We start from the raw sequence: 71405 nt of genomic DNA, 5'->3' as shown, positions 1-71405 counted from the left end.
ATTTACAAAGGGGAAGTCAGTCATGCTTAACCAACCTTATAACCTTCCACAGTGAGCTAACTAGACAAGTCGAGAGCAGTGGGATGTTGTTTACCTTGGCTTTAGCAGGTCTCTTAACACTGTCTTCCACAACATCCTAGTAGACAAGCTGACAAAGTATGGGTTAAAAAAATAGACAAGTGAGGTGAATTGAAAAATGGCTGAAAAAACAGGCCCAGAGGTTGTGATACGTGGCACAAAGTCAATTGGAAGCAAGTCATTAGTGGTATACCTCAGGGACTGATACTGGGGCCAATACTGTTTACCTTCTTCATTAATGACCTGGATGATAGGGCCTCTTCAGCAAGTTCACAAATGATTCAATACCAGGAGGGGTGGCTGTTACACCAGAGGGTTGTGCTGCCACTCAGAGAGACCTTGGTTGGATCAAGTTGGATCATATTGGATCAAGTTCAGGGCAGGACCACAAAGATGATTAAGGGACTGAAGCATCTTTCATATGAGGAGAGGCAGAATGCTGGGACTGTTTAGCCTGGAGAAGTGATGGCTCAGGGGGACATTATCAATATGTATAAATACTTGATGGGAGAAAATGAGGAAGAGGGAGCCAGGCTTTTTTCAATAGAGCCCAGTGACAGGACAACAGCCAATGGATACAAACTAAAAATAAAATAAAATATTAAAAAAGAAGAAAGAAATTAAAACTGAACACAAGAAAACACTTTTTTTACTGTGAAGGTGGTCAAACACTGGAACAGGTTGTCCAGAGAGGTTGTGTAGTCTTCACCTGTGGAGAATTCTCAAAACCAGACTGGAGACAGTCCTGGGAAGCCTGCTTTTGCTGACCCTGCTTGAGCAAGCAGGTTGGACTAATCAGCCTAAGCAATTCTGTGACTCACCTGCCACTCCCTTTGATAAAAAATTCACCCTTAACATCTAATTCCTTATAAAAAATTCTAAATTGTATTACCTTCTATTTTGTCCTACTCAATCTATTCAAAATGAGGTTTCACAATCTCATGTTCCCAAGACTTCACCTGCATGGCATTGCTTCTTCTGTAATTCATATTATTTCCAGTATCTTATCCCTGTATTTGCAAGCCTGCCTCTTTGTACCACTCCTTTCTGATCTCTGTCTTGCTCTGCTCTGACAGTCTGTCCCTCTGCACTGTTTATCTTTGTGCAGCGCTGTGCTTCCCTTAGACATGGAACAATCTTGGTCCTCTACCTATTCAGATTGTACTTGAATTCCAAGCACTGCTGTAATGATTAGAGATACAGCTGTAACAGCAACAAAAAGTAGCAGCACTGCATCATATGTTTATTAGTTGTAAGTATATTTCTTACTTTACCTCCTATTTCTGGGTCTTCTTTGGAAAGCAGCTGCACCTCTTATCTTGGGACATTTGTGTTCAACAGAGCAGACACTACCAGCAGCGTCTCCTCTTTGTCCAGTTAAATTCCCATGGCAACAAATCAGCATGGCAAATGGAAAGCAGTGTTGGCTTGCTCTGGTACTGGAGGCCTTGTAGCAGAAGATATATGTTTGTCAATATGAATATGAAGTAAGGGCAAGACCTTTCAAGCCTTCTGACCTATCTGGTGAGTCAGTGCTTCCCAAGGAGTTTCTCTCATGAAACAAGTGCCTCTTTCTGTACATGAGAACTGCATATATTTAGAGGCTAGCCTCTCTTGGGTGTTGTAGCAATAAACTTGTGTCTCCAGTCTGATTGTCTGAACGTGTGAATTGCTCTGTGCTCTTCCAAGGTAGGCAGAGTGGGCAGCTACCTTAGTCAAGCTGTTAATGTCAATATGAGTTGTAGACCCTGGCTTAGCTTTAATTCCAGCCCTGTCAAAACAAGGTGAACAGCTGCAGCATGCATATATAGTGCAGATGGGCTTAAATTGAAGGAGAGTGAAGTGTTAGCATGTTTTCTTTGTGGGCTTTAGTCCTCATAAACCTGTTTAATAGAACTGTTAATGGTAGCTGTAACTGCCCAAGTCAGTGTATGTGCAGTGATCTCTACAAATCTGCTTTGAGGGAGCTTCCAGATCGGTGTTAAGTGATGTCCTGGTTTCGGCTGGCATAGAGCTGTACCTAAGAGTTGAGCCACTGAGGAACACCAGAACAACCAGCAGGTGGATTGGGCTGCTAAGATCGAAGTGGCGCAGGTAAATCTGGACTGGCAACATCAGAGTGAATTATTTTTAGCTCAGTGGGCCCATGACACCTCAGGCCATAAAAGATGGGATGCAATATATAGATGGGCTCATGATCGAGGAGTGAACTTGACCAGGGACACTATTGCACAGGTTATTTATGAATGCGAAACGTGCTACAATCAAGCAAGCCAAGTGGTTAAAGCCTGTATGGTATAGAGGACGATGGTTGAAATGTAAATACAGGGAGGCCTGGCAGATTGATTATATTACACTCCCACAAACCCACCAAGGCAAGTGCCACGTACTCACAATGGTGGAAGCAACAACTGGATAGCTGGAAACATGCCCCATGCCACTGTCTGGAATAGTATCCTGGACCTTGACAAGCAAGACTTATCATGATGTGGCACCCCAGAAAGAACTGAGTCAGACAATGAGACTAACTTCTGAAACAACCTCATAGACACTTGGGCCAAAGAGGATGGCATTGAATGGGTATATTACACCCGCTATCATTCTCCAGTCTCATCATCTCATCATTGCCATCTCAGGAAAATCAAATGATACAATGAACTGTTAGAAATTACACTGAGAGCAATGAGTGGTGAGACCTTTAAACATTGGGACACACATTTTGCAAAAGTCACCTGGTTAATCAACGCTAGAGGATATACTAATTGAGCTGACCCTGCCCAATCAAAATTTCCACATACTGTAGAAAGGGATAAAGTCCCTGTAGCACACAAGAAGAATATGTTAGGCAAGACAGTTTGAGTTATTCGTTCCTCAGGCAAAGGCAAACCCATTCATGGGATTGCTTTTGCTCAAGGACCTGGGTGCATTTGGTGGGTGATCCATGAGGATGGAGAATTCTGATGTGCACCTCAAGGGGATTTGATTTTGGACGAGAATAGCCGGTGAATTAATGTGTGGTGTTAATTGCTAAATAACCCTGTCACTGTATGTCATCACTACTACAGTTGCTATATTGCTGTATTGCCATATCAATGGTATTACAGTAAGAATTACCCAAATTAATGAAGGATGAACTTTGATTAAACCAAGCGAAGTGCAGTGGTGATAGAACTAGAACTGACTTCAACAACTGGTGTTGAGCAGCTTCCTCAAGATTGGTATCTTCAGCCCACGGATCATGGGCATGGGCCGGGCCAGATACACCAGCTGCGAGCTCCAGATGCAGCATGCAACAATCCAACATTGCACACCACCTCTCCTGTCCTGAATAACCACCATAACAGGTGGAGCCCTAAGACATGGACTAAATAAACTCAATGGACATTTTAGAAGCATGGCCTATAGACTAAGGGAATGATACCTGTGTGTATATATCTATATATGTAGGAAAGTGTGGGATCTGGGCATGACGTAGACAATACAGAAGTAAGAGGTGGATACTGTCCTGATTTCAGTTGGGGCAGAGCTAGTTTTCTTCTTAGTCGCTGGTATAGTGCTATGTTTTTGGATTTAGTATGAGAACAATACTAGCACTACACTGATGTTTTCAGTTGTTGCCAAGCAATCAAGGACTTTGACTTTCAGCTTTCCATGCTCTACCAGGTGCACAAGAAGATGGGAGGGAGCACAGCCAGGACAGCTAACTCAAACTGACCAATGGGATATTCCATACCATATAACGTCATGCTCAGTATATAAACTAGGGGAATTGGCCAAGGGCAGCGTGATCACTGCTTGGGCATGGGCTGGGTATCGATCAGTGGGTGGTGAGAAATTGTATTGTGCATCACTTAATTTGCATATTCTTTTATTATCATTGTTGCTATTATTTTTTTTCTATCCAGTTAAACTGCCTTTATCTCAACTCACAAGGTTTTTTTTCCAGTTCTCTTCCCCATCCCATTATGGGAGGGGGAGTAAGCAAACAGCTGCATGGTGCTTAGTTTCGGTTGGGGTTAAACCACAACAGCAGGGTAGCTGCTGTGAAGCAGACAGATTCTGCTAGCTTTATGTGCCTCTCAAGCCAGTTCTTTTTGGCTCTTGTAACTTGCAGAGGAGTAGCAATCAGACAAAGTAGCTACCAGTGTTCAAATATTAGGTTCTCATAACTGAAAAGGTAGTTTTTTCTAACTTCTCTCTATAGCTTAAATATAATATGCCATCAGCAGGTTAAGAGAACCTCTTAACTGATTTCAATGGACCTAGACCAGACCCTACTCATTATGTGCTCTTGCCTTCTAACTGCTATTAGGTTCTAGTTAGAGAGACTTCCTGAGATATGGTTCATGTCCAGATGTCAGTTGTACAACGCCTTTCTCATCTGCATGCTTCAGAGAGTTGGAAGGACTTGCATTTAGATTTTCTGCTTTGGAAACATCTTTTCTACTGAATATCTGATTTCTTAAATCAAAAACATTCTGAAGGAATCAGTAAAAATCCCACCACTCTGTTGCAATGATTTCCTTAATGTTGGAAATGCAGAACTGCAATCCCATATTTTTGTAAATGCTTGAAAATGTCTTTTTAAACTACTTTTAAAATAGATTTCAGTACATTTAGAAATGGGAACCGTATGTCCTGCTCTTTCAAAGAATGGAGAGAAACAGAACCATCCTGAAAGTCTTTTATAGTCTAATTGCCTTTTAGTCTTTCCGTGAAAGTTTATTCACATAATATTCCTGTAATAAACTCTTCTCCTCTGCGTCACACATCAACAAACCACTATGTTTGAATTACGAAGGGTGCTACTCTTATGTTCTGTAGTGGTCTCTAAGCAGTGACATCTGCCTCTAGAAAAGGAGATATCTTGACTTCTTTTTCAGGGTAAGAAAACAGGAAAGTAATAATAACTAATAATGCAAAAGTGTTTCATGGTGCACCTGAATTATAGATAGCATACAAATTTTGGAATTTGTCATCAAAACTGATCTAAGGGCTCACTGTATTTTCCTTTGCATCTAAATCCAATAACACTAGTTACCCATTCTGATGGAACACAGATAACAATGTTACATAAGGCTTATATTTTATATGCCTTCATCCCTGTTCTGCAATTTTAAGATAAGCAAGTAACCACATTTGCTTTTCATTTTAAATCACGATATTCTATTTGTGTTTGTCATCAGAAATCCCCCAAGCTAATCCAGGGCCAGGAGGCAGTGGAAGAGCAAAAGAGGAAGTTACTAGGTTGTCATCCAAAACTCACTATTCACAGTTAAACGGAAGAATGAGATTTTCCACTTTTGTTTACATATGTGCTGGGTTTATGTAGTGGAGTTTTGGTAGCAGGGGAGGGGCTACAGGGATAGCCCTTGTAAGGAGCTGATAGAAGCTTCCCTGGCTCCGAGTTAGACCTGTCGCTGGCCAGGGCTGAGCTCATCAGTGCCTCTGTGAATGACATATTTAAGAAGGGACAAAGAAACCTGTGCCATGCGGGACTTGCAGTGAAGAGAGGGGGAAGGCAGGCGGCCTGCCCCTGGCCTCCCACACAGGCAGCTGCCCACACTGGGCTGCTGTCACTCAACTGGAGATGGCCATGGCAGCATGACTTGGAGTGCTCCAAAGTGCCCCAGTCCTGGGGTGCCCAGTGGTCTTGTTGGGCCAATGAGGCTCAGCATGGCTACAGCAGAGAGAACTGAGGTGTGAGAGAAACAACTAAGCACACACTGAGGTCAGTGAAGATGGAGCAGGAGGAGGTATGCTGGAATTGAGATTCTCCCGCAGCCTGTGGTGAGATGGCAGACTGTCCCCTTGCAACACATGAGAGAAATGGTGGAGCAGAGACCCACCTGCAGCCTGTGGGTGAGGACCCCATGCTGGAGCAAAAATGCCTGTGCCCAAAGCAGTTTGTAGAGGACTGCCTCCGTGAGAAAGGACTCCGCGCTGCTGGAGACTGATGGTGGAGCAGAGATGTATCTGCAGTTCGTGGGAAGGGAATCCACACTGAAGGGGGTGGCTGTGCCCTAAGAAGCCATGACTCTGGGAAAAGCCCATGCTGGAAGTCTGATGGGTAAGGACTGGATTCCATAGGAAAGGACTCCTGCAGGAGAAGTTCGTGGAGGACTGTCTGCCGTGGGAAGGGACCCCATGTTGGAGTAGGGGGACAGTGTAAGGAGTCCTTCCCCTGAAGCAGAAGGAGTGGCAGAAACAACATGTAACAAACTGACCTGCAGCCCCCAGTCCCCATCCCCCTGTGTCACTGAAGGGGAGGAGGTAGAGCTGGGAAGAAGCTTAGGGTGGGGGGAAGGTGTTTTTAAGACCTGGCCTTTGTTTCTTATTATCCTCTCTGAATGTAATTGCTAAAAATTTAAATTGATTTGTCCCCAAGCCAAGTCCATTCTTCCTGTGGCCATGGTCGGTGGGTGATCCCTTCCTGTTCTTATCTCGGCCCTCCAGCCTCTTGTTATATTTTATCCTCTCCATCCCACTGGAGGGGAGGAGTGAGCAAGCAGCTGTGCAGAGCTTAGTTGCCATCTGGGGCTAAACCACAACAACCACGGGAGTGTGTTTTTAAGAGAAATCGTGGGGCAAAGTCAGCAAGTTTCCATGAAAGCACGGCATACACTTCCCGATGGTGTTTCATTTTTATAGTCTCCTGTTGTTAATTATGGGCCTGCTTACTGCTGTTATTCTTAATTCTTTAGTTTTCTTGTGGCTGCTGGAGATTATTTAAAATGAATAACCTTGCTGTGTTTCTCCTAGAAGACAAAATTCAGGGAAGTCCAGCCTCCTGCCATGCTAGATTCTGAGTTTTCACAGGAGAAACCTGGCACGTTTGAACTGACTAAGTGAGCTGAAGGGAGCATTCTGACATACAGCATGAGTTTGCTAGCTCTTTTTCCCTCACAAATGATGGAGGGAAAAAAAAGTGTAATTTTAACATGCAGTTTATCTCACTGTTAAATGCACATAGGAAACAATTGATTCAGAGCTACACTTTTCTCTGAATCTGGCCACTTTATGAAACATGTTTGAATGGACGAGGAAAAACTCAAGAGTTTTTCCATATATTAGAGCTATGTCATCCAACATAAAGCTGGATGACATACCTCTAATATACCACGAAAAATACAGGCAATGTGTCAGTGGAGTTCAGTAAGTACCTGTTGCAGCAACTGCACTAGCTTAAGAGCTGCCAGTGTAATTTTCTCCTCTCTACGTCATTTTTCCGTCCCCTTACTCTCTGCTGTGCCAACAATTCGCAGATCTGTATGACAAACTGGATACAGAAACTGATCAAAGTAACTTTGTCAAAAAACAGCGCGTATCAGAAGGCATTGCCTTTCAAATAAAAAGTTTTGTCAGTACATACGGTCAGTGTAATACATGGTACGTGAAATTACACTAATTTAAGCTTCCCAATGCTGGACAGAAAACACACAAAATCGCAAGAGAAAACCGCCGATATTTTTACTGGCTCATTCTGCAGGTTCGGATCTGTCCCTAAGCTGCTGACGGCTCGATGTTCCGCTGGCACTGGCATTTACTCTGGATCGCTGTCTGGCCTGCAATACATTCAATGGCAGGAAAGCTACGCAGCCACGCTGGACGGCCCGGCCCGGCCCGGCCGAAACGCAACGGAGAGTCACTCCCCGCTGCAGACCAAGCGCTGGCCGCCGCCTGACGCGGGAACAGAGGCCTGTGGGTCCCGACCGGGCCTGCCGGGCGGGGCGAGGCGGGGCGCGGCATCCGCAGGAGACCGGGCCCCAGGCCGCGTCCCGGGGGGCACCGGGCCCGGGACGGAGCGCGGCGGGAGGCGGCGGCGGCGCGCGGGAGGGCGGGCGGGCCGAGCCACCTCCTGCCCGCAGCGACGCGACACGACGCCCCGCCTCCGGCGCGCGCCGCTCGCCGGGCCTCGGCGGCGCTCTCGGCGCTGATTGGCTGGAGCCGCAGGCATCACGCGAAGGTTGCCGTTAGCCCCGCCTCTGCCGCTCGCTGATTGGCTCTGCTGCTGGGCGGTGTTCGACCCTCACTGGCAAATGCGGAGCGCCCGCCCCTTCCGCACCGCTTTCTGGCGTAGGCGTGGAAGCCGCAGCGGTCGCTCGCTCCCCGGTGCCTCCGCCGCTTCTCGCCCCCATGGCCGACCTGGAGCTCTTCAGCACTCAGCAGCAGCCGACGGCCGCCGCTGACAACGGGACGCTGGACGGCGCCGAGGAGGATCCTGCCGCCGCTTTCCTGGCGCAGCAGGAGAACGAAATCGCGGGCATCGAGAACGACGAGGGCTACAGCATCCTGGAGAGCGGCGAGGTGCCGGCGGCCCTGCAGGTTCCGGAGGGCCTCGACTCGGGTAGGCGCGGAGGGGCGGCGGGTCCCGCTCCACGCCCCTCCCCGTGGCGGGAGGGGTACTGTGGCGGGAGGTGCAGTGCCCCGGCGGGCTGGGGGGGGAAGGGTTCCTGGCCTGGCGGGACTTAGCAGCTTCCCTTCTCCCTCGGAGGTGCCCTGGGTGGGAGCGGGCGGGGCCCTCTCCTCGGCTCTCTGCCCCGAGCACGTGCCGCCGGTGAGCGCGGCCCGGCTGACCGGGAATGGTCTCGGGATCGGGTCCGAGCCGTGCGGGCGTGCCGCCGTGGTCGTCCCGGGTGTCCTCTGCCGTGCCTGAGTTATGGGTCGTGCCTGCTGAAGGCGCCCAGGAGAGCAATGCCGAGTAACTCTCATCTCGCCCGATCCAGGAGCCGGCCTGGAATGACGGTCCGCTGAAAGCCAGATAAGTCAGTATGTTGCGTTCTGCCGCTTTTGTCTCTGCCTTCAGAGGCAGTGATCTTAGCCTTAAAGCAGGCTAGCCGTTGAGCTAATCTTTAATTTTCTTAAGCCGCTAGCTTTTGTTCCTTGGTAACCTTTGTACCGAATGTGGGAGAGCTGACACTGCAGAACTCAGTTGCATTCGGAGGAGGGTGTCCACGTGTGCTGGGAGCTAGGGATTCGTGTGATTTAGTTAGTCCAATGGTAGCCAAAGCGGCCCTGGATGAACATTCCTGATCACAGAAGGTTTGGGGTTTTAACTTGAAGTCTAAGTGGAAAGAAGTTGTGAACGCAGGATGCTGCTGCGCTTAACTGATATTTCAACACTCTTGGAAGGCTTTGCATGTAGTTGTCACTGGGCTTACAGGAGCATGTCTTACTCTCGTGTGATAATCCTTTGTCACTTCAGGAAGGTGCCACTCTTCAGACTAAGTTGGATAACTTTACTCTTCAGTGCGCTGTTGTAACATCTTGAGAATTAAGTCTCCATTATGCAACTTGATTTCTGAAATTACTGGCGTATCTTATGTATGAGGATGCAGGTTCATAGTATCTCTTAGAATAAAGCCCAACTAGATTAACTGAGTAATGGAGACCTGTTGCTTCCAGTGATTGTTTAGTGGTAGTGCAGCCCTTAGAGTCAGCTCATTCGTGAGGTTCAAAACATATGGACTACGTGCTTCCTGTAAAAAGGGTGTTTACAGGGGGCTAACTTGCTCAAGCACTAGAACATGAAGATAATCATTATCAGAACACCATCCCATTTTGCTATCAGACATAACTAGACTTCCATATTCTATGTATTTTGCAGAAACAGACACAGTGGACACCTCTTACTTTCAGAAGCCTCAGACAAGCATTATGCCTTATATGGTCTTTACATTCCAAACAGACTCTGGAATGTTAAAGTAGCTGTTTGAGGACTAATTTATTTGGAGAAAGCTTTGACTTTGGTTTTTCTCACTGAGTTTCTAGGACCAACTAGATCCGTACCTTCTCCATGTGCATGTAATGTGGCTATTGCAGAGCGATTTGTTGTCAAAAAGTCAACTAGTTAAATACTTCTAGATTGGCTTGATATGTAGAAATAGTTAAGCTACTCCTCAAGAGTTTTTCCTCAAGTCACGTAAGTTCATTTGTCATGGGATACAAAATTTATTGGAGAAATTTCTCTAGAAAGAGGGTCATAAAATAACAAATATGATAAAATGATCTAAGAATCTTGGAAGTCTAGGTCTGGTCTGTATGTCATCTTACTTGTATGCACTGGGATTGCATTTATGCTCTAGCCTGTTAAATAGGTATATCAGATTGTGCTTGTGGACTTCCGGTGGTCCCATATCATGGTTTGATGTGGAGGGGGGGGGGTGGTTCTGGTGGCAGGAGAGGGGTATTGCTCCCTGCGACCTCCCCGGTTTTGGAACCGGGTTAGGCTTAGTTCTGGCCACCAGATCAGACTGCCATCCCCCTCAGGGTTGAGCCAATAGGGCACCTCTGCGAATTGCCCTATTTAAGTCAGGACAAAGGAACCAGAAAAGGTGCTTTTGCCCAGGATGGAGGAGAGAAGGGAGGAGGGCACTGCCCCCGCTCCCTGGCTCCCGGCTGGGCAGCTGCCTGTGTCGGGCTGGCGCCGCCCACGGAGGATGGCGGCGTCGGAGCCAGCTGGGGAACTCGGGGGCACCCCACTCCCGGGGTGCCCACTGGGCTGAGTTCACCTGGAGAGGACTGAGATCTGAGAGAAACAGCTGCATCGACACCAGGTCAGTGAGGATGGAGCGGGAGGAGGTGTGCCGGAGCCGAGTTTCCCCTGCGGCTGGTGGTGAGATAGCAGGCGGCCCCCCTGCAACCAGGACGGCCTCGGTGGAGCAGAGACCCACCCGCAGCCAGTGGGGAGAAGATGCCTGAGCCTGAGGATGGTCGTGTTGGGATGCACGACAAGGCAGAGAGGCATCTGGAGTCTGCGTGACGACCCACGCCGGAGCGAGTGGCTACAGCTCCCTAAGTACCCGAGACTGTGGTAAAGCCCACACCGGAGCAATCTGTGGGGAAGGATTGTTTCCAGTGGGCTGGACTCACGCTGGAGAAGTTTGTGGATTTTTCCTCGTGGGTAGGGGATCCATTGGAGCAGGGGAAAAGGGTGTAAGGACTCCTCCTCCTTTGAGAGAGAAGCAGCAGTAACAGCACGGAATGAACTGACCTGCACCCCCCCAGTCCCTGCCCCCTGTGCTGCTGGGGGGAGGAGGTAGAGCCGGGAGGAAAAGGAAAGGGGCGGGGGGGTGGGGTGGGAAGGTGTCAGTTTTAAGATCTGGTTTTGTTTCTTTCTGTCCTCTTGAGTAATCGTTTTTTGTTTCCCTTTGTCCTTCTAAGTAATCATTAATAAACTGTTTTGCTTTGAGAAAGCCCTGTCGGTTTTGCCCGGGACCATGGTTGGTGGGTGCTCCCCCTGTTCTTGTCTCAACCCTCAGTCCCTTTGGTCTTTGTTTTTTTTCTCTCCTCTCTACTTTACTGGAGAAGGAGAGACTGTGTGAGTTTTAGTTGCTGGATCAGCCTAAAACCACGACACCCATTTTTTAACAGATCCGTTTGTGACTGTCAGAGCTTGTACTCCCTCCTTGTTAAAAAGTGCGGACTGTAGCAGTGCAAAATACTGGTTCAGGCATAGTGACAAATAATAGTGATAAGTATTGGATAGCTCTATCTCTAGTGCTTATTAGTTTATTAAACTTCCATAATGAAGTTAAACAGATGAATGCAAATTTCTTCTTGAAATAATACAAATTCTTATGTGAATCCTTAAGCATTGTGATCAGGGATTTGTGGATTTGCTTTTTTTAACCGTAATCTTTTTGAACGCCTTATTTACAGACCTGTTGGATAAGTTTTCTTTCTAAATACTGGGCCAAAATTCATAACTCAGGCAGCTTTCAACTGAAGTTTGAAGATGTTACCTTTGACTATTGTTAGAAGCAGTTACCAGCTTCTTGAAATACACTTGTAAGAGTGTCTCGTACAACTAACAGTTTTTAGATTGCAGCCTCCTAAAAAAAGAGCAGGCAGATACATGGATAGTAGTGAACTCCATGAACTGTTCATACCAGTATCAGGAAACTGACATTAGTGTATATTTCTGTTAATTGTAGTAATGGTGGATACTGGGTGAGTATGGGGGGAATGTTGCCAAGCTCATGTATCTCACTCAGTATCGCTTCATATTGCTGTGATCAGGGTTGTAATACTGGCCGGAACCAATAGACCATTTATTATGTAAATAGCTATCCTGTTCAAGCTTCCTGGGCATGTGAAAACCAATCTTATTTCCCTTGAAAGATGGAGCATAATCACTGCTTCAGAAAACAGGAAGTACTGTGTAAGTCAAATAATACAGTGCTGTTGCCTAGTTATTAGTAACTTGATCTTCTGAGAGATCTCCTTTTCAGTGATAAATCAATGCCTGCTTTTATTTACAGTCAGATTCTTCAGTTCTCTCCAATCTTCAGTAGGCCTTCAGGTTATAGCAGTTCACTTGCTGTGTCCTGTGAGCAGGAGAGAGTGAGTTCGGGTTAAATGTATGGCTTCTAGAACCTGTATGTCAATACACAAACCTTGTGACAACTTGTCAAGTAGCTTCTAATGGAGAATTACATTCAAAGACAAGCAGTTTTATATGTTAACAATCATGGAGATACACACAAGTTTAATGTAGGCTGTCTAGCCTCAAACATTACCTTCACAGTTTCAAGCTCTGTCATTTTTGAATGAATTATGTTTCTCCATCTTCTGAAGAGTCTCATGACCCTGGAATTAAGAAACTTAATTGCCTTTGGTGGTTTCTCCATAAACCACATTTAGTAGCCTTTCAGGGACTGAACATAAATTTGCTTGAAAATATAATTAGGAAAGAATTGTTTCCTCCTGTCTCTCTAGTTAGTACTACAGACAGAGTTACTTGTTTGTGAATATTTGTATTTTTTCTTAATTGTTTGAACAGCCATTGTTCTGAGGTTTGCTATGCAATCAGTATGTTGAGGCTTCAGAGCACAATAAGGTAGCACTGAGAAAGATATAATGAAGAGATGGTCTCTGTTTAACTTGGTTTTGCTGTCTCTTGGGGATACTGCATTATTATGAGGCTCACCGTAGAAAAAGCTACTACATCTATTGGGAAGTAACAAAAGCTCTTACAGCACAGCATTACTGCAGATAGAGGAAGGTGTGATTTGGTACTAGCCTGTTGATCATGTTGAAAATGAGAACTCTAGTGGGACAGCAGGTTAGAACTGAAGCACAGAAAAGAAGCCCTCTTCCTGACCTGCTTGCCTTTATTTTGCACACAGGTGTGAGAATGGGTTATGGCTAAGACAACTTATTTCTTGTTCAGTTTCTTGCATAATTATCTAAACAAAAACTTCAGAGAAGATTATCTTTCTCATCATCTTATGGATGAGAGGTAGGTGAAGGGGAAGCATGATTTATGCCCAAAAGAAAAAGGATGGGAAACTAGGCCTTGAGTAGTGAAGTTACTTAACCTTATATCAGAATATATTACAGTTGATTATGTTCTTCTATTTCTTCAATTAAAGCTAGTTCACTCGAGGTAGCAATGAAGAAGCAGAGTACTTGTTGTTTAAAAGTGGTGCTGAAAGTAGCTCATAAAAAATGCTTTTAAGTATGGTTGTATTGAAGTTCATTTCTCCTGCATGAGGATATTGTCCAAAGCATAGCTGGATAGGAAGACCTTAGAAGGAGCTATTTCATGCTTTAGGAAATGTTTGAACTTGTGTTAGAAGAGCTACCTCTGCAAAGTTCATAACTGAATGGACTCTGAAGCCAGTAGAGAGCTCTCATTGTTCATGGCTGATGAAAATGTGATGATAGCAGTAACCTTTTTCTGTGGGAAGGCAGGTATGAAATGACATGCTTCTGTTGGCAAAGAAATCTAATACACAACTAGCTTTGATTAGTGACATGAAGGCTGGCAAGCAAGTTGTTTTAGGCTTCATAGTGATTTGTAGAAACACTGAGACTGGAGAGCTGAAATGAGAGAATGTTTGACTATTGGTCTGATTCCAGTTAGCATACTTGTATCTGCATATGACAGTGTGCGTGCTGGTACAGTGCCATTTCCTCTTCTGCGTGTGGTATGCTCAGTCAGTGTGCTGACTCTGCATCTTAATCACAAGTTCTAGGGAGCTCATCACAGATGGGAAGTTTGTTTTAATACTTTTAGTGTGTCTGACCTGGGTGCCCTCTGGAAGCCCTCTGTTCGAGTTAGTGGCTGTTTCTATGCAGAAGAAAAGCAGTTCGAAGACAAACACATCTGTTTTGTCTCAGCTGCAGTCCTCAGCAATCATGTTCTTCCTTTTATCTCAGCAGACTACCAGCCTGGGTACTGAGAACCTTAATGAATGCTTTTTAGTGTAACAGGAAAACTTAATCATATTATCACAGTTCTTGAAAGAATCTTCAAGACTTACTAGCCATTCCACCTATCTGGTGAGTCAGTGCTTCCCAAGGAGTTTCTCTCATGAAACAAGTGCCTCTTTCTGTACATGAGAACTGCATATATTTAGAGGCTAGCCTCTCTTGGGTGTTGTAGCAATAAACTTGTGTCTCCAGTCTGATTGTCTGAACGTGTGAATTGCTCTGTGCTCTTCCAAGGTAGGCAGAGTGGGCAGCTACCTTAGTCAAGCTGTTAATGTCAATATGAGTTGTAGACCCTGGCTTAGCTTTAATTCCAGCCCTGTCAAAACAAGGTGAACAGCTGCAGCATGCATATATAGTGCAGATGGGCTTAAATTGAAGGAGAGTGAAGTGTTAGCATGTTTTCTTTTTGGGCTTTAGTCCTCATAAACCTGTTTAATAGAACTGTTAATTGTAGCTGTAACTGCCCGAGTCAGTGTATGTGCAGTGATCTCTACAAATCTGCTTTGAGGGAGCTTCCAGATTGGTGTTAAGTGATGCGCAGGGTAGCTGCTGTTGAAGCAGACGGATGCTGTTAGCTTTATGTGCCTCTCAAACCAGTTCTTTTTGGCTCCTGTAACTTGCAGAATAGTAGCAATCACACGAAGTAGCTACCACCTTTCAGATGTAGGAGTCTAGTTATAAAATACCAGATTCTTGTAACTGAAAATTGTCGTTGAGTCTTTTGTCTACTGAAGCTAGTAACTATGTTCTTGGTGACTGTATATTCTAACTTAACTACCAGGTTTGAGCTGTGGACTTTGCAGTCCTCTAATACAGTTAGTGATTGCTATTCAGGGCTCAGGGGTAAGGAGTTAATAATGCTTGCCTAGTTCCCTGATAAAAGAGTATGAAGAGCTTCCTGTGTGCCATTAACACTAGCGTGAAACTGAGGCACACATAGCCACAAAGAAATAGGGGATACAGCAGCATAGTGCTCTTGGTTTTAGGCGAATTAGCTATCTTATTTAAGAAGGTGGTGAAAAATAACTTTATTTTCTGCTTACTATTGTGTGACTTTGGTACAGTCTCTTCTTTCATTGCAGAGTGTGTTAACATGGCAGAAACTGTGTGATAAGTTTATCCATCGTAGCATTATGGGTGAGACAAAGGTAGTAACATTACTTTCTATATCATGCAGGTGCATGTTACATAGCACTCTTCTAGAGAGATGCCTTGCTGAGATTTTGCCATTCTTGAAAATCTTGGTGCGTTTTGCATAGTCTAGAGATTTAAATAGTTCCACAAACTCAAATGTTTGTCTCACAACTGATGTATATTCCTTATGGCTGTGTTTTAATACAATGATATTTTAGGGTTATGAGGCAAAGATTCCTAGCTGATCCTGTTCCTGAGGCTCTACTGCCAGTGTCACTTCAGAGGGAATAGTGCTGCAGCTGAAGTTAGTAAGCTATCAAATATCGTCACAGAAGGCAGCAAAGGAGACTTCGCTAGGAATGCTAGCTATATCTTTTGAGATGATTAGGAATTAGGACGTAACTAAACTAGGATAAGAAATACTAAGTGTTGGCTGCAGAATTGTAATTTTCCAGATAGACACTAAACCAGTGAGAGTCATGCTGCTTAACTTATGAACAGTTGTCTAGTAGTCAGCTTCTAAGACAGGGAGGAGAAAGTGGGACCAAGTTCAGAGCACTGTCTGTAGCAGCTTCTCAGCAGTATCAGCTCTGTTGTTTATGTAATCTGAAGCATGATCTCGTGTTGAAGAAATGACCTTGTATTACTGGTGCTGCAGAATAATTGCTCACTTGGTTTCTTGTGCCTATCCGGAAAAGTGCAGAGATAAGGAAGTGATCCTGCAGGGTGTCAGGTAACGCTTATTTGCATAACTTGCACATTAGATACTCTAGTAAAGCTTTCCATACAAGTTACTGAAATCAGTAAATCTGGCTGTTCTGTCTTTTCTCAAATGGCTAAACTACAGTAATTTCTTTACAGGTGCTGTTGATGGAGTGGTTAATGGAGATGTCTATCAGGTAAAATGGAAGTATTATGTACTTAGAATGTCCTGTTCTACTCTGAGAACTCTACCTTAATCTATACTAATTCTTCCTGTTTCTTGTCTCTTAATGTACTTTTATCTCATCTCTGAAGAGGAACTTCTATTCTGATAGCTCATCTCAAAAGGTGTTAATGCTTTTAATGTGCCCCTCCTCTGAACTTAGAGGCAACTTAAAGCTTAATAGGACATAATCACCGTTATAAACCACTGCTAAGACTGACAGGCTCTGTGGTGTGACTTAATGTTGATTAGCCACTGGCTAATAAGCTGAAAGCATGCCCTGACTACCTAGTTTAAAGCGGAATTTTTTGATTTGGTTGTTCTTTAAAGATAACTCATGTCTTGGTTGTCTTAGCAAGATTGGTCTTACGAGGATCTGACTGAAAACCTTATACCCTTCTTAGTGACATAAAGTTGTATGAAATTAAGCTGCTGGCGAAACAGCTCGGTCATAGTATGAAAGCATGTTAGTCAGCCATGGTAATGACAAAAAGAGGAGGTACTTGCTTTATTAGTGTCAGGGGGAAAGGAGGTATACGAAGGCAATCGCTGTGTTGTAACTGAGTTTCACACCAGTTTGGCAAAGGCATTGTCATTGCCTGGTATCAGAGTTGGCTGGAGAGTCCTGATTAAACGAGTGCTAGGGTAACAGTTGACATATGAGCACTTCTTCTCCATAGAGTTTTCAGTAAACACTGAGACTTGTGGAGACACAAACAGCTTTCATGGTTGCTAACATTTTTACGTCCTCACCATTGCTGAGATTGATGGGAAAACTGTATCTTACTGGCTCTTTATGCTTCCTTATACAACAGAAGGTAGATGAAATATCTTGATTTCGTGTTTGCAATTCTAAGTGACTAGCTGCTTTCGTTAATACAGCTTCCTCTTAATGAGGAAGAACAAACTGAATGGGCTGTATGTAACTTTTGTTTTAGCTGCCTGTAACTAGTTTGGCCGTGCAACTGGCCAATCTGTTTTGGATTGAATGTGAAGCTTGGTGTGATTGCACCAGCCTAGCTCCTTCTCTTTGCATTATTCCTTCATGGAGGACTACAGGAGGTCCAAAGAGGGGAGTATCTCTGTGGCAAGTAGCACAATATTTGGTAGCTTTTTGAATCTGGTGTATTAATGGTAGTCCTATTCTGTGAGCTATTGTGTAGTAAGAAGTATGCTAATTTTCACACCGTTTTGATGCTTAAATGTTGAAATGCCTCTTGTGTTCTAAGCTGCATGCAGCAATCCAAATTCTGTAATGTCTTTAAAGAACATTGGCTTTTATCAGTTAAGTTCGCCAATGTCTCTGTAGTAGACAAATAAGTTACAGAAAACGTTTTAAACTCCTATGGACAAAACCATAAAAATAGAAAAAACTACTTTCACAGCAAATATTTAAGGTGAAAGGAACTGGAGGATCTCTAGGCTTACAACTGCAAAGTGAGATACTAGGCTTTGTCTTCTGCTTTCTTCACGCATAGAGCTCTGGTATGATTTGACTTCTCAGTCAACTTGAATTTGTGTTTGATTGCTAGAGGCAGACCTGTATTGCTTTGCTTTGCTCCTACTGTAATTTGTGGCAAGACGTTTTTCATGTTAATAGGGGAATTGTGGTATAACATAAGATGAATGTGTTATGTGCTCAGTTCAAATAGAATCTAATGTTATGTAGCTTGCAGGCAGTCATCTGAAGTTTCAGTTGCCATGTGTAAATGACGTTACTATTCCTTCCCTTTAAGGAGAGTAATGGTCCAACAGACTCCTATGCTGCCATATCCCAAGTAGATCGACTGCAGTCAGAACCAGAGAGTATTCGTAAGTGGAGAGAGGAGCAAAAGGAGCGCCTGGAGCAACTTGGTAAGGAGGGTGTTTGTTGCAGTTGTGGTAGTGTTCTTGCTTCTGAGTAACTTAGTGGAAGCTTCTTAAGTGGCAGAATTCTCAGCCATGACTTCTGGCTCTGGGGAATCTAACATGCGTCTTGAGTTTGAACAGCAAATCTGGATGAGTCTTCCAGTAAGCAGACTTCATACTGGTGTAGGAGTCAGTAAGCAAGTGGCTCTCTGAACCTTAAGAGTATTCACGTGGCCTGCCCTTTACTTACAAATAAACTGACACAAAATGAACAGCTTTTATCAGCAGAAAAGAGTTAAATACTGCAGCCATCAGCACTTTTTTGAAAGGATAAAGACTAATTATTTTGTAATTGCTGAGGCCATTTGTTGTCACATGGATCTTAATGTAATAGTTAAGTAATGGACTAGTAACTACACTATATACGGTTGTCAAATGCAGTGATACCTATCTGTGGACAGCTTTTGAGGGCCTACACACTGGTTTGCTTTCCACTTATATTAGGAAAGAGGCTTTGCTTGAAATTGTTAGCACAGAACCTTCTGTACAAAGTGATTCTGGATAGAGCTGAGCCTGTTATTCTTCTTTTTGGGACAGTTACAGCAGATGAGCTTGTCCCAAACTGTAGGTTGGATGTAAAAGCATGCTGGGTGCCAGGCTCCTTCACTTGGTCTAAGCACAGGGGCTTTACTGAGCTTTGTTCTAGCGCTAGCATAGCAAAGTGACTGTTTTCTGGTTTTGAACAGTTTGCAGGCCAACAAACTTACTGAATCTGAATTAGTCCACAAATGCCTAGCCTAAACTGAAGTGGGCTGTCTCAGTTATGCAGCATAGACATTCTGTTTAGCTACTCCTCTGAATGTTCATGGTATTTAGAGTTCTGATAGCCTAAATTAGGAAGTGTCCTGACTTTTATCTCAGTAGAGCAAACAACTGTCTGCACTAGAGTGCACTCTGAGCCATCAGCTGAAATGTTAGCAAGATCCATCTGGAACAAACATGACTGACAAAAAATTCTTAAATCTTCAGATGCGAACTCACGAAAGCAGGAAGCAGAATGGAAAGAGAAAGCAATAAAGGAGTTGGCGGAGTGGTATGCAAGGCAAGATGAAAAGCTCCAGAAAACAAAAGCAAGCAACAGGTAAGGCTTCTCCAGCCATCTGAAGAGTTACAGTACTGGATATGAAAGTAAAGGGGAAGAGAGATTGGAATATTTCTAGTATGTCCTAAGGCACTAGCCTTCCAGATCATTAAAGTAACCTCTCCTGCTAAGAAATAGGTCTCCAATGGTAGACTATCTTTTAAAATTTTTTTTAGAATCTGGATTAAATGTCTAAGAGTAGCAAGAGGAAGCATTAAGATGACAAACTAGAATTACTGAAGGTTCCTTAAGACATGAAGTTTGGACATGGCCAAAAAAAGGTTTTTGTCTGCCCACTTGTTTGCATGCTACTAGCTGCATAGATCTTCAGTGACTGTAATTACCTACCTTGAGACTAGCAGTCTTACTTGCCATCTTTAGAACACATGGAAGCGGCCTTCTGGATAGTCTTTGCTACAAGGTATTTTGTTAGATATCTTAAAACTTTTGGCTCCTCCTTTTGAAGGTGTTTGAGAAATAACCTGACTCAGTTTGGCTATTGCAGAACTAAATGCTGACTGTGTCTGTTGGGTTTGAGTTGTTTAACCATGGGCCCTGGGGCAGAAACTAATGACTTGGCTGCTAGTCTAATAAGTTCTTATACTTTCTTAGAGGTTCCCTGTGGAATTTTGACTTCGAGATATGTAAAGGTAAATATGATAGTACTGACTGAATACCACTTAGATCTCTGTCTGACGTAGGGTTGCCACTGTCACTCTGTCCAGGTAATTGTTATCAGGGCTGATTTATACTTTGGGAACCCGCAGACTTCAAGATAAACTGTGTTTTGAAACACCATTTTTCTTACCAAATTGCTAGCAGGTTTGTCTTGAATAAGTAGTAGACTCTACTTTTCACTAAAGGAAGAAAGGAGGCCTGCAATTCCTACAAATTATGGATGTGACACTTCCATTCACTGAGGTACAGTCTTTTGGTTGGCCAAGAAAGGGAAGCAGGATTGATACTCTTCTGATTGGTGGCCAGAGCTCATGGTACCTCCATAGCTTTACTGTGGTCAGTGTCTGAGTGCAGCATATGCCTTCTGCAGCAGGGTCCGTTTAACAAATGTTGCACAGAAGGAGTGTTCAGCATTCTCCTCAGCCTGGTGAGATCTCTCTCCTAATGGTAATCCACTGGAAGTAGCCTGACACTAACACTGGGTCTCTAGTCCTAGACTAGCTGGTTCCAACTTCTGGGACATAGTAGAGCTTTTGTATCAATGGCTTAATTGATACATTCCATGTGGTAGTGGCTTTCCTGTTACAGTAAGTCTAGGTGATACAAAGTTAATGTGCTTGTTAAAACTGCCTTCAGCTGTGTTCCCTACTTCTCATCCTTATCTTTTTTCTCCTGCCTGCTTGCCTGCCTGTTGGACTACTTGCTACCTAGGGTGGCAGATGAAGCTTTCTACAAACAACCCTTCGCTGACGTGATTGGTTATGTGTATGTTGCTTAACTACTAATTCTGTTTGTTAGTCAACTAGGTAATAAGGAGGATTAGAAATAGTGATGAATGTCTGAAGGTGACTTCTGAGTATTTCAGGGCAGTATAAACTAATATAAGTAAATTGCCTTTAATCTTTGGACTAACTGATCTGCAGTATTAAGTGCTGTTTTCTTGCAAGGATCCCATACAGTACACAACATCCAGCACTTTCAGATTAAGACATGTAGCATACATACCACTGGAATTTTGGTAATGACTTCTGTAGTCATTAGATGTAGAGGTTTACAGTTGTTTCCAGGCCAGTGAACACTGCTTAGCAAGATGCTTTGCTGGGTGTGTCTGTAGTTTCACATGGGTGCTGTATTTAGTCCTAGTCACCTCCACAGAGAAGTACAGTGTTTGACTCTGCATTCTCTGTAACAGGCGTTGAGCTCCTGATCTGTTCTCATTTGCCTACATAACTGGAAAAATATTCAAGCAATGCTTGCACATAAAATTCCACAAGCCAAGAAAGGTGGAAAGGATTCAGCTGCCATAAATCAGGGTAGAAGAGGTGCATACATATAGAATTAGGATGCTATTAGAGAAGAGGTGAAAAGTACAAGAAGGTGTTACTGGAAAGTCAGCATTAGCTGCTAGGAGAACATTTAGAAGCAGCTCTGTAGACATTTTGCTAGCCTAATATATGAATGAGAGTACAGCCATGACTTCTAAGCCCCAATGAGTGTGCTAGTTTTTGTGGAGTGGAAAGATTGTAATATTTATTGGCTTGTTTGTGTGTTTTAATTTCTTCCCTTAATCTGTAGACTTCAACTGAAAGATGGCCATGTCGCAGATTCTAAGGTGACACCTTTAGAAGGTGTATTGGTGAGCCATGGTGTGGCTTTGAGTGCATTAATATTGAGGGTCCAGTGTGGAATTCATTACCTAACTGTAGGTGGATGTTAACCAAGATTTGTGAAATGATGGATTTACAGGTGGTATTTGACTTCAGTCTCCTGGAGTTGATTTTGATAGATTTTTCCAGTAAACCCCTTATTTTCATATATCCAATGCAAATGTGCAGTATAAGTGCTGCAGAATAAAATTAGCAGCCTGTTTCCTGAACGTAGGCTAAGCTACTACTGCATGTTCAGCCAGCTGATCATCTGCATTAAGCTCATTCTCATTTTCTATATCTGACTTAAACTTTCTCTCCTTGTTTCTTTTCTTCTCCTCACCTTTAAGCACAAACATAAATCATCCTTGCTACAGCCTAGAACAGTTAAGTAAAAAAAAATCTTCGCTGCCCCTTAAAAGTGTCATGTCACATAAAGTAGCAGTGTTGTAGTGACCCCTGTCTTCAGTGGTGTCTGTAACCTTACCATCCTTGTGAATAGTGCTGAACCCTCATGGGAGAATCATCTTCACTGCTTTTCTGTACTGCTTGTTGGAGTAGATGGATTTGGTTTGATCTCTTGAAGCTGACTGCTCTTGCACTTAGGCAGCTACCAGGGCCCCACAGTTCACGTAAACTAGATGCTGGAGTGTTATCCATGCATTGAAGCAATGCTGTTGGCAGCATACCAATGCCAAAAGGCTACAGCTGCAAAGCCACTGGCACTAACCTGTACATAATGTAAAAAGCCTCCTTAGAGTCTCCTTAGGGTGAGAGCAGGGAAAATGTGTTTATTCTGTGAGCTGACCTCAGACAAGTCATCCCCTCTGCCAAGATACGCTTCAGTCAATAGCACTTACAAACATGGGATTCATGACTTAAATTCCTTTTGATTATGCTGCTTCACTACAGCGTTGGGAATTATCAGCAGATAGTTTTATGATGACCTGTAGGCCTTGGGGCTGATCTAAATCCTCAAACAGAATCTGTTTTAAGACATGCTTGCAGGGAGTTGCAAATTTCCAGTTGGCAAGTGTCCAATATAAGCCATTAAGTGGCAGAGGCTTAACTAGTTAAGACCTGGGCATTTCTCCATAAATATAATGCCTCCGTAGGAGTACCTTACTTCCTGGCAGCTTGTGTGGTGACTCCTTAGGCAAAGACTCAGTAATATTCTTAAAACCAAACACCTGTATTCCAACATTTTACACAGCAATCCTCTGCACTGCTTGTGCATAGCATACTACTGCAACCTACTTTCATCTCCAGTGGGAGCTTAAGTAGCCATAGTGTCCACAAGCAGCTGTCAGGTCACATTTCTTATGAAACGTGCTGAAAGAAAATGCATCCTGTAAGAGGGAAGGACTGCCTTATATGTTGGGCATTAATGCAAGGTGCATTGCATTGCTTTTAGGGCAGCTGAAGAAGCCTTTGTGAATGATGCAGAAGACATTTTTCCAGGCACTGAGTGGGAACGTGTGGCTCAGCTCTGTGACTTTAATCCCAAGTCTAGTAAGCAGGCAAAAGATGTATCCCGCATGCGTTCAGTCCTCATCTCACTCAAGCAGGCTCCGCTGGTTCACTGAAGGAAAGCGCAATGGAAACACTACAAATGCAATATCGTAACCTTACTCAGAGAAGCTATGTTTGCAGTAATTGGATTAATTGTTTCAATGTTTCTTTGGACCAAACCTCATGATGTATCTAGAGCTGATCATTATTTGATTGCATGTTCTTCCTCATGTTTCCTTTGTGTCTGATACGGGAGAACCTCCAGAACTGTAGTCTCTGTGCTGTTGTGCACTGAGATGTTACTTCCAACATTACTGATATTAAAGATCTGTTAAACAGCAAAATGTGTTGACTTTGGATGACTTAAGAAGCTCTCCTGCTCCCTTTCAACAGGGTGTGTTTGAATTGAGTGCAAGCAGACATTCTTTTAATTGCTAGTGATTTCACCTTGCTGGTGACTGACCAGCCATCAATGCTCCTGGTTTCTGGGAGGCTGTCCTGTTGTCACCATAAGCTTTCTTAAAGCTCTTGAGAGCTTTAGTTTAAAAACAGCTTCCCTATCCAATTTATACAAGGTAGAAGCTCTAACAAACTGGAGCAGCAGGCTTGTTAAGGAGCTTTTCTTGCCTCTAGTGGAACTGAGGACACTGCTTTCTGCAGGTGACCAGTTCTGTGTAGTTTTCTGCTGTCCCTCCAGCTGCAGATCGTAGGCTAGAAGTACAGTACAGGGTACTGATTAGCTAAGGCCCTTGATACTCTACTGCATATTCTGTTCTGTCTTGTATTCAACACTGGCTTCATATGCAAAGTTCTGTTGTGCAGAGGCTGCTTGGGTGTTTTTGAACTGTCTTTGTCCTTACTGACTCTTGCAGACGCTTTCTCCCACCAGGGTGGTGGACTGGAGATTTGGAGAGCAAGAAGAAGGAAGATTTGCTCTTACTGTTGCTCATCTACTGGGCTGGAGCTCTGTCTGCCAGAGTGGTTGAATTTGAAACCACCTGATCTGGAGAATATCTGTTCTGCTGCTTCCTTGTCTCTCTAATCTCACCCAGCATTCACAGGGGCTGTATTCTAGCCTTGCTCTGGTAACACTCACTTGAGCTGTCTGTCTTACAAGAAGAGTCCGTTCAGTCTCATTCATTTATCAAAGATACAGTAGCTTAACTAGTGTGTAGCAGAACTGCTTCAATAGCTTTTGTGTACAAGCCAGAAGGTTAGTCCAGGTTGAGGAGGGCTGCAGATACAGATTAAGACATACTAGGGTTCAGAGGGTTGCTGCACAGCAACTGTGTTTCTAGTAGCTGTTTCCCTTTGGTGGATAAGATACTGAATAAATGGTTGCTGTTTCTTGCAGTTCATCTGTACCTTACTGTTGTCTATAGTGACGGGAGCTATTCTCATCTTTGCAAGTGTATTCACAACATACTGATGAGTGGTGATGAAATGATAGTAGACTGCAGGCCTGGAAGCTTAGTTCCATGGAGAGATTAGAGCAGGAAAATATTTTCTGAACTGTGCAGGGATACCACAGGTGAGTGTAATACAATTGAAGCACAGAGCAAGTCCATAGAATACTGATACCTAATGTTAGCTTTGACCAATAATGCATTCACCTTGACTGAAAGCTTCCTTTCTTCTACTCACCCCAAAGCTCTACAAACAAAGGCTTCTAAAAAGAATTGGTAATTTAATAAAGAAAACTTCACTGCACTAAATATACAATGTTTAAAATGTTAATTTGAATTTACTGGAATTTAGAAGATCAGCAGATTAGAGGGGTTCTTGCACACTGAGTTCTGGAACTAATTAATCACCACGTTGTCCTGTCTTGTAGGACATTTTATCTGTACTGAAGGCATGTGTTTGAGCTGCAATCCAAGAAAATGGGCAAAGAGTCTCAAATTCAAGGCCAAAACAATATTACAGAAGTTAAAGCCATGTTTTGTAAGCTGGGTTTGCAGGGGCTAACAATGTACCTGCAATGTACCTTTTTTGTGTACACCATCTAGCTGGAACATTTAACAAGCTCTGTGGGTTTTGGTTACCTCCTCTAGCTCATGTGCTGAGATTTTTGTAGCTTCTCTTCTGCCTTAATTTTATATTGAAGCATGCTAGCTCACTGTCTCTGTCCTACATCCTATATGAGTGCTGTCACACTGAAAGCAAAGAAAATCACAGAAAGGCTCAGGTTGGAAGGGACCTCTGGAGGTCATGTGGTCCAACCCCCTGCTCAGGCATAGCCATGTAGAGCTGGATGCTCAGGACAATGTTCTGATGGCTTTTGAAGACCTCCAAGGAGGGAGGCTTCACCACTGCTCTGGGCAACCTGTGCTAGTGCTTAGTCACCTTCACAGTGAAAAAGTGTTTCCTGATGTTAAGAAGGGACATCCCATGTCTGTGCCTATTGCCTCTTGTCCTGTAACTGGGCACCACTGAAAAAAGCCTGGCTCTGTCATCTTTGCACTGACCTTCTGGGTGTTTGTACACATAGATGAGATTCCCTCCTAAGCTTTCACTCCTCCAGGCTGAACAGTTCTAGCTCTCTCAGCCTTTCCTCATATGAGAGATCACAGAATGGTTTGAGTTGGAAGGGACCTCAAAGATCATCTCATTCCAGCCTCCCTGCTGTGGGAGGGACACCTTCCACTAGATCAGGTTGCTCAAAGCCTCATCCAACCTGGCCTTGAACACTTCCAGGGATGGGGCATCCACAGCTTCTCTGGGCAATCTGTTCCAGTGCCTCACCACTCTCAATGTAAAAAATTTCTTCCTTATATCTAATCTAAATCTGCCCTCTTTCAGTTTAAAGCCATTGCCCCTTGTCCTGTCACCACGCGCCCTTGTAACAAGCCCCTCTCCAGCTTTCCTGTAGGCCCCCTTTAGGTACTGGAAGGCTGCAATAAGATCACCCTGGAGCTTTCTCTTCTTCAGGCTGAACCGCCCCAACTCTCTCAGCCTGTCTTCATAGGAGAGGTGTTCCAGCCCTTGGATCATCTCCGTGGCCCTCCTCTGGACCTGCTCCAGCAGCTCCATGTCCTTATGCTGGTGGCCCCAGAGCTGAATGCAGTATTCCAGGTGGGGTCTCATGAGAGCAGAGTAGAGGGGCAGAATCACCTCCCTCGACCTACTGGCCATGCTTCTTTGGCTGCAGCCCAGGATACGGTTGGCTTTCTTGGCTGCCAGCGCACATTGCCGGCTCATGTTGAGCTTCTCATCCACCAGCACTCCCAAGTCCTTTTCCTCAGGGCTGCTCTCAATCCATTCTCCGCCCAGCCTGTACTTGTGCTTGGGATTGCCCCGACCCATGTGCAGGACCTTGCACTTGGCCTTGTTGAACTTCATAAGGTTCGCATAGGCCTTCCTCTCAAGCCTGTCGAGGTCCCTCTGGATGGCATCCCTTCCATCCAGCGTGTTGACCACACCACACATCTTGGTGTTGTCAGCAAACTTGCTGAGGGTGCACTTGATCCCACTGTCCATGTTGCTATTATAGGTGTTAAATAGCACTGGCCCCAATACTGACCTCTGAGAAACGCCACTCACCCCTGGTCTCCAGTTGCACATAGAGCCGTGGACCACAACTTTTTGAATGTGACCATCCAGCTGATTCCTTATCCACTGAGTGGTCCATTAGTCAAATCCATGTCTCTCCAATTTAGAGACAAGGATGTTGTGTGGGACAGTATCAAATGCCTTGGACAAGTCCAAGTAGATGATGTCAGTCTCTCTTGCCTTATCCACCAATGCTGTAACTTTGTTGTAGAAGGCCACCAAATTTGTCAGGCATGGTTTATCCTTAGTAAAGTCATGTTGGCTGTCACTATTCACCTACTTTTTTTCCATGTACCTTAGCATAGTTGGCAGGAGGATCTGCTTCATGATCTTGTTGGGCACAGAGGTGAGACTGACTGGCCTGTAGTTTCCCAGGTCTTTTTTTTTTTCCCTTTCTCAAGATGAACGCTATGTTTCTCCTTTTCTAGTCAGTGGGAACTTCACCGGAATGCCACAACTACTCAGATATGATGGATAGTGGCTTAGCAACTTCATCCGCCAGTTCCCTCAAGACCTGTGGATGCACTGCATCAAGTCCCATGGACTTGTGCACCTTCAGGTTCCTTAGATGATCTCAAACCTGATCTTCTCCTACAGGGGTCAGTTCTTCATTCTCCCAGTCCCTGCCTTTGCCTTCTGTGGCTTGGGCTGTGCAGCTGGAGCTCTTGTCAGTGAAGACTGAGGCAAAGAAGTTGTTGAGAACCTCAGCCTTTTCCATATCGCAGGTAGCCAGGTTCCCCGTTTCCTTCCAGAGAGGGCCTACGTTTTCACTAGATTTCTTTTTATCACTGACATATCTATAGAAGTTTTCTTGTTGCCCTTGATGTCCCTGGCCAGATTTAACTTTATCAGGGCTTCAGCTTTCCTAACCTGATCTCTGGTTGCTCAGACAATTTCTTTGTATTCATCCCAGGCTAACTGTCCTTCCTTTGACCCTCAGTAGGCTTCATTTGGGTGTTTGAGTTGGTCCAGGAGCTCCTTCTTCATCCATGCAGGCCTCCTGGCATTCCTGCCTGAATTTCTCTTTGTTGGGATGCACTGCTCCTGAGCTTAGAGGAGATGATCTTGAATATTAGCCAGTTTTCTTGGTCCCCTCTTCCCTCCAGGGCGTCATCCCATTGTACTCTACTGAGAAGATCCCTGAAGACAGGGTAAAGAAACGGATGTTGTTTTCCTGGACTTGTGCAAGGTGTTTGACACTGTCCCATATGATATCCGTGTCTCTAAAATGGAGAGACATGGATTTGACAGATGGACCACTTGGTGGATAAAGAACTGGCTGGATGGTCGCACTCAAAGAGTTGTGGTCAATGGTGCGATGTCTACGTGGAGACCAGTGTCAAGCGGTGTCCCTCAGGGGTCTGTTCTGGGTCCAGTGCTGTTCAACATCTTTGTCAGTGACATGGATGACAGCATTGAGTGCTCTCTCAGTAAGTTTGCCGATGACACCAAGTTGTGTGGTGCCGTGGACTCACTTGAGGGAAGAGATGCCATCCCGAGGGACCTTGATAGGCTTGAGAAATGGGCCAGTGCAAACTGCATGAGCTTCAACAAGTCAAAATGCAAGGTCCTTCACCTGGGTCGGGCCAATCCTAGGCACAAACTGGGCACTGAGTGGGTTGAGAGTAGCCCTGAAGAGAAGGATTTGGGGGTGTTTATAGATGAGAAGCTCAACATGAGCTGGCAGTGCGCTCATGCGGCCCAGAAGGCCAACCGCATTCTGGAATGTATCAAGAGAAGCGTGGTCAGCAGGTCAAGAGAGGTGATTCTCCCCCTCTACTCTGCTCTTGTGAGACCCCACCTTGAATACTGCGTCCAGTTCTGGTGTCCCCACCATAAGAGAGACATAGATTGTTGGAGCGTGTTCAGAGGAGGGCCACAAAGATGATCCAGGGGCTGGAGCACCTCTGCTACGAGGACAGGTTGTGGGAGCTGGGATTGTTCAGCCTTGAAAAGAGAAGACTTTGGGGGGACCTAATAGCTGCCTTCCAATACCTGAAGGGAACCTACAGGAAGGCTGGGGAGGGACTTTTTCCAAGAGTGTCCACTGATAGGACAAGGGGAAATGGGTTTAAGTTGAAGGAGAACAGATTTAGATTAGATCTTCGGAAGAAATTCTTCAGTACGAGGGTGGTAAGACTTTGGAATAAATTGCCCGGAGAAGTTGTGGATGCCCCCTCCCTGGAGGTTTTCAAGGCCAGGTTGGATGGAGCCTTGAGTAGCCTGGTCTAGTTGAGAGGTGACCCTGCCCATGACAGGGAGGTTTTATTAGATGATCTCTAAGGTCCCTTCTAGCCTATGCCATTCTATGATTCTATGACTCTGAAGTCTGCTCTCCTGAAATCCAGGGTACTGAGCTTATTGAGTGCCTTCCTTGCCTCCCTAAGGATCTTGAACTCCACCATCTCATGGTCATTACTGCCAAGGCTCCCCTATGAGCTTCACGTTCCCCAACAGCCCCTCCTTGTTGATGAGAACAAGGTCCAGCACAGCACCTCTCCTTGTTGTTTCCCCTATCACTTGGAGAAGGAAGTTAAGTTATCATTAATGCATTCCAGGAACCTCCTGGCTTGCTTATGCTCTGTTGTGTTTTCCTGCCCATAGATATCAGGGTGGTTGAAATCCCCCAAGAGAACCAGGATGCTTTAGTTGCTTAATCATCTTTGTGGCCTTTTGTTGGACTCTTTCCAGTATGTTCACGTCTTTTTTATTGGGAAGCCCAGTACTGGACCCAGCACTCCAGATGTGGCCTCACTGGTGCTCTGCTCAGACTTTCTGTGTCTGAGAATTATTTTAGATACTTAGACCTTGTGACACTAAGCAAAAGAATACTCAGGTTTGGCAAATCTGGGCCCTTGTGTGTGCTTCTGAACAGACTTCTTTCCTTCAGAGGTAAGCATCTGTCACTTTGTTTTGTGACTTCAGGTGACAATTCTGTGCTCCGTCTGGCCTAGCTGACCATACTCATTCCTCTGTTTACTGGCCTTAACTTTCCACTGTTGCTGCTTATCTCTGTAGCATGTAGCTGATGCAGAAAACTGAGTCAGTCAGTGGAATCTGGAAAAAAAAACAGACACTTTCTATCCTTCAAACAAAACCTCAGGGGCATGTTCACAAGGATCTCATGCAGCATGTACAGAGAAGCTGCAGACTCCTGCTGAATACATCTTGTATAGAACTTGCTTTGTTTAGCTTGGGATCAGGTTGCAAGCAGCACCCAGCCAGTCTGAAGTTATAATGACCATTGTAGAGAAGAAGGGATGGAGAGAAGGGCATGGCTTCACTGGAAAGCAGGGAGTCTGAAAATGACAGTGCTGCACCTTCATGGTCTTAGCCTGAGGAACATGAGTGAACAGTTTTAAGTAGCCATAAACCAACATAGAATCATAGAATGGTTAGAGTTGGAAGAGACTTCAAGGATCATCTAGTTCCAATCCCTCTGCCATGGGCAGGGACACCCTCCACTACACCAGGTTGCTCAAAGCCTCATCCAACCTGGCCTTGAACACTTCCAGGGATGGGGCATCCACAGCTTCTCTGGGCAATCTGTTCCAGTACCTCACCACCCTCAATGTAAAAAATTTCTTCCTTATATCTAATCTAAATCTGCCCTCTTTCAGTTTAAAGCCATTGCCCCTTGTCCTATCACTACATGCCCTTGTAACAAGTCCCTCTCCAGCTTTCCTGTAGGCCCCCTTTAAGTACTGGAAGGCTGCAATAAGATCACCCCGGAGCCTTCTCTTCTCCAGGCTGAATAGCCCCAACTCTCTCAGCCTGTCTTCATAGGAGAGGTGTTCCAGCCCTTGGATCATCTTCGTGGCCCTCCTCTGGACCCACTCCAGCAGCTCCATGTCCTTCTTGTGTTGGGGACTCCAGAGCTGAATGCAGTATTCCAGGTGGGGTCTCATGAGAGCAGAGTAGAGGGGCAGAATCACCTCCCTCGACCTGCTGGCCATGCTTCTTTGGCTGCAGCCCAGGATACAGTTGGCTTTCTGGGCTGCAAGTGCACAATGATGGCTCATGTTGAGCTTCTCATCCACCAGCACTCCCAAGTCCTTTTCCTCAGGGCTGCTCTCAATCCATTCTCCGCCCAGCCTGTACTTGTGCTTGGGATTGCCCCGACCCATGTGCAGGACCCTGCACTTGGCCTTGTTGAACTTCATGAGGTTCTCACAGGCCCACCTCTCCAGCCTGTCGAGGTCCCTCTGGATGGCATCCCTTCCCTCCAGCGTGTCCACAACACCACACAACTTGTGTCATCTGCAAACTTGCTGAGGGTGCACTCGATCCCACTGTCTATGTCACCAACAAAGATGATAAATAGCACTGGCCCCAGTACTGACCCCTGAGGAACACCACTTGTCACTGGCCTCCACGTGGACATTGAACCGTTGACCACAACTCTTTGAGCGCGACCATCCAGCCAATTCCTTATCCACTGTGTGGTCCATCCATCAAAACCATGTCTTTCTATGGCTTGCCTGTTTCTTGCTGATGTTTTTTAACCAAACAGCTGGTTAAGATGGAAATCTATAGTTTATTGGCTTGTATTTTATAATGGACAAGCTGAGTGTCTGTTGTTTTTGCCAGAAGAGGTTTCCTTCAGTAGTACCTGTCCTGTCGGGGAGCTTGTTCCTCTGCAGAACGGCAGTGCTGCGGCAGCACACTGTGGCACTGGATGGTATAGTGCCTGGGGCTGCACCGGATCTGCTGACAACCGAGGCCTTTGTGGTCTGACTACACCTTGTAGGATCGTCCATTTGAATTTTATGTTCTAGTCTCAGAGAAGAAGGGCTGCTCGACACTCTTCCACAGAGGAGTGTTTCACAAGATCTTTCATCCCTGCCGCAACTTTCACTGGCAATTATGTATGATTACAGTGTTGCAATGCCTTTGGCTACAGTTACAAGCACACATTTGATCTCTTGCTTCAGGTTGCTGTGTACTGGTCACAGCTGGTTAGTATGCGTAAATTTTACCCAGCTCAAGGCATGAGGTATGGATGAGGTATAATCTTAACTAGGTTTGTAAAAAGTGCCGTATCCATACTCATCACAGGCTTGTGAAATTAAAATTAAAAATAAGGTTATCTTTGGAAAAAAATCCATGATATTTCTTCAAAATTTTACCTTAAATACAGTCTTCATACACTTTCTGTTTAATTAAGTACAAATTTAGCACTTTATTTAAAACTTCTGAGTAATGTGCTTTATGCAAAAAAAGCTGGAAGACCTAGTATTTGGAACACCTGCAGATACAGAGTTACAGTAATGGCAGTCTAATAGTAGAAACAAGGTGTGGTTTCGAGATACGTTATCTCTTTTCAGGCTATTGGAAAAAAAAAATCTGTGCTTTCACGCATGCAAAGCTTTCTTCAGCTAGCAGTAACAACCTCACAGTAGTTTGTGATTTGTTAAGAATAGAGCTGATATCTCTGCGAGGTCAGAAGGAAGGTTGTGAACCCAAAAGCTTCTCTCAGTTATGACAGCAGCAGAACGAACTGGCTATATTACTTGTCTTCTCATTGCCTTGCTCAATCTGAAAAAGTAGTCATCTTCTTCTGATTTAAACCAAACTGCAAAGTACAAGCAGTGGGTGGTTTGGGCACCACAGCAAAGTATACGGTTTCATCTTGCTTTATATGAACTTGCCAAATGAACCAACCCAGAAGTGCTGCAACTGTATGTGCAAGCTTAAGCAAGCCTTAAGTAAAATTTAGCTTTCTGTGTCTTCTTCAGAATATTGTGTTTAGTTTTTACTAAAACATGTGTCCACAGTGCAAAGCATCTGCTTTCAGTAAACACAGCTTGGTGCTACACTAAAACAACTGTACTAAATACATGGCTTTAGCACCTACACTTCAGCTGCCAAAGCACTACTTCTAATGTGCCTTTCATAAACCATTTTCCAAACACAATTATCTGGAGTGGTCTAAGGTGTATACAGTCCAGGTGTTTTGCACTTACTAATGCTTGTAACCTCTCCACAGCATTTGAAAGGGAGGACACAGCAATCAGATTTCACTGATGCAGATTGAATCACAGTATAAACTCTGTCTGCACCTTACTGTCTGAGATGTGTTTGTGATACAAACTTGACAGTGCCTCCATTGGTAATATAGCCTTCTGACAATTTTGATACACTTAAATGGAGGAAGGACAGCGCTTCCAGACCACTGGAAGGCTGAGGCATTTGCTAATTTTGAGTGCCTGGTGTCAAATCAAAGACTCAAAATACTGAATAATGAAACTTGCTGGTCAGGAGACCACAAAGAAATTCCAAACCTTCATGCTGTACTGATTAGCTATGTGACTTGCAAAGCATCAGCAACGATCTGTAAAAAGATAGCTAGCAAAACTCAGCTGGCCTCCTCATGGTCCCACGTCCAGGCTAGTTGGATTTTTATGCTTAGGCAGAGCTGTTGTGGACAAAGCAGTCTTCTTCCACCCGATGCAAAGATGAGGAGCAATGTGGTATAGGGACTGACCGAGGTCTTACATTGGTTACATGAATTATAAGCTACAGCACTAAGAACTGCGGTTTTAAATCACTTTCCAACCTTTTAGCACTCTGCAGTTTAAGTACTGCTGGTACTTGCTCACGCGATGCTGATGAAAAACATGCATGTCCACGAAGGGTCTCCTCCTGCCCAAGCTCTTGAGTGTCATATGCAATTTAGAAGGCTGGACCGTGGCATTCTTGCTAAGGCATCAGCACAGTTAGGATACCACATTCACTTACCAGGGACACTGCAAAACCAAACCTCTTCCTACAACAGGTAGTATTAGCAGATGCTGCCAATGCATGTAATGGGAAGGCACTGCTTCTTTAGGCTCTGAAATGCTAATAATAGCTAGGAAAAGACAGTTCAGCTGTTATCTTGTGCTTTTGCTGCCTTTCTTCCCTCCTAGAAATGGATACAGAGCCTGGTTTGCCCTCACTGGAGCCCATGACTTTCATGGTATGGGCTGCTCTAAAGGACATGGAGCCAGCATCAAGTAACCAGATAGCACAGTACTGCAGATGTTCTGTGAACACCTGATGTTTGCTCCCCCTGGGGTTGGATACAATTGGGAGCTAGTGTCCTTAAAACCTCTCATCTGCAATAAAGTGCCTGAAGTGTGAGGGAGGTATCTGAACAGGGTAGGAAGGAGAAACAAATAAATAAAATTACTGTTATGCTATTAAATATGATTTTTTATTATTTTTGATTTTATAAAGCCACAAACTTCTCAGGGAAAACTGCAAGGACTTCTGCACCACTTGCACATATGAAGCAAGTTCTTCTCCAGTTGACAGAAAAACCATTTTCAAAAGTATTTGAAGAACCGTTTTCTTAACAGGACGAGAGGTTAGGGGTGTTTAGAGCAAAACTTTTCAAACGTGTTTTAGTCTTTCATGTTTTCTCTATACCTGCACCCTCTCGGCTGCTAGGGAAAAACATCTGGAGTCTGAGAATCAAAAATATCCTAGCTTCAGGAGGTCTAGAAAGCAAAAGCCTGGTCCCACTTTTAGTTAAGCATTCCTTGTGATGCTAGATGGAAAGATCAAATGACAGGGCTCCACTCTGTTAGGCCTAGAAGGGCTAGTTTAACTAGAAGGACTAGTTAAAGAAACATAAACCGTGGTTTACCAAGGCAAGCCTTCATTGGTATTTGACATACTTTGCTCCCAGGCTTCCTAATGTCTTGAAGGTGAGGATGAGGCCCAGATTTGACTTTCCATCCTGCAAGCTGATGGTGAGTGCAGGACAAGAACAGTGTACCTGTAGCCACAAGGGCTGCTGAGGAGACGGTGGAAGAGCTTTCTTGAAAGGTAGTCTTTATGCTCAGGTGTGCCACATAGCTGAATTTCAGCTAACTGGCTACCAAAGAATAAACAGTCCCGTCTCTGCTAATTTGACAGACAAAGTAGTAGACTTAAGTCGCTTAAGAAAACCCCAAACAATAAATTAAAATAATTTACTGTTGGCCATAGCCAGAAGACAAAAGATGCTCACTGCTACACTTGGCAGTTTGCTTGGACTGCTCTGCAGGCTGTAAGTTCACTAGACTGTGATCTTCTTTCTTCACATGCAAAGCTTCTAAAATGGGACTCTGCCCTCCAAAGATGATGTAATAAATAACTGCCTCCACCAAGTCCTTCATGAACCACAACTTGTAGATGCAGCCTTTTTGATTGTAGGGGTAACTTCCCTCTTTTCCACCCACTGAAATTATCACCTGCTATTGGTGATTACATCATATTTACTTTGTGGGTAGAAGCCTGGAAACTGAAAAGCTGGTCATATTATAGACTTCTCATTTCAAATAGGTAGGAAATAAGAAATCCCCAAATGTATCCCCAAAACGCATCCCCAAAATGTTAGCTCTAATTTGACACACCACACACATATTCGCCACCATACATCAAGATATGCTTATAAATAATTCAGCTGCACTTAAAGCAACATATGGGCTTACCAACAGAGGTGATACTAAAACCAACAGAATTGCATGTTAGTTCCTATGCAGTCAGCTGGAATTTAGCAAAAATACAAAAAGATAATACCTTAATTAGGAAATGTTGAAGTAGTCACGAACTGTTCAGAACATTACTCTGATTCAGTTGCTGATCTCATCAAAGAAAATTTTGAGCAAAGTATTACCTCCACCCATTAGGAATTTGAATAGTCCATTTCTATAATTCTACCAGGTACCTAGTATATTCTACGTGTAGTATAATCCAATACCAGGCTAGCAGCTCCAAGAAGAGCAGGATCTGCTAGATTTGAGACCACCACATCCACAGTTTTAACAGAGGACAGAGCCTGTTGATTTATCACATCTTTGACAGCATTAACGTAGTGGCCAGCTAGAACTCCAGAAAGGATCACAAGAGAGGGGTTCACGGTGTGCAGAATGTTCACAACTCCAAGGCCTAATGCTGTCCCAGCTGAAAGAAGAAAATAAATCAAGTAGAATACTCAAAGCAGTCCAAGCATCAGTTTTTTAAATAGGTCTGTTAGCAGCAAGTGACACCGTTAGCAAAGTGTTCTATTCCATATGGCAGACAGTTTTGAGTTGACATTATCATACAATATGAGTTTGCCATTAATTTGTCTTCCAAAATTAAATGAAAAAAGGCAATTTTATTGCACAATAATGCATTATGCATTGATACAAACATGAAAGACAAAGTAACGCATTACCACTCTTGTAAGCTAAGAAAAAATAGGAAAGCGTTATTCTACCATCTTAGTGCTGTCAGCAATGTATGAGGAATACTGTGTTTAAAGTTAGTAAAATGTCCCATGCAAAGTATCATGTAAATTGCCTTTGCTTGCTCAGGCTAGCCATTCACTTACCTGCAATGAAGTGTCCCCAAATTTTCCAATACGAGAACGTTGAGACCTTACTTTTTTTAAAACTAATCTTTACAGAAACTTTTCTTATTATTTCTTGGAGCAGAGGCTTTTAATACACACTTCTGCTCACATTTCCTCCGTCATTTATATTTAACATTTCATTACCGTTAGTAATTTTATATAGAGAGGTCCTCAATGTGTAAAGTTGTGTTTGTAGTGTTACAGTGCATTACCATTTCTGTATCCCCAAAAATCTAATCATGGGAGGGTTCCATACTTTGCGCTATGTTCTCACCTGTTCTGAGAATGCTGTCTGCTTTTGCGTTCCCAAGTTTAGCTGCTTGAATGAGATGTGCAGCACTAACAACCTCCTCCTTCTTCATTGACATTCCTTCTACTAAAAGCAGATCCTCTGAAGAGAAGGAGAGAAAATCACAGGAAAAACATGGTGATGTCGTTAACAAATGGAGGGTGACAAACACGCAGTTAAGATCTTTACATCTCTTTTACTTGCACACTGAATCCCAAGCAATCTGTACAACCCTGAGTTTAGCCAAAGTGGTCATATCCAAATTATTCAGGGAACTACTTGTAGAAACAGGGCATCAAACTCAAAACAATTATAGTATGGTAATTCACTAGTCTTGTCAGCCCCAAAAGTTAATAAAATACAATAAAATACAAATGTTCTCTAACATCCAAGACAGAGAAGCTATTGCTGAAAGACAATCACTCTGAAACCAAACCTCACAAAATACCTATCAGATTACCAGTGGCATGTAGCAGAGTTTCGTTCCTCTTTTTTAAGAGTGCTATAAGGTAATTTTGAGACCAATGGTTCCAAATGTGGGTTGCCTGGGTATTGCCATCACTGAAAGAGAATTGCATTGTACTACGCAGATTGTGGCAGCTCCTGGGTTGGCCATACACAGGAATCCTATCGGGTTGCCTGTACACGTATTCTTGTCTCCTCCTGAAAAAAGATGGCAGGTCTATTTTTCTTAATATCATCTCTGCAAATTTCTTCCTATACTGCTATTTAGTAATCACATTTTCAAAAATGAAGTGCATAGGTACCATCATGAAGTTTCTTAGCTTCTCTCTGTAATGCTATTCCAGAGGCATATGCTTCTATACATCCTTGGCTACCACACAGGCACTCTGGTCCATCTAAAGATACAACAATATGCCCAAGCTCAGCAGCACAGAAAGAACTGCCATGGATCAATTCGTGTTGATGAATAATTCCACCTCCAATTCCTGCAAAGATATGGAAACTTCTATGATTAACAAAAATATAAAATAGATAAAATACACTTTTTTTAAAGGCCTCAATTCTGCAAGACACTGACGTTTGCTTATTCTAATAAAGACAATAAAATATGTGCATCAGTGTTCTTCTATACTGGAAACCAAAAATTAGTAGTTACTGAAGACCTCTTTCTCTGTTTGACACGCCTAATAAGCAAGCCCATATCTCCCTCCTATTCATATATGTATCAAAATGGCATATAATGCTTCTCCTTTCTTAAAAGTCTATGGATGGTACTGAACTACTATGACTGATCTTTTGAGCTTGTGAGTCATGCTCTTTAAGAAAAAATCCAACCTTTCGAGTGGCCTTAAAATTTTGCGTTTCAGAGATGTTTTAATTATGTATTTAGACAGCTAAACCTGTGTGCTGAGGAGCCAGGACACTTAAATCTGCAATCCTCTGCTCCCCTTCCCAAACCCTGAGAGGGGATTCATCAGCTAGTTGTTATTGCGACCATTCTAAAGGACTTCTTAACAAAGAGAAAAGTTACCCCACATTTGTGTTTGAGATACAACAAGCATCATCTCTCATATTCAGTTGCTTATCTTCTCGATATATATCCTGATCTGACTTGTATTTCAGCAACTGGAAGAGAATTAAGCTGTAAAGCTAAATAAAGCAAAATTATTCCAGCTAAAGTTGCTCAGATTTTCCTTATTTTGGAAAAATGGTTTGCCTGCATAGTTTTATCAGCAGAAATTCTTTTACCAAGAAGCTTATACTATGCCAAAGGTTTCATTTGCATGAATAAATTAAAAAGGACCCTAAAAGAAACAGATACAGTGGCAAAAGGATTTTTGGTTTAAGAGCCAAATATATCAAGGTTTTGCAGGCACACTGGTGGTGTTTATGCTTTTAAGATTAGTTGAGCCTCTTAATGATGGTGCTTGGTATTTTGACTTTGGGTTTCATTGAACTGTAACATACCCACCTGTACCAGTGATGAGTGTTACAAAATTTTCTATTCCTTTTCCATGACCAAATTTCCTCTCTGCTAGAGCAGCACAGTTTCCATCATTATCCACCCAGACTGGCAGGTGCAGAGCATCAGATATTGGAGTTCTGAGATCCACAGAGCTCCACTCCTGAATGAGTTTTGTAGAGTGAAGCACAATTCCTTCTCGGGGGTTTACCCGTCCCCCTGTGGAAATACCTAAGTCCCAGAGAGAGAAATTAAAACTAAGACTGTGCAATACTTTCAGTAAAAGATCTAATTTTCTCTTTGCAATGACAAGTATTTTTATTTCTAATACTAGGCTTTGAAGCAGAGTGTGAAAGGAAAAAATTTCTACATATTACTGGCAGTGCAATTTCTGACATGTAAAGATCATACAATTACAGAATGGTTAGGGTTGGAAGGGACTTCAAGGATCATCTAGTTCCAATCCCTCTGCCATGGGCAGGGACACCCTCCACTACACCAGGTTGCTCAAAGCCTCATCCAACCTGGCCTTGAACACTTCCAGGGATGGGGCATCCACAGCTTCTCTGGGCAATCTGTTCCAGTACCTCACCACCCTCAATGTAAAAAATTTCTTCCTTATATCTAATCTAAATCTGCCCTCTTTCAGTTTAAAGCCATTGCCCCTTGTCCTATCACTACATGCCCATGTAAAAAGTCCCTCTCCAGCTTTCCTGTAGGCCCCCTTTAAGTACTGGAAGGCTGCAATAAGATCACCCTGGAGCTTTCTCTTCTCCAGGCTGAACCGCCCCAACTCTCTGAGCCTGTCTTCATAGGAGAGGTGTTCCAGCCCTTGGATCATCTTCGTGGCCCTCCTCTGGACCCACTCCAGCAGCTCCATGTCCTTCTTGTGTTGGGGACTCCAGAGCTGAATGCAGTATTCCAGGTGGGGTCTCATGAGAGCAGAGTAGAGGGGCAGAATCACCTCCCTCAACCTGCTGGCCATGCTTCTTTGGCTGCAGCCCAGGATATGGTTGGCTTTCTTGGCTGCAAGTGCACAATGATGGCTCATGTTGAGCTTCTCATCCACCAGCACTCCCAAGTCCTTTTCCTCAGGGCTGCTCTCAATCCATTCTCCGCCCAGCCTGTACTTGTGCTTGGGATTGCCCTGACCCATGTGCAGGACCCTGCACTTGGCCTTGTTGAACTTCATGAGGTTCTCACAGGCCCACCTCTCCAGCCTGTCGAGGTCCCTCTGGATGGCATCCCTTCCCTCCAGCGTGTCCACAACACCACACAACTTGTGTCATCTGCAAACTTGCTGCAGGTGCACTTGATCCCACTGTCCATGTCACCAACAAAGATGTTAAATAGCACTGGCCCCAGTACTGACCCCTGAGGAACACCACTCGTCACTGGCCTCCACTTGGACATCGAGCTCTTGACTGCAACTCTTTGAGCGCGACCATCCAGCCAATTCCTTATCCACTGAGTGGCCCATCCATCAAATCCGTATCTCTCCAGTTTAGAGACAAGAATGTCATGCGAGACAGTGTCAAATGCTGTGTATAAGTCCAGGCAGATGATGTCAGTTGCTCTTCCCTTATCCACCAGTGTTGTAACACTGTCGTAGAAGGGCACCAAATTTGTTAGGCACCATGTTAGGCACCCTTAGGGAAACCATGCTGGCTGTCACCAATCACCCCCTTATTTTCATAGCTGAGGAGGATCTGCTTCATGATCTTGCCGGGCATAGAGGTGAGATTGACTGGCCTGTAGTTTCCCAGGTCTTTTTTTTTTACCCCTTTCTAAAGATGTAGGCTATGTTTCCCCTTTTCCAGTCAGTGGGAATTTCACTGGACTGCCACAGCTTCTCAGATATGATGGATAGCGGCTTTGCAACTTCATCCGCCAGTTCCCTCAAGACCTGTGGATGCACCGCATCAAGTTGCATGGACTTGTGCACCTTCAGGTTCCTTAGATGATCTCAAACCTGATCTTCTCCTACAGTTGGTGGTTCTTCATTCTCACAGTCCCTGCCTTTGCCTTCTGTGACTTGGGCTGTGCAGCTGGAGCTCTTGCCAGTGAAGACTAAGGCAAAAAAGTCATTGAGTACCTCAGCCTTCTCCATATCCCAGGTAGCCATGACCCCTGTTTCCTTCCGGAGAGGGCCTATGTTTTCCCTAGATTTCTTTTTATCACTGACATATCTATAGAAGTTTTCCTTGTTGCCCTTGATGTCCCTGGCCAGATTTAACTCTATCATGGCTTTAGCTTTCCTAACCTGACCTCTGGTTGCTCAAATAATTTCTCTGTATTCTTACCAGTCTTCCACCCTCAGTAGGCTTCATTTGGGTGTTTGAGTTGATCCAGGAGCTCCTTGTTCACCCATGCAGGCCTCCTGGTGTTCCTGCCTGACTTCCTCTTTGTTGGAATGCACCGCTCCTGAGCTTGGAGAAGGTGATCCTTGAATATTATCCAGCTTTCTTAGTCCCCTCTTCCCTCCAGGGCTTCATCCCATTGAACTCTGCCAAGCAGAACCCTGAAGAGGCTAAAGTCTGCTCTCCTGAAATCCAGGGTAGTAAGCTTGCTGAGCACCTCCTTGCTGCCCTAAGAATCTTGTACTCCACCATTTCATGGTCACTTCAGCCAAGGCTGCCCTTGAGCTTCATATTCCCCCCTAGCCCCTCCTTGTTGGTGAGAACAAGGTCCAGCAAAGCATCTGTCCTCATTGGTTCCTCTATCACTTGGAGAAGGAAGTTCTCATCAAAGCATTCCAGGTACCTCCTGGCTTGCTTATGCCTTGCTGTGTTGTCCCTCCAACAGGTATCAAGGTGGCTGAAGTCCCCCATGAGGACCAGAGTTTGTGAGCGTGAGGCTGCTCCTATCTGCCTTTAGAGGGCCTGCCTCATCCACTGCCTCATCTGCCTCATCCACTCCATCTTCCTGGTCAGGTGGTCTGTAGCAGACCCCCACTACAATGTCAGCTGTCCTTGCCCTCTCCTTTAATCCTGCCTAGTAAGCTCTCTGTTGGCTCCTCATCCATCTCCAGGTGGAGCTCCATGCACTCCAGCTGGTCTTTGACACAGACAGCAACACAACCTCCTTGTCTCCCCTGCCTATCCTTCCTAAAGAGCGTGTATCCTTCCATTCTGACACTCCAGTCATAGGATTCATCCCACCATGTCTCCGTGATGCCAATAAGATCATATCCCAACAGGCACGCACACACTTCTAACTCCTCTTGCTTACTCCCCATGCTGCGCACATTGACATAAAGGCATTTAAGTTGGACCCCAGGTGAATCTGACTTTCTGGCTGGAGTGGCTGGAATTCCTTTCTGCTGCTCTTCAGGTGCTTCCAGCATATCTTGATCAAGCTTGATACTATCCCCCCTGCCCCTTCGAATCTAGTTTAAAGCCCTGTCAATGAGCCCCACTAGGTGTTGCGCAAAGACCCTCTTTCCCCTTTGAGAAAGGCAAGTGCCATCCGGTGTCAGTAAGCCTGGTGCTGTGTGGCCCATCCCATTGTCAAAAAGGCCAAAATTATGGCAGTGACTCCAGCCACAGAGCCATGTATTGACAGACTGGACACATCTGCTTCTTCCAGTGTCACTACTCGGAAATGGATGGATAGAAGAAAAGATAACCTGTGCCCCAGATCCCCTTACCAGCTTTCCCAGGGCTCTGAAGTCTCTCTTGATCACCCTTGGACTTCGTGCTGCAGCTTCATCGCCACCCACATGGAAGAGCAATAACGGGTAGTAGTCCGAGGGCTGTACCAGGCTAGGAGGTTTCCTAGTGATGTCCTTAACCCAGGCTCCAGGGAGGCAGCAGACTTCCCTAAGAGGAGGGTCTGCCCGGCATATAGGTCCTTCCGTTCCCCTCAGATGGGAGTCACCAATAACTATTACCCGTCTTTTCTTCTTCCTGGAGGTGGTTGTGATAGGGAGGTAGTCCTTTCTGACCCTGGTGACATCTCCAGTGCAGATGGACCACCAGCCACATCATCCATCATCGGGCCTTCCACCTCCAGAGCCTCATACCTGTTGAGCAGAGGCACCTGGAAAGGCGAGGTGGCAAGGAGGCAGTTCACCTGTTGCCCCGAGCATGGAGTTGCTTCCATTCATTGCTTTCCTTTAAGCTACTGTCTTCTGCCTGACGGGGTGAGGATACAGAATCCCCTTCATCCTGGTGTTCTTTTTGTGGCTCTTCCTGTTGCTGCTGCCGGCTGGGCAGTCTCTCTCTCTCGGACTCCCTGATGCTCCTTAGTCTTTCTGCTTCCCCTCTCAGCTCTGCGACCATGGTGAGCAGATCGTCCACCTGGTCACCCTCACACAGCTGTTCTCACCACTGCTGTCCCTTACCATGGCGAGGCTCAGGCACTCCGTGCAGCCCTCTGAGACCTGGACAGCCACATCTTTCTATGGGAGCTCTGTCTGTGCTGCCACATCTCTTCACCGGGTGCAGAGGGCTTCGCCCTCCCGCTGGGTGATCACCATCGCTGAGCGCCTTCTGAGAGGGTGACGGCCACCAACTAAACTCCCCTCTGGAGCAGGCAGCCTGATGGCAGCCTGACTGTGCCCTTCCGTGCACACTGCTGCGCCGTGCTCCATGGAATGATTTTTGTAGGGGTGGGAGCAACTGCCGTTGCTCTGGCAATGCCCGGGTCACGTCGGCATCTCCCGCAATAGATGCCGGCTCCTGGGCGGTCTCTTCACTCCCCTGGCGTTTCCTGGCTGTTTTGGGAAAAGCTCCTGTGCGCCAAGATCTGCCGCTCCGCAGTGGGTCGGGCCAGCTCCGGAGCAGCTCCCTTCGGCGACTGAGGGTAATTCACAGAACTCCATTGCTCTAATCACAATGCACCCAGTATCTTAAGACTAACTACCATGGGTAATGGTTAGTGTTAGTCAGAGAGTTAATGTTCCTACTTCAGGCAAGACTGCAGTAAATCACTTAATACTTGTGTTTCTTTTTATGTATGAAAAATGTACAACAGCAAACTGTACAAAATAAATTGTTCAAACTCTGTAACAGTAGAAGTGTCCCGAAATTTGCTGTGACTCTCAAGATTTAGAAGAACTAAAAATAATCACTGGATTTTGAGTAGTAATTTTTACTTAAAAATACACTTTTTTTCCAGAAAAATTAAGACTGTTCAGAGATTTGTCTACTGGATGGAATAACGGCTAGTAATAGGCACTATTAGCCAACAAGTCTTCTCTAGCTGGAGAGGCTTCCAAAGTTGATGGACTCTGTCAGGACCTCTGAAAAGCAGGCCACTCTATAATGGAGGTATTTAGTTCCAGACAACAAAGTTTGAAAATTTTATCTCTTATTCTTGTACAGAGATTCTGTAATTGTGTCACTTATCTAAAGATGTTCAAGAGTCCCAGGGTTCACATTATAATAGAAAACAGCATAAAGCTTTAAGACAAGCAGCTGAATTGAACATGAAAGCTGTGAGACTCCCAAAAATCTCACTTTCTCAAGAACAAATAACCTGAGAACCTGTCAGCAAGTACCTAATAGAAATGACATCCCCAATGTCAATCTGTGAAGGTTTCCTTAGGATTTAAAGAACCAAATGTTTATTACAACAAAGCCGTATTTAATACTTAGTTGCTAACTCAGCAATAGCTTACTAAAACACGTCTACTTTTTCTAAAGCTTTTAATTGATGTAAACAATTAAGGGAATTAGCAGAAGCTATCTCTTTGTGCTTTTTTCTCTGCTATCAGCTCCAGAAAGCTAACTTAAATACAGACTAATACCAGTAAGTAGGTAGCTCACACAAGCACCTCTATGCAACATTTGTGTATAGGACTGGGTTTGTTTGATTTAAAATTTGTGTTTTGTAAAAGTAAAAAAGTTTCAGTATCAGCTGCTAGTGTTCTTTGGGCCTGATAAGTCTTTACTTTTCCCTCATTTTCATAAAGCTATTCTTAATATAAATGCTTTGTTTTGAGTGAAAAAAAAAACCAAAAATAACAAAATTGAAACTAACTGCAGAGGTGTTTCAATCTAGATTTATTTGACTATCAAGACAAAAAGATGTTGAAAATAATTTTTTTTTCCAGAGTCCTACTTTTAATCACTCTGCAAACCCATTTTGTGTTAGTGGGAATTCTTCAATCGAAGTTATCCTCACGTAGCTAGTATTTTGAGTGCTGACAGCAGTTTATAGGACTAAAAGGAGGAAAACGCTTTTTTTTATTGTTAGTAGCTCTTTCTCCTTATTCATTTCCAGTGGTTATTACTTTCACCCTTACCTATGATAGCTGGAAGAAGGCCAGTGTTACTGATAAAAAGTCCAGGATGAAGTTCAGCCCTTCTGCTCAGTCTTGCAAAAATTTCTCCAAAGTTATAGGAACTCTCCATCTTATGATTATTAGCCTTAATGATATTACTAGAATCGAATACGTTACTTATTCCCATAGGAATTAGATGTCATTCTCTAAAGAGAACTTTGAATTTCAGCTAGTATTCCAATTCAAACTATGAGTCTGAATGACGCTAAGAGCAGGTAGCAAAAATAACCAGGTAATAAATTTCTTATTCTGTAGCACAACTTTTCCCCTCATTACTCAGTAATTCAACAGTAAGCAATCAGTCACAGAGGAAGTGGGCTGAAAAATGTATAGGAATGCAATTCTTGTAAAATGACAAACAAAAGGAAAGTTTTTTCCCCATATATAAATCTCTGTAAAACAGTTTATGGTTTCACTATCCTAATAAACATAGCTGACTGTAAACTGTTCTTAGATACTTGCAATAGTGACTACTGCACAGTTCACCATCTTCTCTACAGGAACTATGAGGCTTTCAACATGTAGCTTTTGGACGCAGTAAAATAATCCAAGTGGTTAAGTCATGTGTATTACCCAACAGATAGTAAGAAAGATTTGATTTGAAGGTCTGACATATTTCTTCTTGTGGCTTTGTGAACTTAACATTGTTTTGAAAAAACATGTTTACAAGAAGTTCAAATTAACTTTTCTTCCTACTGCATGGTTCAACTAAGCTTTGGTCTGGAGCAAACTACTTTTGTTTTGGAGCATTTCTCATCTAGAATGAGGATTTTATGTCCTTAAAAATCCAGGACACATTAATCAACATCTGCATAAATAACTGTAATACCTAAGACCAAAGCTCCCAGTCATCATTAAACTGAAGAAGTCCTGTCTACTATAAATGCAGTTTAACTTGGAACTCTACTACAGTGTAAATAAACTAGACATCAACAAAAAGGCTGCTCTTGTCTCTGTTAGATACAAATTTAATCTAAAGTTTTAGCCTTTTCAGTCTGCCCTACTGCAGCTGAGAATTCTGCTGCACAGTTGATCCTAGCTATAGATAGTAAAGGAAACTTGACTCAGCTGCAGTTGTTTCAAAAGCTGTTTCAATATACGCTAAGCATCTGACTCACAATTCTGAGACTGCAAGGAGCTTCAAAATCCACAAAATCTATATATACCACACATTTTAGATATAGTTTAGATATAACTTAGCAGATTGCTTTCATGGCTGTTACAGACTGGTGCAACTTCAGTCTTTATAGTCAACTTCTCATTTTCACAGATATTTTAAAAAGTTTTTGTATTAAGACTGTAGTTTAAGAGCTTAAAATACACCAGATCTGTTTTAGAAAGATGTTTTAAATGAATAAGTAGTGATTTCATTTCATGTTGAAAAACTTAGATGAAAAGACAAAGTTAATATTTGTTAACTTACCTACTCCCAAAATTCTGCAGTTCACGTTTACTGCCTCCGATGCAGCCTCTACACACATCTTTAGAATTAATTGTAGTCTGTCTTCGTAAGTTTTAGGGTTGAGCTGGGTATACTTCTTAACTATTTCACCCTAGAAATTAAAAACAGCAAAACATGCCACATAGAAGTGTACTTAATGATGAAATTTCTCTTCAATTTGCACGTCAGCTTGAAAATGGAGAGTCATAACATCTCTCTTCTAAAAAGAATACAGATGCATTCTTAGATCATGGTCCTAGAGGCTGTTCCGTGCAAGATTTTTGACAACTCTAGGGGACAAGTTTGCAAGATTAAGCATTACGTTCTGCTTCTGTAATCAACTTCCCCTGTCTGAAATAAAATACATATTTTAAGGAACACATGGATTGTGTAAGGAAATATCACAGGAGCTACTATAACTGTTGGTAGGAGTTAACCATGATACAGCAATGCACTTAACACTATAAAGTATTTTAAAAAAGTAAGAGACTAGCAATCGCTAAAAAGGACAAAAACCCCATAGTGCTTGAAGAATAAATTGTTTCCAGTTTAACTACAGTGAAAGTTTTGCATGGTATCACAGACACTGCAATTTTACCAGCAGGAGAAGAGTCAGCTAATGTAAAATTTACTGTCCTTCCAGAAAAAACTTTTCTTCTAAGCAATTATACTTCTGAATCACTTGAAATATTTCTGGAGTACTGTGACGTATGTTATACAGGAGAGGGAGGGTCCAGCAGGAAGGGATTATTTTCAATCCTAGGAGTCATGCGGTGGTAATGAAAGCATTCATTATGCATGCCTGAATCTGTGGGTACTAAGGAACTAGTCTTAATGTAACGTTACTGTTGCAAGATTAGGCCAAGAGAAGATATGCTGTTTAGTGATGGTTTTTCTCCCTATTATATCTCCAGTATTCTACAGTATATGTCAGTGAACAGGAATGTATTAGTACAACTAAGCAAAAAGGAGTAAAAAAGACAGTCTATATGTAACATGGCTGAGTCATTGTTGCCAAAATAACTAAAATAACTTAGAAAATTCCAAGACATCAATAGTTTGAGTATTACATCTCACCATCTCAGCATCACATCAGCAATAGGGTTTGGGGATTTTTATGATGTTTAGTTTCCTCTTTACTTTTGGTTTGGAGGGGGAGGGGCATCAGAGGAAGTTACTTTGGAAGCAAACATTATCAGAAGACACAACAACTTTTAAAAGGAGCTTTTGAAAACTCAGTTATTTATTAAAGAAAACTACACCTTCGCCTGTGCTATTGTATAAATTTTGTTATGAAATTCTGATCCTTTTCACTCTGACTTGCTATCATTTCAACTTTCGTAAATGCCACCTCAAGCTACGCTCTGCAAAATGGACAGGACTTTTTAAAATTCATTTTTTTCCTGGCTGTGTTGGCAGAAAATTAGGTGTCAATTTTACTTCTTAAAAAATTATACTTTTAAAAGTTTTCTTTAAAATCTTCAAGATCTGCCAGACATCTTTTAAATAAATGCAAAAATTCTGGACCATATCAGGTCAATTTACATAGCCCTTCATCTTTCTGCAGGCAGCTTTTCTTTCTGGGTAAGACCTAACTGATCTAGTTATCTGAAGTATGCAGTGTAATAGTAGGTGTAATTGCCCAATACTGTTGAGAATAAAAGCCAAAGACTTCTCAACATGAGTTTTATACACATCTTTAAAGTGCTGCAGAGTTCAGGATTTTTTTATTCCCCCTCCCGCCCCCAAATGGGAAGATGGGTATCTAAATTAGTTAAAATTATTCAGTCTTAACTATCCTTTTATTTATTAGCCAGGTTAAGAATTATTTCAAATACTTTTACACCATCACCAAGTAATTTTTATCACATAAGCTTGAGGCTCACAAGGTTAAATGGAAATTTTCTGGTTTTTTTCGTTGATTGCGATCATCAGCTGATGGTCATAGGTGTATTTACTTGTTTCACTTTGCCAGTCTTCTGGCACCAGATTGATACTGATGCCGTTTGGTAGCCTCACTTACTGTTTTTTAAGACTTCAGTTTTTGCTATGTTTGCCAAGTATGAACTTTCATCTTCCTCAGTTAGCTGTCAAACATTTATCATGTTGTCTATGACTGGCAGAGCTATGCAAGCAGTGCATACTTATTAGCGCTATGACACAGGCAAAGGAAAGCTTCCTACTGTTCCATTAACAGAGAAATAGGTTGAGGAACTTCTGAGCATGGAGACCACTGAAATCATACACGAACATCTATCCATACAGCCTTTACAAGGCTGTAACTTCAAGCCTATTTCAAATGGGTTACTTTTACAGGAAGAAAGGCACTTAAGACTCAAAACCCACTCAGTCTTTAAAGTCTCTAGGAATTCTAGTGTATTTATCAAATTCTTCGTACTGTTATGATGGTGCTAAAGCATCAAGCATCCTTTTCATACATCAAAGGACACAACACAATTAAAAAAAAACAAAACACAAAAGCCCTAATAGGAATTTTAGAAGATCATCATACAACTCTAATCTACCACCTTTATCCAATGCAAGATCAACAAACTATAATTCAGCTGTTTTTACAAGACCTGTTTAAACCAGTTCCTACTATTTGGCAATGAAGACACCATACCTTTCCAAACTACCTATTCCAGCCTTTTCTTGCATTGACAGCAAGCTGGATAATAAGAAAAAATTTTAAATAATTTTCCCTTCTACTGTTTTAATACTCTACTACTTGTTCATGCACAAGTGAATCTGTTTTTTCTCTTCATGGAAGAGGCTTCTACATATCTGAAGGCTTCCCCATCCCTGCCCACTGAGTCAGTTTTCTCTTCTCTGAACTAAACAATTCTAGTTTCTTAACTTTTCCCCGTTTTCCATTATTGTTGTTTTCCTCCTGATTCTCTCTCCAGTTGGTCTACATCTCTGTTATGTGATGCATTACAGTGAACACTTGCAGTTGAGGCTCAGTACTGTCTTACTATTATGCTTCTATGCAGGAAGATACTGAGAATTTTTGATTACTGGCTGTTCTTCTCTTGAGAGATGAGATGCAAAATTCTGTATCCTGAACCCACCCACCATGAACCCACCACTTTCCCTCAGTAAATTGCTTTGCTAGATGCTGGTTGTTGCTCAAAGTGGTTCTGTGTGTCCATTACATGGCTATATAGGCAGTAGGGAATTAAGAATGCTCTTGGAACCATCTGCTTTTTTGCTTGACGTATAAAAAGTTGCAGGGTGAACTGAGTCATCTTTTATGGAGAACTAAGACATCTGAAAGTTATCATATTTTTCAAGGTCTGTACGACGTCCCACAGAGAGGGAGCAGCTAGGACCATACACCACCAAATGGGCTTTGCTAGTTTAACAGTAGCCTTAGAAGAGCAAACCAGCAGGTAAATTGTATCAGGTTTGTATTGCGAGATGCAACAAATGAGGGAAAATCTACTTTACCCTGGACAGCAAAAGCCAGTATGACTGCTTTGTTTTGGAGCTCTTTTGCATCATAAGCCTATATCCCCACTGTAGGATAGGAACAAAACCACAAAGCCCAATGGAGTTTGCAGAATGTCTAAAAGCACAACAGAATATTTACCTTCATACTGACAATTGCTACTCGGAGATTTGTTCCGCCTAGATCCACGGCCAGAGCACTCTGTGTCTCTAGAATGTGGTCAATATCTTGAGAGATATTATCTTTGACAGGAGGAAAACAGAATTTCTTTTGCAATGGCTCTTTGAGGTCAATAGATTTGAGGAACTTCAAAATCCTTGGAACTGCGTTACCATCTCCATATATTTTTGAGCTATGATATGAAAAAAAAATCAATTTAATTGGAAATAACACTGCAATCAATAAATAACAGAAGGCTTTAACACTGTGTCATTACAAAATTTTGTTATGGCTCATATGGCAATACTGCAGCTCACACTGCTTGAGTCTCTCATGGGATAGGGTAGATAGTGTCAGTAGTTTGAAGATCACGCAACAGATTGTGCACGATGGGCACTAGCTCTGTTTTGGAATACGAAACATGGAATGTAGAAAACTGGAAAGTTAACAATGCCAAAAATAAAAAATGAAGAGTTTAATGAAAAGACTCACGTAATAAAGCTTTAATATTATGGAAAGTTTATAGGTGCTGTGTGTCCACACAAGATGTACTTATCACACAGGTGACAACTACATAATAATGAACAGTACATTCATGGCAGTTTGCAATATGTAAGTCTGGTTTTAAAATATCATCATACATGGTCAGACATTTGGCATTACAGAATTCATTTTTATTACTCTGTTGAGGTTCTTAAGAAATATACTTTTGATTCTAGTTCTTAATTAGACAAGTATTATCTCGTGAAGTTTGTAAGAGCTTTTATGTTGAAGAACTGGGCATCAGTACTCTACAGCTGAAGAATAACGAAATGTATCTTGCTATAATCCTGCAGCTCCCCTGGAAGCTTGCACTCAGGGCTCTCTACGTATCATGCCTGAGGTCAATCCAGCTATAAAGTAGTATGTCCTTCAGACACGAGTCAGAAGTAGGCAGATGGGATGTTCCCTCCCATGCTGCTCCTATGATACAAGCTCTCTTAATCATGCTAGTCTAAGCTAACGTAAGAATTTTGTCCTCTTGACTTTCTGTTGGGTGTTAAATTACTAGTTGTATCAAAACATTACAAGTAAAATTTTGCTCTACCAATACTAATCTGCATACTGGACATTGCGCTACGATTCTGAATGAGGCACATGAAAAACAATTTGTAACCTCAGATTACTGCATTAAAAGCACTCCAATCAAATATGATGAGCCACCTCAGAACTAAATGCCTTTTACTCTACTGCTTTAACGACCCCTCCAATGAAGCAAGATGAACGTACTTACCATGGATACTGTTTACCAAACTGCAGCTGTAGAGCATGCAGAATCTTATCCTGTGTATCAGCATCACGAACATGAAGAACATTTTCACCTAGATGATAAAAGTGAACATAATAGGACAGGTCAGCTCCTCAAATTACATTAGAGGATAAGAACTGCTTTAGAGATGATGAAATTATTATTTTTCTTTCCTCTGAGCAGGAAAGACTCCAGCCAGCTCAACATCTCTCTTCATCAGTTATACGCCTCACCTTGCTCCCAATAAAGCAATGGTGATTCCAGTGATATGCTGTCATGTGTTACAAAACACTGAGGACTAGAAGATTAGCCTTCAACAGAATCCTATTAAATTTAAAATGGACGAATGAAAACAAGGGGTAAATGGCTACTTGTGTCATATCTGTGAAATACCACAACATAATTACTTCCTGAAGTGGTGAAGAGTTCATATTTTTTAAAGTGAAATTTTAATACATGTCAAACATCAAACTAGCTATAAAGCAAAACGAATAGTTGCCTATTCTGTTAAATGGACTCCACTGCAAATGGAGACATATTTTAACTTGTCTATAGATAAAAGCCTCATTATCTTACATAAAACACACAAGCAGCATTAACATGATACAGGAATAGGCAGTGAAGCTTTAAAATGGGTCAAAAATTATGTTGCATTGATACTGCAAAATGACCTTTGTTAAGCGTTCATTTGACTTTATCCTGTGGAACGAAAAAATCTCAGAACTATGAGGAAATTAAAGTAGTTAAGCAAACATGTACCTGTTTCTCTTCCTGTCTGACGTGTCCCCAAGTTGATAACAGGTGTACCAAACGCTCCCACCTCTCTGACACCACAACTGCTGTTACCAATCATACAACCAGCATGAGCAACTAGCTGAATAAACTGGTCAAATGGGACATGCTTTACTGCCCGAAAATTTGGATGATGTTCAATGCCCTTCTTCCTCATCACCCGAACCATCTCTTTGCTTCCTACAGAAAAACAAGAGGTAGAATAAACAATTCAAGTTCTATTGTTAAACTGAAAGTCTAAACATGCAAAGGAGCTAATAGCTGTTCATTGAGTTGCCAGCTCTGAGTTGTTTTTTTCCTCTTTGTATCCTCACAGTGTAAGTTGCAGAGCTGGGCACGTAAGCCCAAGTTGGATCCCAAAACCCACTGCAAAAATCTTTTTGTAGATTTTTCAAGAGGCACTAATATTGCTTCTACATGTCACATGGTTTCCCTTCATCTTCCTCCCCACACTGAAAAGCTGAAATGTCCTCCATCAATGTGAACATGGAGCTGCAGCAGATGCACACCTGGTGCTGAGACCATCCAGCTGTTTCCATCTGGCTGGATGTTCTGGGATAAAAGAACTCCATAAGAATGAATGTATGCTTTAAAGACAATCTGTTATGTGTCCTGCTGTCATGAAGGTATTTTACTCACCTGCATCCACATTAGGGAATAGAACAAGTGTTCTCTTGTTGAAGGAGATGAGTGCATCTAGTGTCAGCTCAAACATCTTTATGGAATGCTTAATATCTGTGGTTACAGGATGTTGCAGAGCAACTATATAATCTCTGATTTTGACATCTTCACCTGTCCAAATGGAGCACCAGAAAAGGTTTTTTATTGGCATAGAGGGAGGACACACTTCCAGAACTACCAGTGTGAAAGCCTAAACAGTCAAGGCACTGAATGGGATATCTAACACATAAATTTCAATGCTGCAATAAGACTCCAGGGAGTACGAGGAGGATCTACCCTGTTATTTGCCTCTCTAAGCAAGTCTTAGAACTTTAGAGACCACTACCTAAACCCTAACAAACTGTTAACTTGTGGGCCTACATCTAAAGCTTTGCAAGACTATACCAGGATCAAAAGCCTGTTCTCACACCAGTGTAAATCTGGAATAACATGAAAGCCCTGAAGCTGCTCAGATTTTCTGTCAGTTCTCCATCCTCAAGCAAAGACTTCATTCCCATGGCTTTAAAAAAGTCAGTCATACTTGTTTTAGTACATTTGATTAAAAAAGTTTATCTGCAAAATCTTCACGTACAGATCTAAGAAGATTCCAGCTTCCTACTACACAGGTTAATGTGTCATATAAGAGATTGCTGTGTCAAAGATAAAAAGCAAACACAAAACCTCATTGTTTACAGCAATTATTTGTAACCAAATGAATATGAAAAAGCATAAGCCTTTGGCGCATGTTGCCCTGTGGCAGGGCATTCCTCAAAAGAAAGCTCATAACATAATTTCCCTTTCATTTTTTTACCTTAGCCCCGGACAGCTCTGATTCTATTTAAATACATCCTTTACATCAAAATAACTGTTCATATAAGACTGTTCTGTTTTTAAATTGTTCCGCTCAAAGAAACTACCCATTTAAAGAGTTATTTTTTTGATTTGGCAAAAGGAACAGATGTGTTTACTAGGACAGATTTGTAGCTTTCCAGCTATACATGGTAGAAAACAGAGCAAAAGAAAAAGAAAACATAGAAAGAAAGAAATACTAGAAACTATTATCAAATACACTAGTTTTTTAAGAAGAAGCAGGCTGATCATCTCCAATTAAGCAAACTTAAACTTACTAATAAGAAGTCCATCTGTTTCTTTCCTGTACTTTTCTCAGACTCACTGATCAACACATCCCACAGACTGATAACCTAGTTACTGAATTTGTCTAGTGTTGAAAGTCATATGAAAAACATAAAAAGAGGACTGCTCACCTAGCCATATGCGTATAATACCCATGTAGTCCTTATTTTTGGCAGAGAGAAGCTTGTCATATGAGGGACAGCCTGCTAAAAGGATGCGGTCATGGTCTTCACACATGGCTATCAAATGCTGCTCTGCGCTCCTTGTGCAGCATACATGGTAATGGGCCAGTTTGGTGATAGCGTGTCTGATAGAGTCATCAATGGTCCCACTGACCTCCCCACCTTCAATGTGAAGAATGCGAATATTCATCAGGGCTGCAGATGTAGCCAGGGCCAAAGCATCAAATCTGTCCCCATGAACTATCATTATGTCAGGTTTCAGGCGGTTCAGGACATCTGGTAACTTGACTAATGCAAGGCCCACTGACTCCACCATAGCTGCCTCATCCTCCCCTCTCACAATGGTGTGCAATCTTGTATGAATGTCGAAGTCATCTTGTTCAATCATACGATAAGTATTACTGAAGGTAAGAGGAAAAGGGTTAGAGTAAATACAACTTGGTTTCACAGCAACATAGCTTGTTGACAAAATAACTGCATATTAAATAGTTGTACTACGTTTGAACAAAGGCCTGTTCACCACATCTCCTTCATTGAGGAAACTAGGTTTTAAGATTTTAACAGAATATTCTTGTCCATATGAATATCTCCCCTCATATTCCAAGCATCAAGTTTTTCTATACACCTTTAGTGAGGAGCCTTGCTGAATGTGTTCTAGAATTTGTTTATGTGTTTGCAGAGCCTTTTGGAGCATAGATACGGCATGATTTCCTTTCAGGAAAGGTATGGTAACTCCTCACCAATATATTGACTTTGCTGGACAAATGTATAAATACAACAGATTTGATGCAAAGCTGATGCCTGTATATTCAAGAAAAACATCTTGCAGCTAGCATCCATTTTTCAGGTTCTGTATTTGGAGCTGTATCAAGACTTAAATACTAATAGACTTAAGAAATCACTGCACAAAGAGGCCTTAAGTTCAAAGGGAACAAGCTTTCTCTAAAGAAAAAAGGTTTTCTAAACATACTGCCAGAATCATTACATAATGAGAAAGTTAAAACATTCCTTAAATACTGAGAATTGTTAGGTATTTGAAAAATGAAAGATCATACATCTGCATAAGATTACCTGTCTTCCACATTCACTAAACCTGACTTAAGTAGTCTACGCACTCTGGCTGGAATAAGAGAGAAAAATCTCAGAAGTCTTCCAATTTTGTCTTCAAAACATCTGACACATACACTGTCTTATTCAAAGGATTACACTTTTAAAGTGATTTAAATTAGATTTAATTTTCACTAAATCCACTCTGCTACTCACATTCTACAAATGAAAATCTCATGATCTGCAAGCTAAGCAAAGATAGCAAAGACTAGGAAGTGCTCCAGCTCAAGTAATGAAGCAATCTCAGATCTGTGCAACTAAAGAACACCCTATCTATCTACTTAATTCTGCTCAGTGCTGTAGCACACAGGATATATTCCCACAAGTAACTTGTCAGGTAATTTGTGGATTTTTTTTAAGAGGCAAATCCTTTTTATATGACTGAGTGAAGCAGCTTAGATTTTTATTTTATAACTGCATTATATTTCCAACTCCATTTAAAATTACCTTTCATAGAATGATAAAATGGTTTGGGTTGGAGAGACCTTAAAGATCATCCAATTCCAACCCCCCTGCCATGGGCAGGGACACGCTCCACTACACCAGGTTGCTCAAAGCCTCATCCAACCTGACCTTGAACACTTCCAGGGATGGGGCAGCCACAGCTTCTCTGGGCAACCTGTTCCAGTGCCTCACCACCCTCAGCGTGAAGACTCTCTTACTCATATCTAATCGAAATCTACTGTCTTTCAGAGACAACCACCCTTTCCTTCCTCCATAATTCTGGAAATAAGAACTTTCCTCTGTGAAAATTAAAAACTGTAGCACATTTTCGTTTGATAGTTACCAGATTCTTAGAGAAATCTGAAAGAATTGAGTTTCTCACTTCATATAGTTGTGATCCTCTTGAAGATCTCAATTACAGCATTTACACAAACTGTCTAAAATTCCAAGACTGATTGAAAAAAAAAACAAAACCAGAAATATGCAATCTCAGAAGGAGCTGCGAAATGAAATAAAATCTGAAAAAATACATTTAAAATTTTGTTGTGAACATTCATGATGACTAAGATTTTTTACCCTAACATTCCTGATGTTATTGCTAACACCCCTGAAACAGATTGGCAGAGATGGAAAAATTCACCTTACCCATAATCATCAATCAGGTGGGAACCAAGCACTACGACATCAAGCTCAAAGAACTGTGGTTCTGCCTTAATACCAAACATAATGGGCGCTAATTTTGAATAATCAGCACGGTTGCAAGTGGCAACACAAACACGAAGTTTGTGGTTATTTCCATTCTTCTCCATGACTTCCTTTTGTTTCTGTTTTGAAAGATTCTTGAAATACACTTCCTGAAATAATAGGGAAAAAATCAAAAAAAGAAGCAGCATTAACAATAATCTTTATAGCAAGTAAATGGTAATATTCATGAGCAGCATACACAAGTGCAACCCAGAATTGTGGACACATACTGACTCAACCATTGATAACAGACAACTAATACCTTACAGTACCTATCATCAGAAGATTTTAGAAAAGAACAGATTTATTTATTTACTGTTAAAACTCACTTAATTTTAATACCTCTATCTCTGTAAATATATAAAAATTCTATATAAACAATATTTATGTTTTATTTATGAAGTATTACAAAGTTCAACTGTAATTAGACAGCAAAATGACTTTTTTCTCTTCAGATGGAAACTTCCGTATAATTGGAAAAACTATTGATGAAATGAAAAGCAAATGAAAGAAAAAAATCATAAACACATAAATCGAAACACGCATAATGCAATCAACTGCTAAAAGATACATCCGCTAACAGACTCTGTGAACTAAAAGGGAAAGTTTTTGCTTGAGTCAGTTTACGTATCTGTTAAACACACTTTAGTGAGCTGAAGTGAGTTAAACATTGACTTCTAAACCTTCCATACTTTTTTGCAGGCCAAAGTACATCAAGATTTGGTTATGATAAGACAACAACTTTTGGACACAAGTAGACAAATAAAGATGATGACAATTTGGAGGCTACTGGAGAAAAAAAAGAAAGTTTCTGACAATTGCAATGTCACAGAAACTCAGTATTTTTACAAGCAACATCAACAGTTATTGTAACAAGATGTTTCTCTAATCCGATTTTGCAGCTTGTTTAGTAGCTGATTAAACTATATAATCATTTTTAATGTTTACTTATCCTCAATTTTGCCTTGCAGTTTTTATTGTGATTTTTTTTTTTTCATTTAGCAATTGGGAAAAAAATTTTAAAGAAAATGAAAAGTCTATTAAAAAGGATACAGTAATAACTCCCAAAAATAACCAAAATTTCCTCTCCCCCCAAACAGAAATCACAAAGTTGGTAGCAGAGGATATCAGACCAGCTATTTATAAGTTTTTTGCTATCCTCCATCTGAAAATAACTGCATTTTAAGTAATTACCATCCTTTTGGTACGAAATCTAACGTTATGTCAGATTTTTACTCCAGTTTAATGGAGTAAAATTACAGATTAATGCAGGATTACTCATCTGTGACTCAGAGAAGAACCAATCTCCCTACTGGTTTTGACAGCTAGGGAAGCTCTTTCTGAGAAGCTGCTATGCAAGCATGACAATGTTGACATCCAATTTCATGCTATTTTTGTATTGCATTTAATTTTTTTTAGTAAATTTTTAAAAGAAAGGCTATTGTGACATCCCATTCTTACGAAAATTAAAAAAAAAATCAGCAACTTTTCAAAGATTTCCCTATTTTAAACAGAGAGTAGTTTAGGTCTTATCACACATAATGAAGCAATGTTTTGGTATAACAGTCATGTTTCATGATCAGGAAATCTATCCCAAGTTGTCAAAGGTAAGAAATACTTCTAGCCTCCACTTGCAATCCATTATGGCTCTGCAAAATTAAGATACGCAGTGATGCTTTTTCTAGTTTAACTTCAACAACTGTGATTCTTGATAGAGTAGTTTACATTACTTCTCAGAATAAAACTCAAGTGGCAAAAACAAAGACAGCTGCCATGGCTTAAGCTCATTAGAAATGGCATTTCTCATTTACTGAAGCAAAGCGGCTATGGCTATGCCAACCAACTTCAGTAGAATAGATACAGCCTGGAATTTCAGCATTTGATTACTATCATGACAAATTAAGCTGAGTTCTATGGATTCAGCCATAAAGTAATAGATATTATTTGGTTTACATTGAGCCCCTTCATTTGAATTTACCTTTGAACCTTACTTCAAAAATAGTATGTTAATTAATTACTGTTTTACACTTTCAAAGGGTCAAATGATAATACTTCAGGCAAATTATTTATTTCCTCATGCTGAAAACACCTGGAGTGACGTGCTGCGCTGGACTTATGTGATGGGGTTTTGATAGCAGGGAGGGATTGCAGACGTAGCCACAGTAAGTAGCTGCGACAAAATTTATTGGGCTCTAGAACCAGTCGGACTGGTTCCTGGCCAGGTCGGACCCCCATCCCCTCAGCCCAGGGCTGAGCCAGTCAGCGCCTCTGTGCGAATGCCCTATTTAAGGTGGGGACAAAGGAGCCCGAAACGTGGTTTTGATCTGCAGCGAAGAGAAGAGGGAAGTGTAGAAGTTAGTCCCTCCAGCACCCTCGTGCCCTGCCCCAGCCTCCTGGGCGGGCAGATGCCCACACTGGGCCATTGCCATCCAATGCTCCGAAGCATCCTGCTCCCTGGACATCCGCTGGATAGAGTTCATCCTGCCAGAACTGCCGAGGTTCGTTGGGCCCGGCATGGCTGCAGCAGAGAGAGAACTGAGACCTGACAGAAACAGCCACACGGACACCAGGTCAGTGAAGATGGAACAGGGGGAGGTGTGCCGGAGCTGAGATTCCCCTGCAGCCCGTGGTGAGACAGCAGGCGGCCCCCCTGCTGCCCGTGGAGATTAACGGTGGAGCAGACACTCACCCGCAGCCCGTGGAGAACCCCACAGTGGAGCAGAGACGCCTGTGCTTGAAGGAGGTCATAGAGAATTGTCTTAGTACGCTGCTGGAGACTGACGACAAGGTAGAGATGCATCTGAAATCCATGGAAAACCCCACGCTGGCGCGGGTGGCAGCTCCCTAAGAAGCCATGATTTGTGGAAAAGTCCCCCACCAGAGCAATCCAATGGGCAAGGATTGCATCCTGTGGGAAGGACTCATGTTGGAGAAGTCTGTGGACTGTCCCATGAGGAGGGTATCCATTGGAACAGGGAAAAAGAGCATAAGGAGTCCTCCTCCTTGAAGAAAGGAGTGGCAGAAACAGCATGTGATGAACTGACCTGCAACCCCCCCCCCATTCTCTGTCTGCCTGTGCCGCTGGGGGAGGAGGTAGTGCCTAGAAGTAGGGAAGGGTAATGGGAAGATGTTTTTAAGATCTGGCTTTGTTTCTTTTTATCCTGTTAATAAATTAAACTGATTTGTCCCCAAGCTGAGTCTGTTTTGCCCAGGGCCATTGTTGGTGGGTGCTCCCTTCCAGTTCTCATCTTGACCCTAGTCCTTTTGTTAGATTTTTCTCTTCTCCACCTCACCAAGGGGGAGGAGTGATCAAGGGACCTCTGGTGGCTTAGCTGCTGGCTGGGCTAAACCACAACATGAGCATATATGATGGCTGTTTTAATTGAATGTTGGCTTTCTTTATGTCCAACAGGCTTGAAGTATTTTAAATGGATGTAAGAAATTCAGTAGGTCATGTTGCAAATGTAGAGACAGTACTTTGCAGGATTTTAGACTGCGTAAAGGTAGGTCAGAAAGCATGTTATCCTGTATCGCCGAGTGAAACCTGCAACCACTGTAGCTAGATTCAGATCTAACCGAATCACTGCTGTCTCATTTCTAAACCAATCTTTTTGGAGATGGTTCTGAGCAGGGTAGCCTGTCACTGCATATGTAAATATAGGTACTGTCACGTTTTGAGGTCAAAAGACCAGTCTATCAGCATCCCAAGTCAGGCGAGACCCTTGGGTCTGACTCCCTCTGCCTTCCCTTGGCAGCCCAGTGAATCGGAGGGTTGTTCATCTGGCTTATCGTGGGACCCGTCACTAACAGACGAACAGGAGGTAATTTGGCCAGTGTATCAGCTCCCAAGTTAGGCGAGACCCTTGGGTCCGACTCCCCGTGCCTTCCCTTGGCAGCTCAGTGAATCAGAGGGTGACTCACCCACTTATTAGGGATCGTCACTAGTAGTACTATGGGCCAAATTCCTTATAATAAGTCAAAAGTTTCTGGAAACATATATATATATTTTATTTGTGACAGAATACAGGTTCGAGGATAGCCAGTGATAGTGACTGACTACAAAAACAACTTTAAATAAAATACTACAGTGATAATATAAACTTATTACTGATTAGTGATAATACTAAATAGCTGCAAGGTGTTAGTAACTAAGCGCACATAACACAGAGCTCTTACCCAATAGGTGTCCCTAGTGGGGGGGAGAAGGGAGGTTCAGCCCATCGACTGATCCCAGGCGTTCCGATGGGGGGGGCTTCTCCCTAACATCCCCTTTGTCTTTTGCCATTTTATATTATTTCTTTACCTTTAGGTGGAGCTCGAGTGACTCTAGTCATAAATCACTTTATTAGGATTGGTGAAAATTTCTCTCTTGAGGGGTGGAGGTGTGATTTAGTAGCTAATTCGCCATTACTGCTAAAGCAACGGTTGTGATTTGTCTTTCACTAGGCGCTCCCTCATCCCTGATAACAGGGATGAGCCGTGGTACCTCCGTATCACTCTACTCCCCATTTCAAGGATGTTGTATAGGCCTTGTTGTTGTATTGTTTCTATATATTATATTGTTTCTATAACATCTATATTCTATAGATGTTGTATTGTTTCTGGGAGCAGCAGCTGTGTCCAGCAGGCTGTGTCCGTCCTGGAAGCAGTAACTGTGTTTCACTTCAAAGTTGCTCTAATATTGCAGCCTTTGAGCTAAATTTTGCAAAGCCGTATTTTTCCAATTGTCACCAATTTCGGTTATTTTCCCACAGGTACTAATTCAAATAAGATGATCTTCAAGATGTGAAGGCCACTTCTGACATCCCTATAAGTTTGTCTTTGAAACTCCGTGAATAATGTTATTATAGTTAGAAGCAGACCTCTTACAGACTCTTCAAGTCAGCATACATGTTCTATATTATATAAACTGAGAAGCCAAAGTAAAAGGGCACAGAATAAGCATCAAAGTGAGCTTACCCACGTCTGTCTTCTCCAAGTTACCTGCCTGATCTAGAACCATCGGTTCGCCTTTAAAAAAGCAGTTACCTTTTAATTTATGCAAAGCAGAACAGTTTTCTGTTCTACTTATCTTCAAGCAGTGTCTAAAATTCTACAATGCTTCAATCCAAATCCAGAAAATACCATCTCCTAAAATAGTAAGCCTGTAAGTTGTAAAAAAAATAAAATCTCATGGTTCACCATAGCTACAGATCTACCAGAACTGAATCACTAGATCACACATCGTTCTGGCCACACAGATCACATTTAATTACAGCTGCTATCAGTTACAATAATGGTCTCTTGAAATAATTTTGGGAGGTTAATGTGGAGATACTTTAAAGGCATATGAACTGACCGAAATCAAAAGCAATTCACGCTACCTGTGCATTTCAGCTTCTGTTAATATTAGATTCCAGTAACCCCCAAAGCAGAATTATTTTTAGTACTGGCTTAAACCTGTGTAACACAATAGTTTCAAAAACTTGCCACACATGGGCCTTGGTGCAGACACAGTTTTTCTATCGCCGTCAGTTTTAACACCTGTGTTTCTGAAGAACCAAAATACTCACCCTAGCAAAAGGACCGATAACAATCCAATGTAAGTGTTAACTACATGGGGAAATTTGCCACTAATTAAACCAATTTTTTTTTTTCAGGTTAAGTTGGATGATGATTTCTAAAGAAACATGATGTATTTCTAGGTCACAGTTCAAAACCAAACAGAATCCTATCTTGACTCTGACCTATTCTGATCCTGCATATGCAAGAATAATTCTGCATTTTCAGATAGCATTCATTTTTAACAAGCAATGGCAAAGTCCTTTCAACCATTAACAGTATATTCCTTCGAGGAGAGCTGTAATGTCCTAGCTATATAATTTTAAGTTTCTTGCCACAATGATTTTAGAATTTATTAACAGGTTTTGCAGGCTAATCATCTCTTTTCAGAACTGTTCACTGAAATTCTTTCAAATAATTGATCGCTAATGGTTGCCTCTTAGTTTCTGGATGTTTGATCCATACAGCCTTTCTCTAGTCTGGGATCTTCCTGTTCCAAGGTCTACCTCTTCCACCTTGCTAGGACTAATAATCTTCAGTAGAAAGGAGAAAAAATAACACAGTGCTCCATGAAGAACTACCTGAAATAATTAATCTCGACTTGTTTTGGTCTACTGCTCTTCTACACCACATCTTAAGGCTTTTGACTATTAGAGATTCAAGGACTTTTTAATTCTGGGCCAAATTTTACAGCAACCAAGTAGCTACTATTTCTGTTAGCAATCTCAAGTGCATGAGACACCCCTTTATCAGTGTTTCTCAAACAAATGATACCACCTGTATATTCTACATTCACATTTCTGAAGTGGTGATTTTCAAACTCAGAGAGCCTGGAATACTTCTCTTTACAATCTCTACACTCTGCATATGCCTGTGTGCTTGTGGAGTCATTCAATCTTCCCACGTGTTTCACTGTGTGGTATGCATATACGTTATTCCACACAACACTCTTCCCACACCGTGTACTAGCACGTGCATTCATGCCACCCTTCTTTACCCGTGGCGCTATTGTGTCCCTATTGCCTGTGTGCACACACATCCGGGGCCTGTTCCGCCACTCTATGCAGGTGACCATGCACAAAGCCAAGTCTTTCAACAACGCCCTTGAACGTATTTGGGAGAGTGAAAAAAGCATTCTCACGATCACTGTGCAGCTGAGAAACCTTTCCCATCCTTTTCCCCCACGAACGAGACCAACCTCTTCTCTGCCCCTCTGCCTGTGTGTATGTGGGATCACCCCCTCTCTACCTCTGAAGTATACGGATACATTTATTGCCCAAGTGCAGCCTCTGCCCTTCGGTGCCTCCTCTCTTCCACACCTGCAAAGTACCATTCCTGCTGTACAGCCCCGATATACGCTAGCACACACCTCGGCATGGAAAACCCTTCCGCCGCACAACATACATGTGCGCACCTATGTGCTTGCGGGGTCGTCTCCTCTACAGACTGTTAAATCCATGTGCGCAAGGCCAGCCCCTCAACACCCTTGGCACGCAAAAGCGCACAACACGTGCCTCTCCGTGGACAGCCCTTCCATCCTCCCCGATTCGCATGTGTGTTCGCGCCCGCACCTGCGGCCGTTCTCCTCGCCGCCCCGCGGCAGACTCGCGTGCGCCCTCCTGTTCGCAGGAACTGCAGAGCCCTGCCCCTGCCCCTGCCCCTGCCCCTGCCCCCCGCACGCACACGCCCCGCTCAGCAGGGACACCTCCGCTCCGCTCCGCTCCGCAGCGGGCCCGTGTAGGCCCACGCCGCTTGTGCGCACACGGGTGCGCTGCCAGCGCCGCCGCGATTCCCGCCCGACGGGCGCGGCCGCTGCTCTGCAGATCTCCCGGGATCTCCCGCGACTGCACCCCTCCCCCCCGCCGCCCCGGGAGGCGTTAGCTCGCGCCGCGCGCCTTCCCCCGCCCGGCAGCACGACGTGAGCGGCCCCGGTCCCTCCCGCCGGCCCCCGCCGCCGCGGCACGGCCCCACCCCACACCCCCCGCCGCGGCCGCCGCTCCACCGCCGTCACCTCACCCTGAGCCGAGGCCGCAGCGGCGCACAAACCAGCGAGCCGGCGCAAAGGCCCCGCCCGTGGCGCTTCCGTTCAGCCCCTGCGGAGGGAGGAGCGCGGGGCCGGGGCTTAGCAGTGCGCGCCGCCTGCCGCGAGCGTTTGCCGGGCGACCGGGAAGGCGTCCTGAGCAGCGTCGAGCTGGACACATCCCTGACGAAGGGCTGAACACGGGGGCTGTCGGTGTGGTGCCTGTAGGCTCGTAGCTGGTTCGCCTTCCGAAGGAGGAACCGCATCCTTGTGTCAGGACAGCCCCTTACGGTCGGTTTATACATGGAATAACCCGACGCACTTCACATCAGAGCGATCCAGTTGAAACGGCTGAACGAATCTGACAGCTTCAGTGGGCATTACCGTCCGTCACGTTAGGAGCTTTCAGAAGGAGGGCTGTCGGCAAGCGATGAACGGTGAGGTGGCCTGTAGGAGATGCAAAGTGAAGGCAGAAACAGCCCACAGCAGTGCTGTTGGTCGAAATCGCAGGTAGTGGAGGAACGATAGCCCTCTACGGTTAGAGCACCTGCCTGTAGCTCGGGACAAGTTTCTGGGCATGCTGCAGGCTTCTGTCACTTTGGTGTTGATTCAGCCAAGAACGTCTGCATTTGCTTAAATCCTGTCGCTTTCATTGGCATGTGACACAATCAAGTAAGCTGTTAAAACAGCTGTCAGGTATTGCTGGTCATCTGTGTGTTTCAGTTGAGAGATGTACGTGTCTTGTTTTCTGTGTGTTTTGGGGTCAAAGTGGTCTCTTACTGTAAGTGAGATTACTGTGACCTGGATCCTAGTTCAATACCCTAGGCACCCTGTGTAACAACAGCAACCTGTGCCTGCTATATTTTGCTATGGAAGCACTTAAATAAAACATTTTGGTAGCTAGTGTCACACAGTCCTAGTTAAATGAGAATTCTTTGCCTACTTTTCTCCCTCTGATAGATCTCATATTTGTGTGGCTGAAACCTGCCAAGTCTAATGCGACAGGGTCATCCATGTGATCAAGCCTGTGCCATGTTCAGCTGTTTGGTACCTGCACTCTGACACAGTTGTTCAGTCCCAATTGTATCTTTGCTCATCCATGTGACATCTGAGGTGCCTCAAATTCCTTCTGCTTTCACCCTCTACTTAGAAAAATTAGCTTTAAGAGTGACTGCTATGTCTGGCACACCTGAGGAGAAAAAAAAAAAAAAAGGATGCAAGGAATGGGAATGGTTGCATTCCTGTCCTTTACTAGAGAGAAAAACTTGACTTTTCTAACAGTTATGAATATTTGTTTAGAAGGGCTTTGAGGAACAAAGTCTTCAGCTAAAAAAGACCCTAAGTAGGAATTACAGAAATGTAATTCAAAAAGTAAAGTAAAAAACCTTTAAGACTTGCCTTGAGAATTTAAACTTCTGAATTAACTGTTTCCCAAGAGACACAGAAAGAACATCTTATGGTGACATTCAGAAAGTCCTCAGACAGCTGTGGTCCAATGAGTCATAGCTGCTCAAAGCATCAGTGTTTTCAGAATATTGCAGCACACCCACTTCTCAAATTACCAAGGATTTTAACTTGAAATATTGACCAGAGATAGTAATAGCAACTGGAAGGCACCGTAGATTCGATTCCTGTCCCACTTAAATTGTTTTCATTGTTCTCTGTGTGAAAAATGTTCATTTGATTCGTGTCAATATGGGACAATGGATGTGCAAATAGGTGGCCAGGAGTAGGGTGTGCCTATTCAAGATAAGTGATTGTCTTAGTTTAAAATTTCTGTGAAATGCGAAAACGTAAACCTGCGAAATGCCTCATGATGCTGCTAACCAAGAGCCCCAACTGTGAAATGTGTTCACCTGATACGTGTCAATATAAAACAGTGCTAGGGCCGCACAGTGAAATATGACCTTCTCTGTATATGTAACCTTTAACCATTCTGTTGGTTCTTATATAACCGCAGCCCTAGAGGAAGCAGAATGGTATGGATATAGTTCTTGCTTATTGCAAAAGCCACCTAACGTTTTTGCTTTGCTGCCAATTGCAAGGTGTTAGACAAGAGGGGTCTAGGGGCCTGTATGCGCTTAACCTCTAATCTCGCTTAACCACTTTTAAGTTAGCTTGCTCAAGCCATAGATCTGTAAGTTGCATAACCCTTGTGTAAGATAAGCAGGAGCCAAGATGGAGAACAAGGACCGTCCTGATGACTTCACTAGTTTTCTGGGGAGGTGAAAAAGTCATCACAAGGAAGACATACAGCCTTCATCCCTGAGACCCCTACTCACGACCACCAGGAGACACTGCGCACGCACAACTGGGGGAGGTTAGGGGTGGAGACTATGGAGCTCATTGTAATAAGACCACCTTTTCTCGGAAATAACTAAGAATAAGTATTAGTAAAAGAAATATAAACCAGAAATAGGAACTATACGGTGTGCGTCTTGGTGGAGCAGAGAGTCCCGGTGCACCCAGCGCTGTTTGCTTGCCTCTATTCACCTAATAAATTGTAAACTTTAATTGGAGTTCTGTTTGGGACTCACTCATTTATCACATCTGCATCACTAGTTTTTCTTTGTGCATGTTGCACATTGCTTAAAAACCTATATGCATTCTGGAAATGTCATTGTAAGTAAGTTTGAATTGTCTCCTGTAAATCCTTTTGGGTTATGATAAGTGCACTGATATATTTACAGATGGTTTCCCTGAAACAAAATGCTGAGGAAGGCCTGAATCATATTCGAGCATGAATGTATGAAAGTGTGCATACATTTACAAATTTGGAATTATATTAGTGCTTACGCAGCTAGAAGCAACTGTATTGAGAGTTATTCTTACAACAGCATCAGTGCATCTCTTGATGTGTTTTTTCCAGAAATGTTCTAATGATGTTTCGGCATCTTGCAGCACAAGCTGCAGAAGAAGGGGGAAAGTTTATGCTCCTTTTGGTTATTTCTCCCCCACAGACCTCACATATTACATAAATAGGATGAAATTTATCTTGTGTTACTGAGTGAGCTCTGCCGCAAGTCTCTCCAGCAGAGAGAAAAATGCTACCCAGAAAGAAGAGATGGGAGAAGCCTCAGTCCGTAATCTGTCTGCTACAGTCAGCCTTACCCTTTGCTGCTCAAAATCTCTAATGACACTGTGAAGATGGCCTCCTGTCCTTGCCAAGCCCTCAGGCCGTACTGGGGCTCATTAGAGCAGTAAAGTCTCAGTGTTCACATTAATTCATTGGCCCTCTCCTCACCAAAAAGCTACGCGGAAATGGTAACAGCCCTGCAGGGACTAAAAGCACATTAATACAGAAAACATTGGGAAAAGCTGGAGATGAGAAGCTTAGGTCTTTCTAGAGAGGTCACGCTGCTTAAGATTTGAACGGAAAGACCGAGATCATCTGGTTTGGTTTGCAGCTGGCTCAAAGATCGTACTCTTTGGAAACCCATCCCGAAAGAGATGAAAGCTGCTAAACTGTGGTCTGACAAGGGATTTGTCAGTGCATGACTATGTCCAGGAGATGGATAGTGTTGTGGACAGACAATAGGCAGTAGCACTGTGATCTTCTGCACTGGGGCTAAGCACCGTAGTACTTCTTCCGTCCTGAGAGTAAAGGAAAGTGTCTTTTTAAATCAATATCAACCACATGAGGTGGAACTTGGATTACTTCTTTCCTTAAGACTTCATTTACATCCATTTTATTTATGTCAAAACCAGTTGCTGAGTGTAAGAAAGTGAAAACTTAGGCTTAGATTTTCAAAAGCAACTAGAAGCAGCTGTCCATGTCAATTCTGTACTGTCCAGCCTAAAACACTTGAAAGCAACTTGAATTTTAAAGGTAAGTGTTGTAGCGCTTTCAGGAGAGAGATCCTTCTGACACAGCCAAATAAGTAACTTCTGAACATTCTGGCACAGCAGTGTTCAGCTGAATTCAGTGTGAATTCTGAATATTCTGAATATCTCTCATAGGAAAAGACCAAGTAAAACATACTACGTGATGTAAGGAGAATATAAACAGATACACACAGTAGGGAAAGCTTAACAAGTTATGACCTTCCTGTATTTTCCTGTTTGTTCTTCCCAGTTAAAACTGCCAGGTGAGCTGTGCAGTTAATACTAACTGTAAGCAACAACAGCAGTGTGTTAGCTAGGCCAGTATCACATCATGGGATTGAAGATACAAATCTGATGTTTTGGAGAAAGGGAAGAGATGAAGGATAAGACAATGGCATACATGCTACGCAAAGGGAAATTTGGGGGTTTATTCTCTCCTCACCACAGCATAGACCTCTCACAGTTTTGCTCAGTGTCTTACGCTAACACAAAAAGAGGACCTTCATGTAGGTAAGACGGTTAGGCACAGAATTCCCAGCCAAGGGAGAGGAAGCCTAAAGCTATGTGGAAATTTGTTCCCTGTCGCAGGGAGGATGCGTGTCCAAAGAAAAGCAACAAAGCTGATGAAGGGAGCTGTCTTATGAGAAGCAGCTGAGGGAACTGGGGTTCTTTAGTCTGGGGAAAAGTAGGCTGAGTGGAGAGACCTTATCACTCTCTACAACTAAATGACTCTATGATTCTGTGTTAGGTGCAACAAAACCCCAGATAAGCAGAGTTATGAATCTCATTGAAATAACTAGGAATAAGTTTAAAAGTATCACAGGATTTTTTTAGAGCTGCCAATGTTTTGTAACAGAGTAACAGCCTCTTTCTTATTGTAAAGATCGCATACACTGATGCGTGGTGTATTAGGATGGAATTGCATTTGCCTATATCCTGTGAAATTTGAGTCAAGTTGCTAGTGACTAGCTAGAGTTGTAGGATGCAATAGAGGTATGGTATGAAAAGCACCTTGGTTCTAGGGGATTCCTTGGCTAATTAGATGTAGGGGGTGAGATAATATCCATCTGAAACTCATGCAAAGCACTGGAAAGAGTACTAGCAATCTCAATAGGATTTCTTCCAGCTTGTTCAATCTCTAACAACTTGAGCCTTTATCTTAATTTCAGCTGAAAAAAAAAACTCAAAACTTTTCTTTCCCACTCCCTGTCTCTGAAAATAAAGTAGTGGAACTGACCCACTTTTTGCTGTCATCATGTGATTCACTCTGCTTGTGTGATCTGTTTAATCCTTCAAAAGGGTCTGTTTTCTTTCCTTGGATTAAAGGCTCCTAAAGTTATGGTTTGTCTGTTTCTTCTGAAGCTCCACTGCTGTTCAGTCCTGCTGGAATAAATACTATTCCTATTGCTGACTGTTGACACACATCAAACATCCACTGGGGAATATGACAGAGTTCAACATACCCCAGCTGGCTTCAAACCAGTTGTTCTTGAACAATAATGGCAGCCTAGGCTGGGATTATTCTTGTGATGGAATTCCTCCTCTTCCTGTGCTGATGCCTGTGCTGTGCATCTAAACTGCTTGACTAGCAGACAGCACGGTTTACTTAAAACAACTTGGGGTACGTTCAAACAGGAATGAATAGAACCACTGTACAGAGACTATTTGGACAAAAGCCAGCAAGCAATCAACTTGATTGGAAGCTGTCATCCCTAGGTAAGAACAGGGGGTAAGTTTGCCAGATACCAGATCCCAGTTTCCACCTCAGCTAGAGATGGGAAAGTTATTTATTATGCATACTCAGTTGAGGAAACCGTGTTCTCATATGTGAAAGACCAGAAAGGCAGTTCTGCTAAGCTGTCTCAGTGCAGGCCACTTTGGGCTTTTGTCACAATACCAAGTTGTTCGTATTTCTTTAAAGAGGCAAGTTTGCAGGACAGCTTTATTCTCTATGCAGCTTTCAGTGGAAGCTAAACCCACATTGTTTCTGCTTCATTCCTACTGTATTATCACACTTTTAAAGATGGAAAGACACCAAAACTATCATGTTCCAGTAGTGCTGTGATTCTAATCTTGTGTCCTGCTCTGCACCACGCGGCCCTCTGCCTGCACTCCAATCTTCTTTCAGTGGGTGCAAAGAGACTAAGGGTGGATTGTGTGGTCTGTCCAGAGAGGAGCAGCTGGGCATGCGGGTCTGTGGAGGCTTGTGAGGTCTAACAAAGGTGCAAGAGCTGTGCTGTCTTGGAGCAGGAAGTCCAACAGGTCAGAAGCTGGGAGAAAAGGCGGAGAGGGGCCAGAAATGATCATCAAGTGATAAAACTGCTTAATTTTTCCACTTAAAATTGACATACAGTGTCGAAAAGAAAGTTAAATGGCTGGCAGTAAGGAGAAATATTGCATCAAACTTTGGCCTCTTGTCACTATTAATAAATACCTCCTGTGTTGTGAACTGGTCTGGAGGTTCCTATTTGCTCTTCTTGTCCAACTAGTATCTCTTTTTCATGTCTTTCTGATCACTTCTGAGGCTCTATGGCATCCGACTTGCATACAGCTGTGTTTTCAATGTGACTGTTGGCTGACATATATTTGAAATACTATGTCTTCACTGGTAAATCCTAATTTCTAATTTTAAGGGGTACTAAATGCTACTTCATAATTTAAAAAATCATCTGTTAAGCAGAGATCTAATGTCAGGACTAAGGAATGATAATAGTAAATATGTATTTCTACCTTTTTTCCATATTAAAATAATTTGGTTTGTGTCTAATTTGTGGACTTTTGGCTATTAACTGCACCAAGACAAAAAAATGTGCTGAAAGAGGAAAATGTGATTGTAAAGACGGTTACAGTTTCAAAGACAAATGACGAAATTTTGACAGACAGAGAATATAAAATGGGTAAAGAAGCGTAGCTGTAGCTGTTCACTAAGCAAAGGGTAGATCCTCCTGTCTTGGAAGCTTGTAACACACTAGGTATCATTAGCTGAGTTATTCTAATGTCTTCTTTAATCGAGTGACTTTTACAGCAATCTTAAATCCTAAACTGTCACATGGTTATTATAATTTCCTGAAACAATTTCAATTTTTTTTCATTTGAAGAAGCTTGCAGAGATGTAACGGAAGGCTCAAATGCCAGTCAAAAGCATAGTGTTTTCTGTATCAGACATTACAAAAATGTAGGTCTTTGGTTTTAGTTCTAGCTCAAGAACTATATACAGCCCTTATTTTCATTACCAGCAATCTCCAGAAATGGTTTTGTTTTTCCAAACAAGAAACAAAAGTCAAGGAAAATTGACAACAAGCACACAATTTTAAAAAAGGTATTATCTCTAAAGAGTGCATAGAAAGGCTTCAAACAACAAACCTTCTGTAAATGTGCTGTACTTGAATAGGAAGCCAGGACCTTGTAAATGATGAAGAGCAAATCTTTGACATTCAGGGTGACATTTAGGAAGGAAAAAAATCCCCCACATGTTAAATGACCATTTCTTTCCTTCCTTCCTTCTTTTTGATACTTATCTGGAAAAAAGGCCACGTGAAGAGCATCTGAGTCAGCTGTTATACTGACTTAACTTTCAGGATAGTCTAGTTTTCTCAGCTGGATTTGCTGTCCATGTTCTTTTATTAAAGCTTTGATTTAGTACTGGATGTTTTAATGAAAGATGATCCAGAATTACAAAGCAATAAAAGCAACTGATAAAATATTCCCTGATTTTGCAGGAAGGGCAACTCTCCCGATAGATGTTCAGACTTCGACACACATGTCCGTAGGCGATGCAGAGTCCCTCTGGGAAAGATCATAAACCACTGAGAGACTAGCAGTCTACTTTCCCGAAGCCCTCTATGTGCCAAGATGTAGGAGGTTACTCAAAAATCAGCACTTTCTGACTGGCCTGGCTGCTGAGGCAGTAGTATTTCTTAGAAACTCGGCCTGAATGTGCCTGCCATTTGGCTAGTGAGACTCCATGTTGTTAGAGGCTCTCCCTCTCATTTTTCCTGTGCTTTCTGAAAC

General features: G+C 42.9%; 2 protein-coding genes across 4 annotated transcripts; one reads left to right on the top strand and one right to left on the bottom strand.

The window, feature by feature from the left end:
* The first annotated feature begins 8211 nt into the window (after window positions 1–8211).
* CLTA (clathrin light chain A) lies at window positions 8212–23454 on the top strand. Of its 3 annotated transcripts, XM_086628686.1 has the most exons (7): window positions 8212–8425; window positions 16294–16331; window positions 18094–18211; window positions 19235–19346; window positions 20736–20789; window positions 22021–22056; window positions 23085–23454. In XM_086628686.1, the coding sequence occupies exons 1-7, from the start codon at window positions 8215–8217 to the stop codon at window positions 23254–23256; spliced, it is 741 nt and encodes a 246-aa protein (XP_086484812.1). In that variant the 5' UTR covers window positions 8212–8214; the 3' UTR covers window positions 23257–23454. The 3 variants fall into 3 exon arrangements, with proteins under 3 accessions (XP_086484812.1, XP_086484813.1, XP_086484814.1); XM_086628687.1 differs by lacking the exons at window positions 20736–20789; window positions 22021–22056; XM_086628688.1 differs by lacking the exons at window positions 20736–20789; window positions 22021–22056 and having other exon boundaries at window positions 8212–8446; window positions 16309–16331.
* Window positions 23455–33960: 10506 nt separating this feature from the next.
* On the bottom strand, window positions 33961–60212 carry GNE (glucosamine (UDP-N-acetyl)-2-epimerase/N-acetylmannosamine kinase). The gene is made up of 12 exons (XM_086628684.1): window positions 60185–60212; window positions 55910–56118; window positions 53663–54114; window positions 52377–52529; window positions 51705–51917; window positions 50931–51018; window positions 49640–49850; window positions 46030–46159; window positions 38327–38548; window positions 37158–37340; window positions 36376–36492; window positions 33961–35668 (listed from the first exon to the last, which is right to left on the bottom strand). Exons 2-12 carry the CDS (start codon window positions 56071–56073, stop codon window positions 35433–35435), a joined length of 2169 nt encoding a protein of 722 aa, XP_086484810.1. The 5' UTR covers window positions 56074–56118; window positions 60185–60212; the 3' UTR covers window positions 33961–35432.
* Between the last annotated feature and the right edge of the window lie 11193 nt (window positions 60213–71405).

This window comes from Tauraco erythrolophus, chromosome Z, assembly GCF_009769465.1.
Source record: "Tauraco erythrolophus isolate bTauEry1 chromosome Z, bTauEry1.pri, whole genome shotgun sequence".
NCBI lineage: Eukaryota > Metazoa > Chordata > Aves > Musophagiformes > Musophagidae > Tauraco > Tauraco erythrolophus.
Note: the sequence above shows the minus strand (reverse complement) of the source record. Positions and strands in the feature narration are given on the sequence as shown.

Excerpts from the sequence above, each read along its gene's own strand:
- GNE (XM_086628684.1), bottom strand. The coding sequence starts at position 56,073 with ATGGAGAAGAATGGAAATAACCACAAACTTCGTGTTTGTGTTGCCACT. Across the intron at positions 51,918-52,376 it reads ATTCCCTAATGTGGATGCAG|GAAGCAAAGAGATGGTTCGG; the intron begins GTGAGTAAAATA and ends GTTTTTCTGTAG. Across the intron at positions 51,019-51,704 it reads TCAGACAGGAAGAGAAACAG|GTGAAAATGTTCTTCATGTT; the intron begins GTACATGTTTGC and ends TTTATCATCTAG.
- CLTA (XM_086628686.1), top strand. The coding sequence starts at position 8,215 with ATGGCCGACCTGGAGCTCTTCAGCACTCAGCAGCAGCCGACGGCCGCC. Across the intron at positions 18,212-19,234 it reads GGAGCGCCTGGAGCAACTTG|ATGCGAACTCACGAAAGCAG; the intron begins GTAAGGAGGGTG and ends TTAAATCTTCAG. Across the intron at positions 19,347-20,735 it reads AAAACAAAAGCAAGCAACAG|GGTGGCAGATGAAGCTTTCT; the intron begins GTAAGGCTTCTC and ends CTTGCTACCTAG.